Raw genomic sequence first — 68,108 nt, 5'->3', positions numbered from 1 at the left:
TATTCCACATCACTACTTTGAGAATGAAAGAAGTTAACCCACGTCCGGCACGTTTGAGTGGTGGTTGCGTGCTGTAGCTTTTCGACAGATCTTGGCTCTCGTAGATGCCTAGAGCAGAGGTTGTCAGCCTGACGGGGGTCAGGGAGGTAAGTGAGTGAGGCCAGTGGACCTACTTGGGGGCACAATAGGGAAAGGTGGGGACTGTGGCAAAATAGAGGGGTCTGTCCCGTGCGAAGTGGTCCTCAGCTCCAGCCGACGATTGCCTCGAAATGACAAGAGCCCAAGAAGGCCAGATCTCTGTTTTTCAAGGATTGCTGGATTTATAAATTTGTGTGTGATATTAACGAGCAATTCACTTAATTGCGGCTGGAGAACAACACGAAAGCCAACAAAAATGGGTGGATCCGGCTCATGGCTCATCCATTTGAAGCCTCGGAGGGAAACACACGTTGGAAGGATGTTCACCAAAATGTTAACAGATATTGTCTCTGGCTTGTGGGATTTAAGGTCATTTGAACGTTCTTTGTATTTTAAAATTTAGTTTTGTTAAAAAAAATTTTTTTACATGTTCGTTTATCTTTGAGAGAGAGGGAGAGACAGAGCGGGAGTAGGGGAGGGGCGGAGAGAGAGGGAGACACAGAATCTGAAGCAGGTTCCAGGCTCTGAGCTGTCCGCACAGAGCCCGACGCGGGACTCGAACTCACAAACCTGAGCCAAAGTTGGACACTTAACCGACTGAGCCACCCACGTGCCCCAAATTTATTTTTATTTTTATTTTTTAAAATATTTATTTATTTATTTATTTATTTATTTATTTGAAGTGGGGGGAGGCACAAGTGAGTGAGGGGCAGAGAGAGAGGAAGAGGGAGAGAGAGAGAGAGAGAAACGGGGCTCACCCAGAGCTTGTGTTTTACTCGAAGCAGGGCTCATGCTCACCCGATGTGGGACTCGAACTCACGAACTGTGAGATCGTGAGCTGAGCCAAAGTCAGAGGCTTAATGACAGAGCCACCCAGGTGCCTCTCTCTGAGTTTTTTTAAAATGTTTATTTTGAGAGAGACAGACAGAGAGAGACAACGAGCGAGCACGAGCAGGGGAGGGGCAGAGAGAGAGAGGGAGAGAGAGAATCCCAAGCAGGCTCCACGCCGTCAGCACGGAGCCCGATGTGGGACTCAGTCTCACGAGATCATGACCTGAGCCGAAGCCGAGAGTTGGATGCTTACCCGACTGAGCCACCCAGGCAGCCTCCTTTGCATTTTCTATGTTAGTCTGAGCCTTGGGCTCACATCCCATCTCTACCCATGTGGCCTGGGGCGCGTGACTCGACCCTGTGAGTCGGTTTCCTTGTTGCCAAAGGGCAGATAAGAAAGCCTCCTTCGCTCCTGGGGGGAGGAGGAGATCGCCAAAGCAAAACACGCGAAGGTCGTGGTTCAGTATTTAAAAAAAAGAAAAAAATTTTTTTTAACGTTTATTGTTTTTGAGAGAGCGAGAGCCAGAGAGCAATCAGGGAAGGGGCAGAGACAGAGGGAGATACAGAGTCGGAAGCAGGCTCCAGGCTCCGAGCTGCCAGCACAGTGCCCGATGCGGGGCTTGAACTCACAGACCGCGAGATCATGACCTGAGCTGAAGTCGGCCACCTGCCCGACTGAGCCACCCAGGCGCCCCGGTCGTCGTTCAGTATTGAGGACACAGGTGTATATGGTGCATGCAGCCGGTACCTAAGGGTGCCGCCCGGCTCAGACGTCCGAGAACGTGGCCCTTCGGTGCTGGAGATGTGTGTGTTTCCAGGGTCCCCAAGTGTTTTGATCTGAGCCTAGGACTCGCAAGGTGGAATGTCCAGGGGAGGGGAGACGTGAGGTGAGGGTTGTCATTCCACACCGAGTGGGTGGCCGGGAGGGAGCTCCTGAGTGCAAACCCGAATGCCACCACCAACGCTCAGTGATAAGCCTGGGGCTGGGGGGGGGGCTCTTAGCCCACTCAGTGGGGGCTTCCCAGGGCAGGGATGCCCGGCCAGAGCCTTGGCTATTTGTACGAGAAAGGACAGAACGCTACGGAAGGTCAGGCAGGAGTTTGTGCTTCAGAGAAGGTGGGGGTGGAGCTGTTCCAGGAACGAAAGCTCAGAGGCTGTGATGGGGCGGAGGGTGGGATTAGTTCTGTGTCAGGTCTCTCCCTCCCCCCGCGCCTCCTCCCAGGCCTCCACCCTCCACTCAGCGGCTCCCGGACTTCCACTTCCGCTTTCCGACACAGGTGGTAGGAGTTTGGGGACAGCAGCTTCTGCTGGGGACAGGAACACACATTTGCCCATCAAGCATATGCAGGCAGATCGTGTGCACGCAGGGGGCTCTGTCCCTTCTGGAAAGCTCACCGGAGCGGGGCCTGGAAGGAGCAGAAGCCTCCAGGGAGCCTGGGTGGCTGTGTTGTGGGGTGGGCTGGGGCTGAGGTCTGGCGGAAGCCAGAGGCAGTGTCTCCCTGCGGTGGTCGCTAGATGGCCTCGGCCGACTCGGGTGCCTGTACCTGTATGACCACACGCGCCAGGGCTCTGCTCACCCTTTTTGGCCCAGGCGGGCCCGTGCTCACACTGGATCCTGGGAAAGAGCACCAGGCATTTGCAGCTTGCGGGTGGGACGGGGGTGGGAGGGGGCTGCAGGTGGGAGCCAAGGTGTTAGCCTGGGGGGGCCCTGCAGGGGTGGGGGGGGGGAGGATGCTACTACAGCCATGGGGGTGGGGAGGAGGGAGCAGGTATGACCGGGAGGAAATCCAGGCATAGTCAGCGACCCTGAGATGAGGGCCTTTGAAGAAGTGGTCAGCTGTGTCTCTGGTGGGTGTTGGGGAAGTGAAGGTCTCTGAGTGCCCAGCGGGTTAGCGGCTCGGGGTGGGAGGTGGTGAGGCGGGGTCGGGGGGGTCGCAGGCAGGGGGAGCCGAGGAAGTGGAGGCAGTGAGGTGGGGTGCCCAGAACAGATCAAGAGGTGGGGGATCCCCCCCCGCCCGGGGCTGGGGTGGGGGTGGGCAGGGTGTTTTTAAGAAGGAGCGACTCTACCTGAGTCAGGCCACCAGAGACACGGGCATTTGTGGCAGGAAGGGACCCATACCCTCCCCCACATCCACATCCCCCCCCCCCCCCCCGGGAGGGGAGGAGGACCCAGAGGGGAAGGCAGCTGGAGGGGGAAAGGCCAGAGGATTCCCCTGGCCCAGGCTCGTCCCGTCTGCCCTCGCTGCTTTACAGACCAGGAACCAGAGGCTCAGCGCGTGCCGTTGCCAATACGCAGGGATTCCGGCCCAGAGTTTGGTTCTGACTTTTGTGATCTTGTGGTTGAGACTGAGTCATATTTCTGGGACATCAGTTCTAGTTATTTTGGAGGCCACTCCTCTAGAGTTTTTGTCGGTTCTTCAAAAGATTGAAACCTGATACCGGAGGCCTTAAACTTGTATCAGGTGCAGTCGATCCTGGGGTCTCTGCCTTTTTTGTTTTTGTTTTTGCTCGAAAGTGTAATTTATAGACTTTAACAGAATGATCTGTTTACACATGGCCTCATGGGTCTCCTTTCTGCTGTTTTGGTCTCTTCTCTTCAGCTCTCGGGTTCAGGGGCGCAGCGGCGGTGGGGGGAGGGCCGGGGCTACCCAGCTGTTCCTTGTGGGTTGACAGAATCACCCCCACCCCACGGCCGTGACCTCCTGCTTTGAAAGCTAATTGGTCACATCATTCTTCCCTTAAAAACCATCAGGGGCTGGACCTCCAGATGGCATGGAGACTCCATAACATGACCCAGGAGACCCTCTGGAAGCTGGCCACCGCCTGTCACTCTGCCCTCTGCCCTAGGCTACAGCACGAAGGGCGATCCTTCTTTGTCTTGAGCAGTCCGTGTTCTCTCCTGCCCCAGGTGACCGGCCCGTGACTGCAGTGAACTTGTGATCCCTGAAGCTTCTGCTGGAAGGATCCTCGGGGCTGTCTGGGGTCTCTCCCCTTAAGGAAGAGAACGGCCGTGGCAGGGGCGGGAGGCTGGGGCCCAAGCGCCCTGGGTCTCGTTTCCATTCTCTTTTCCTACTGTCTTTTCTGTTCCCTCAGCTGCCGCCCAGGCTCTGTGGCTCAGCCCACACCGGGGAGTGTGCCGGGGAGGAGGCCGCGTCTGGTTTCTCCGCGTGGCCTTGGATCCACGGGGTCCTGAGACAACCCTGGCACAGATGGGGGATGCGTCTTGGCCGAAGTCAGCACAGGGTGGGAGGGACAAAGGGCTCCTGACTCCCACCTTCTAGAACTTTCTATCTGGACCCGAGTCTGCAGGCCGGGACCCCTGACAGGTGGGGGTCACACGGGGTGGCACGAGGGTACAGGAGGGCACAGAAAGAGCACGGGGCCCGCACTGAGGCCAACCCGGGCTTCGCCTGCTGGCTCTGTCCCTCCTGGCCGTGCGACGGGAGCTGAGTCACTCAGCCGTGCTCAGCCTTGGTCTCCAACTCCACAAGATGGGACTGTGTGCTCACTTCACCCTTAGACACGCCCAGAAGGCATATATCCTCCCTCTCTGGGCCTCGGTTTCCCTTTCCATAAAAGCAGGGATAATGACGGCACCTCCCATGAAGGAAGGCGTGGGGGTTTGCCTGGAAGGGGCCACAAAAGGCAGCTAGCGCTGGGCACTGCGGCCTTGGGGCAGTGAGAGGGGCCGGCCGGGGTCATCAGCTCCTGGGAGCCTGGGTTGCGAGGAGGAACCAGACAGGGAGGCACCGGAGGGTCTGGCCCCTTGGTTCCCTCTTCCTGGGTTTCCCCGGAGACCAAAGCCAGCCCGCGGGCTCCGCCCTGTGGTGGCCGCAGGGATGCCACTCAGAGAAGCCACAGCCTGGGGCTTTCCAGGGGTCTTGGGCATTGACTGCAGGCTGAGCCGGGCCTGGAAACTTGGAAACTCCGCCTCTGTCCTCCCGTTCCCTCTCGGCTCTGTCGCTCCTGACCCTCCATTGCTGGCCTCAGGTGGCGGAGGGGGACAGGGAGGTGCCAGGAGGTGCCAGGAGGACAGGTAGGTAGGGCCTGGACCAAGGTGAGGGGGCTGGGGTCGTACAAGGGCTGGCCCAGGTCCTATCTTTATGTGAGTTGTCGATGTTTTGTTCACCATGATTTATTGCCCGGATTTTGATTTATGAAGACAGCACAAAGCAGTATTTACGCTGATTGGTGAATTTTGGGGTTCCGTCAGATTCTGTGGCCGAGGTGATGCCCTACTTGCCTCCCCCTAGCCCGGCCCTGTTGGGGGGACAGGTGGGGAGGGGCTGGGCTGCCCTCCCACGGAATCCCCCTCCCGACTGTTCATTTGTCCCCCCTCTCGGCCTCCCTCCACCTCCTGCCATACACTTTCCATCCATCCCTTCATCATCTGTCCATCTGTCCGGCTGCCTGTAGCTAAGAACCGGCATTTGCGTTTACATGGTCCGAGTTCGCCTCCTCGCCGCCCATCCCGGGCGAGCCATGACAATTAAAAATGTTGTGAGTCAAAACCCACCATCAACACAGTAAAAACCCCACAGAATGGGAGGAAATATTTATTTTAAGTCTATATATCTGATAAGGAATGAACGCCCAGAACCTACAGAGAACTCCCCGAACGCCCTCAATAAAAAAGCAGGGGGGCCTGCGTGGCTCAGCCGGCTGAGGGTCTGACTCTTGATTTCGGCTCAGGTCATGAGCTCACGGTTCGTGAGTTCAAGGTCTGCGCTGACAGCCCAGAGCCGCTTGGGATTCGGTCTCTCCCTCTCTCTGCCCCTCCCCTGCTCGTGTTCTCTCTCTAAATAGATAAACAAACAAACAAACAAATAAACAGACATTAAAAAAAAAAGCAAACAACCTGATTCAAAAACAGGCAAAGGACTTGAACAGACGCCTCTCCAGGGAAGACGCACTAAAGGCCGATGGCACACGCGGGGACGCTCAGCCTCCCTCGCCACTGGGGAGAGGCCAGTCCGAACTGCGATGAGATAGCACCTCACACCCGTCAGGATAACTTTTCTCACACACACAAAAACCAAAAAATAAACGTTGGCGAGGACGTGGAGCGATCGGAACCCACGGGCACTGTTGGGGGGAAGGTGAAAATGGTGGGGCGGCCGTGGAAAACAGTTCTTCCAACTTCTGGGGATACACCCACCGTGTGATTTATGAGCCCGACGCCATCCCCAGACCCAGGAAGGGGGTGGAGAAGGCAAGACCGACGACCGGCTCACGACATTCGGTCTCCTGGCCGCGGTGACAGGTTCAAGAGTGAGCCTGTGACCAAAGTAGGGCCAACGGGGTCCAGCCGTGGGATTTTTGCCGGGACAACCAGGAGAACGAAACCCGCTTTCAGCTGTGAGTTGTAGCCGGGAGGAGGACGGCCATCTGGAGCTGTTGGTGCCACCAGAAGGACCCTGGCGGGAAGCGAGCGCGCAGACGGAGGGCAAGAGGTGAAGTCTGGATGAGACGCTTTGGGCTTCTGGATCCGCCACTGCCCGGAGCCCGGACGCCGCAGGGGTGTGGCTCCAGGCCTGGGCTGCCTCTTCCTGACATCTTGCCGTCGCCCGCAATGGAGAGGGTCCCCTGAGACGCAGAGCCAGGAAAAGGAGCCCAAGGCAATGCAGGCTGAGGGTTTGAAAAGTACTTAACAGGGGACCAGGAGCCACCAGGCCAGAGATACAGGGAGAACGGGGCCTGCTCACTGTGTCTGCCCTGGATCTTTCCCCTCCTCGTTCCAGACTCATCGTGCAACCGCACACTTGGCATGCCCCTGTCCGACAGGGTTCTCGACCGAAAGGTCCAGAACGGAAGCCTGGATTCCTGACCCGGCAAACCCTCCCCTCCAGGTCACCCCCTCCTGGTTAAATGGCACTTCCCGTCTGCGAGATCGCTAAGAACGAAGCTGGTCCCATCCTTGACCGCGTCAGCAAATCCTGTGGACCCCGCAGCATAGGTCCTGGGTCCGGCCCCTTCTCCCGTCCTCCACCATCTTCTCCCTGGTCCCAGCCTCTGTCGCTGGGGCCTGGACACCTCAGTGAGGGCGGGGTGTCCCAGCCTCTGAACTTGGTCCCCCTTGGGTCTCTTCCTCACACGGCCGCCAGGGGGCGTCTTCTCGATGCAGATGGGGTTTCCCTGCTCTCGGACGGAAGGCAAAGCGGTCTGGAGGGCCTGGCCTCCCGCCCGGTGTGCTCGTAAGCCTCGTAAGCGTCACTGAGCCCCACCGGCCTTCTGGCCTTCTGGAATGTTCTGCGCTCCTTCCCACCTTTGCCCTTGGCTGGCCCTCCCGCCCGCAAGGCCCTCCCCCCCCCCCATCTTTGCCCAGCTCAGTCTGGCTTCTAATGAAGCTGTCTTCTTCCCCTCTCTGTCTTTCTCTTCTCTTTGTGACACTTTTCGCCACCTTTATTATCATTACACTATGTCCCTACCAGCGTGTGAACCCCTGGTGGGGGGGGGGGGCAGGGACATTTGCTTTGCCCACTGCCGTTTCCCCAGGGCCTAGCACCCAGCCCCAGGGCCTAGCACCCAGGACGAGCTGGTTAAAGAGGCGTTGCATGATGAGCATGATGTGAGTCAACCTAACACGGCCCCAGGGGACGTGCAGGCAGGAGGCCGTCCTCCCCACCCACCCTGGGGTTGAAGGTGTCTCCCCTCCCTGCTCAGCATCAGAATCCCCTGGTTCCCCCCCTCCCCCACCAACAGTGGAGCCAGTGGACCCAGAGGGCTGGCGTCCCAAGGCCAGGACACAAAGAGAAAGGCAAGGGTGAAGGGGTTAAATGGCCTGGGGGTCCATGGAGGAGGAAGGGGACTTTGAGGGTCAAAACCCAAGACGTGCCCATTGGACAAGATGCCGAGGAGGCATCGCATGGAGTGAGGTTGCCCCAAGACCCCTTGTCTCTGTCTGGTCAGAGCAGAGGTGTGGCCAGACCTCGGCTTGTGCTTGCTTGTCCGACAGCTCAGAGCCTGGAGCCTGCTTCAGATTCTGGGTCTCCCTCTCCTTCTGCCCCTCCCCCCATGCGCCCCCCCCCCCCCCCCCCCGCTCTCTCTCTCAAAAAAAAAATAAAAATAAGAGAGTTGGAGGGTTAACCGACAGAGCCACCCAGGCGCTCCTCACCTATCTGCGTTCTTGACTAAAGCTGCCGGGTGGAAAGTGAGAGACAGAGCCCAAGTGGAGAAAGAATCCGAGGCAGGAAGCCCAGTGCCCTGAAGGGGCCCGTGCTGGGACCCAGCGGAGGGAAGGCACCGGGAACCTGGAAAAAAAAAAAATAAAGTAGCATCTGCCATGTGAGATGCAGCAGCCAAAAACCACATGTAAGAAGCTAAACCATAACACTCCAAGCAGAAGCCATAGAAGAATGTTCAAAAAATGGGATTTCGGAGGTGCCTGGGTGGGTCGGGCTCATCGGGCCCCACATCGGGCTCTGCGCTGACATCCTGCTCAGGATTCTCTCTCTCCCTCTCGCTGCCTCTCCCCTGCTCGTGCTCTCTCTCCCCTCCTCTCTCTCTCTCTCTCTCAAAATAAATAACCATTAAAGCAACTTAAAAAAAAAATTAAACAATGAAAAAACATGTGATTTCAGAGTGGCCGAGGCCTTTCTAAGACTCACAAAGAACGGGGAGCCGTAAGAGAAAAGGCTGATGGGCCGAACGGGATAAATCTGAAAAAAAAACCAAAAGAACAAAAAAAACCAAACCCAACTTCGGGGCTCAAGCCACCGTGGGGAAAGCCGGCGACAAACTGGGAAAACGTGGTCCCTTGTGTGACCAACAGCTCATTTCCCTACTATGGAAATCGATGAAAGACACCAGCACCGGCTAAGAACCTGGGCAAAGGGTTCTGGAAACACAGTTCACAGAAAAGGGAAGTAGGAAGGGCTTTTAACCCTCCGAAGGGCTTTTAACCCTCCGAGGCTCATTCACGCGAAGAGAAATGCAAATGGAAAGAAATGCAAATGAACGCTCCCCTGAAGTATCATGTTTTGCCTCCTGGAGGGTCAGAGATAAGAGAGTCTGCAAGTCTGCTGGGGGGGGGAGACCGTGGGGGATGAGCTTCCCCCCCCCCCCACCCTGCTGGTGGGAGGGTGACTGGGCACAGTCCCCGGGGACGGGATTTGACACAAACGACCCACTGATCTACAGCGACCCCCCCCCCCCAGAGAGAGGGTCTTTCGGATACTGGCCCCCGGCGTAGCTGCGCATGCGCACTGTTGTACGTGGCCTGGGCAGGGGGACGCAAAAGTTGGGGTGCGGGGAACGGGGGGGGGGGGTGGGGACCGAACGGTCCTTTAATGAGAACTGATCAGATGAGTTCTGGGACGCCTGCACAACGGAATTCTGTTCATCTGCAAAAATGAAGGAGGCAGCTCTTTCTCCAAGAATACGGAACAAGCTTCAAGGGAAATAGTGAATGCAAACCAGCAAGGGGCAACCCGCCAGCAATCGTGGGGTCCTTTTTTGGGGGGAAGATGCTTGTTTCCCCTGGAAGATCCCCGGAAGGACACGCAAGAAACTGGCAACGGAGGTGGCTCCCTAGGAGGGACGGGGTGGCCGGGTAGTGGGCCAGAAGGCTGACTTCTCATAGTCCGATCTTTCATATCTTTTGAATTTGGGGCCGTGTGAAGGTATTACTCATTCAAAGGTAATGTGAAAACACTAAAATGTGACAACAACCACCACCACAACAACAAAAAAACAACTTAAACAAATGTTTGTGTCCAGGTCCCAGGTTAGGAGAGTGGGATGGTTGTGTTGTCCTGGGAGGGGGACTGGGGGGAGACGTGGAGTTGGAGGGGTCAGTGGGCTTCCAAGGTCGGGTGAGGGCCTCTCCAGCAGGTCTCCGGGATGGCGATGGGAGCCATAGAGTGTCTGGGATGCCCCCGAGGGTGTGAAGAGAAAGGCCAAGACAGCGTCCTAGGTGCAGGTGTATGAAGTAGACCAGAAGGGACCTGCAAGGCACCAGAAGGAGCTGCACTGTCTACCTAGAAGTTGCAGGAGGGTGGCCTAGGGGTGCTCCCTGAGGTCTGGGGCAGGGGGCCGTGGGAGCCTGGCTGTCTCTGGGTGTGTCCGGGCCACATAACCTGAACTGGGGGCAGAAGGAAAGCCCCTGATGAAGAGAGGGGTCTGCACCCTGCATCTAGGGCTTGGTGAGGATCTCCGAGGAGAAAATCCCCTTCTCAGACCCCAAATTTGTCCCACGGAGCCCTTGGGCCCAAATATGGCTCCTCTACCAGGAAGGAGAGAGATGACCGGAAATGGGGAGTGGCCCGAGGCGGTCAGTCCGGGAAGCTGGGTTGGGGGTGGGCATGGAGGGAAAGAGGGGGTGGGAAACGATCATCTGCTTCTGTCTGAATCCACCCTCTAGTAATTTGACCCCAGAGCCCAGTGACTCTGGGAGGACCCTGCCAGGCTGGGGACCAGACTCCAGCCACTGGGGGCTGTTAGAACTGGCCCCCCCCTCTTCTGCCACCTCTTTTGGTTGTGACACGAACATGCAGCTGATCCAAGGCAGAGCAGACCTCCATCCAAATGGGCTCTCCATTTGGGCTCATCCAAATGGCTCATCCAAATGGCACCCCTCCAGGGGGCGTGCCAGGGACACTCAGGGCACCCCCACCCCTCAGGAATTTCCTCGTTTTTTTAAAGCTTTTATTTATTTATTTATTTGTGTGTTATTTTAATGTGTTATTTATTTTTGAGAGAGAGAGACAGAGAGAACGAGCAGGGGAGGGGCAGAGAGAGAGAGAGGGAGACACAGAATCTGAAGCGGGCAACAGGCTCTGAGCTGTCAGCGCAGAGCCCGACGCGGGGCTTGAACCCACGGACCGTGACCCGAGCCGAAGCTGGATGCCCAACACACTGAGCCACCCAGGTGCCCCAAATGGGGCTTTTATTTCTATAATCATTTGTAAGTACTGGCTTAAAATATAGCATAATAAATATAATAAAGACTTTTAAAATGCTGGCTGCCATTTTAATAAAAGGTTAACAAAATTTTCGTAAGATAAAATAGTTCTAAAGTTGTATGCATTTGATGACACACCTAAACATTTATAAAGCAAAAGTAAAAGGATTATAAGGAGAATTGACAAATTGACCGTCATGGTGGAAGAGTTGACATACCTTTCTAGTAGCTGATAGATCAAGCAAAACAAATGAAAATAACTTGTAATAATATAAAAGATTTGAGCAGTGCAATTAACACCTTTGTTTTATTAGACACATATAGAACGCTGACTATCTACACATTTCTGGAAAAATGAGCCTCATATTAGCTCATACATAAAGCAAGCCTCAACTAATTTAAAAGAACCAGTGTGATGCAGTCCATGTTCTTTGACCACAAGACCACTAAGAACACAGTAGCCAAAAAGAGAACGATCCTTTCCCCTAGCATCTGAAAATTAACAGTTTCAAATAACTCATTGATCAAAAAAGAAAATCATAATGAAAATCTTCAGATATGTAGAACTAAAACATAAGAAAGTTTTATATACCTAAGTCATAGGTTGTGACAAATTTTATGTGTATTTTACCCCGATTAAGAAAGAATTGTAGGTTGCAGCTAATGTAGTATTTGAGGAAAATTTATAGCCTTTAAAGCTTCTATTCTGAACAAAACAAGGTTGAAAATTCATGAACGAAGCATTCAAAACTGGGAAGTAAAAAAAGAATAATGCAATAAACCCAAAGAAAAAATAAAGGAAAAAATAAAGAAAAGACCAGATTATTAGTTAGGTGGAAAAAAATTGCATAATAGAAAGGATTAAAAAGGCCAAAAGTTGGTTCTTTGGAAAGCATAATAAAACTAATTTGGGGAGCAATTCAGAATGGATGGAAGCGAAATAATATAGAATGAAAAGAAGGGATGTAGCAGATTGAAAAGGAGATGTTGAAGGTTTATAAGATGATGCTATGAATAGCTTTCTATCAATAACTTTGAGAACCCAAACAAAATAGAAAACTATCTAAACTGTTTCTAGAAACATATAGAAAAGATGGTTCCAGGAGTAGTAGAAATTCCAAGGAGTCCCATATCCATCCACTAAATAAACCGAATTAGTCATTGAAGAGCTACCACTTTTTTCTCTCACATTAATTCCAAAACCAGGCCCAGATGGCTTTGTAAATGTTACAGAGTATTCAAGGTAGAGATAATTTTGTATAATCCAAACGTCTCTAAAAATAGAAAAAGAGATAATGTCACTCACTCAGCTCATGAAATTAGCATAACCTTGGTTACCTCCCCTGTCCCCCCCAAAGGCAACATGAGAAAGGAACACGACTGGCCAATTGCACTGGTGAAGGAGGGACCTCCCCCCTGATATTGACGATTTGAAGCCCGCTATATACACAAGACAATCATTGCGACCACATTCCATAGGGTATAGTTTAAGTTGTGACAACAGAAACCCCGCAAAGCACAGTGCCTTAAAGAAGACACAGTGTATTTCTCTCTCACGTCCCTCCGGGGTGACTCATCCTGATTTACCATCCCCTGCATGTCCAGGATTGTGCCAGCATTTCTATTTTCTAGGCGGTGGGGAGAGGAGCAAAAAAGATGGACAGGACAAATGGTTTAAGGCTTCAAGGAGATGATGACTCATAAGTTGCACACATGAATTCCACGCACACCCTTCCTCCCCAACCCCCAACCTATCCCTCCACTTAATCACAAGGCCACACCTCGCTGCAGGGGACACTGAGAAGTTTGATCTTGAGCGGGGGCGAGCATGTGGCTGGCTGTAAGTCCTGGAGGCTTGTTACCAAAAAGCAGAAGGGGACAGTGGCCACTGAGGGACCGTCAGCTGCGTTCCCCAGAGTGACTAGGTTAGGTTTATGCAGGAATGCATGGGTGACTGAGCACTAGGAACTGTATTAGTGTTATTCACATCTCCACAGCCACAGGGGAAAAAAAAGCATTCAATTAAATTAAACACGATAAGAACAGAACAAGACGGCCGTTACTAACAATAACAGGGAAACTTCTTTAACTGATAAGAGTATCTGCCAAGAGCCTACATCATCTTTAATGGTGAAACACTAGAAGAACCTTTTTAAAATTCAGAAGTAAGGGGCACCCGGATGGCTCAGTGGCTTAAGCGTCTGACTTGGGCTCAGGTCATGATCTCGCTGTTTGTGAGTTCGAGCCCCACATCGGGCTCTGTGCTGACAGCTCGGGGCCTGGATCCTGCTTCGGATTCCGTGTCTCCCTCTCTCTCTGCTTGTGCTCTGTCTTTCTCTCTCTCAAAAATAAATAGACATTCAAAAAAATAAAATCGGAGATAAGACAAAGGTGCCCACCATCACCGATTCTATTCGATACAGCAGGAAGCGCTCCAGACTATCCAAGAAATTAATATTATAAAGATTGGGAAGGAGGAAGTAAAAGTGTCATTTGCCACCAGCGAAGGCTGTCTACAAAGACAGTCTTAGACTTGTTAGTAGCAAAAGCTCTCGATAAATTATAATAAGAATTTCCATCCATATGGCCATATATATAAGTATAATATATATATATATATATATATATATATATATATATATATATGTCCAATATGCAAAATTTGACATTTTCCCTGCATATAGGCGACAAACAGAAAATGCAATTTTAAAAGGTGTTAGTTCCGAGGGCACTAAAAGTAATAACGTATCAAGGAACAAATCTGATGGAAAAACATGCATGACCTTTCTGGGGGGGAAATTATAAAACTTTATTGAAAGCTATAAAGGAGAAATATAACAGGTTAATGGGTAGGAAGACTGAATATTACCAAGGTGTCCATTCTCCCCCAAATTCTTCCATAAATTGAACCGAATTCTAATTAGAATCCTGACATAGTTTTTCTCGGAACTTGACAAGCTGATTCTCAAATTGATAAGAGGTCAGTGCTAACCATTTTGAAAACATTCAAGAGGGGGGAATTTGTCCTGCCAGCTATAAAAAGCTGGCACGGGGTTTTGGCAATTAAGGCAGCGCTGTGCTGGTTTCGGGGAGGACAGACAGACCAACAGCCAGAGGGGCTGGGAAGACTCACGCAGCACAGACACCTGCCGGGAGACGCCGGGCTGCAGCTCACTGGGGTAAAGGCAGGCAGGGCGCCTCAGCAAATTGTGCCGGAGAAGTTGGTCATGGAAACGATGAAATTAAACCCATATGTCATCATACCCTAAAACCCGTCCCAGCTGTATAAAGGCCTGAATATAAAAGCAATACCTTAAAAGCTTTAGAAGAAAACGTAGGAGAACATCGTTTATGAAATGGGGCATAGGAAAGGATTTCTTTTTTCTTTTTCTTCTTTTTTTAAAAAAAAATTACTTTAGAGAAAAAGAGAGGGAGTGGGGGGGAGGGGCAGAAGGAGAGAGAGAATCCCAAGCAGGCTCTACGTTCAGCGTGGATCCCATGACTGTGGGATCATAACCTGAGTCAAAATCAAGGGTGGGACATTCAACCAACTGAGCCACCTGGGTGCTCCTGAGTGTCTGTCTTCCTTCCCTTCCCTTCCCTTCCCTTCCCTTCCCTTCCCTTCCCTTCCCTTCCCTTCCCTTCCCTCCTTCTCTTTCTTTTCTTTCTTTCTCTTTCTTTCTTCCTTCCTTCCTTCTTTTTTTTCTTTCTTTCTCCCTTTCTTTCTTTTTCTTTCTTTCCCTCTCTCTCACTCTCTTTCTTTCTTTCCTTCCTTCTTTCTTCTTTCTTTCTTTCTTTCTTTCTTTCCCTCTCTCTCACTCTCTTCCTTTCTTTCCCTCTTTCCTTCCTTCCTTCTTTCTTTTTTTCTTTCTTTCTTGCTTGCTTGCTTTTCTTTCTTTCCTTCTTTCTTCCTTTGGGAAGGATTTCTTTAAACTCACTCCAAAAGCAACGCCATCAGGGAAGAAGTTTACAGGAGACTACATTCAAATAAAACCTGGTCGTTCAAAGTCACAACCGATTAAAAGACAACCCAAACCCAAAGGTCTGAAAAAAGATAGGCAATTTAAGTTTGGAAATCAGATTATACAAAGAACTTCTCCAAATAAATGCAGAAGAATAGAGGAATGGACCAAAAAAAAAAAAAAAATACGAAGAGGCAATTTAGGGAACACGAAACACGAATGCCCGATCAATACTTGCAAAGATGCTCAACGGCACCAGAAGTAAGTTAATATAAATTAAAACCGCAATGAGATGTCAGTTCACATCCGCAAGGTTGACCAAAGTATAAAGGCCACAAGGGCAAGTGTAGGCGAGGGTGTGGACCACGGGCGCCCCTGAAGCATGACTTCTCTCTCGATTGAGGGAAAATATGGACATGGCCTCCAGTTCTGCGCCCCCACTTCTAGAGAAATCTCACACGCCAGCTCCAGGAGTCCGCACATGATCATAGCAGAGCTGTTTATAAAGCAGGCTTTGCAAACTCATATATATCCACAGGAGACTGGAGAAATACATTTTGAGACATTCATATCGTGGAAGATTGCATACCAGCAGAAATAACTGAACTGGAGGAAGAAGTCAACCATTTACCAGCACATTGCTGGGTGGAGGCTGAGATTCCCAAATCCTCAGGCTTGTGGTGAGGAGGCTGGGAACTGATCTGAGTGGCCTCAGAATAAGAGTTAGGACCTCTGTGGGGACAATCTAGGGAGGCGGATTGGGCTGAAATGAGGAAGGCTTTTGGAACAGGCCCGGTTGCCCGAGGGTGGAAGAGACGGTCTCCTAATGAAATGAGTTCCCCGTCATTGGAGGTATGTGAGCAGGGGCTGAGTTCCCCGTCATCGGAGGTATGTGAGCAGGGGCTGAGTTCCCCGTCATTGGAGGTATGTGAGCAGGGGCTGAGTTCCCCGTCATCGGAGGTATGTGAGCAGGGGCGATCCCTCTACGCATGCCCAGAGGCCCCGCGTATCTGTGAGTCGTGAGTCTGCGAAGTGTGGTTAAAAGAGTACAGGACTGAATGAGTAACCAGACGGTGACACATCCCCGTGACGGACCTGCTCGCTAATGAGAGGGGACGGACCACAGCACACGCAGCGACCCGGATGTCTCTCCGAAACACGCCGAGTGAGAGAAGCCTTTTGCAAAAGGTCACGTACTGTGTGATTCCATTTATGTGAAATTCTAGGAAAGGCAAAGTCATCTAGGAAGACAGAAAGCAGATGGGAGCTTCTGCGTGTGGTGGGGGGAGGGCAGGAACGTCCCGCAGTGATGGGAGCGTTCTGGAATGTTCCGTATCTTGATTTGGGGGAAGGTTTCATGGGTGTATATATCTGTCAAAATGAATGGAACGGCGTACTTTAAGTGGATCCATTTGGGGGTGCCCGGGTGGCTCAGTCCGTTGAGCGTCCGACTTCAGCTCAGGTCATGATCTCGCGGTCTGTGAGTTCGAGCCCCGCGTCGGGCTCTGTGCTGACAGCTGGGAGCCTGGAGCCGGCTCTGGACTCTGTGTCTTCACAGAGGGAAGGAGGGAGAACCTATAAGGAGAACCTAAATTCGCTTCCAGTCGACTACAAGTGTATCATCCCTGGCAAGCTAGCGAGCCTCTCTGTGCCTTGGTTTTCTCATCTGTAAAGTGGGGGAGCAGGAGAGGCCCCGCCAGTCGTGTGTCAGAGCAGTGAACTCACGCTGGAAGCACACAGCCCTTCCCACTGTCCTCCCAGCCCTGCGTCCACCTGGATGCTGCCGTCCGGGCTGCTCCCCTCCCATCTTGTTTCTCTCCCAACCCTGGCCTGTCCACATAGCCTCAGGGCCACCTGCGGATCGGGACAACCCAAGAGAGGGGTTTCAGGATCCCCGGGTCCCTCTCAGTACAGATCACAAGTCATTCAGGGCCAGCTTCCTCTCTTTCTTTTTTTAGAAGTTTATTTATTTGTTTTGAGAGAGAGGGAGGGAGAGCGGGAGGGGCAGAGATAGAGGGAGAGAGAGAGAATCCCAAAGCAGGCTCTGCACGGTCAGCGTGGGAGCCGGACGCGGGGCTCGAACTCACCAACTGTGAGATCGTGACCTGAGCTGAAATCAAGAGTCGGACGCTTAACTGACTGAGCCACCCAGGTGCCCCTTGCGGCCAACGTTCTAATCTGTGTTTTGTATTCCTTGCAGAGCTGAGCCCAGTGCTGGGTATTCAGGTGGTGTGTAATCGAATGCATGCAGCACGAAGGAGGGAGTTGGGTGGCCCTAAGTCAGGGTGACTTTTGCTTGGATTGTCTTGGAGAAGTGGCTTTCTCAGGATGGAGGGCAGGGGCCATCTGAGGGCCGTGCGGGCCATGTATGGTTGGGCAGGCTGTTCACTGTGTAAGGAAGCTCCTCCCTAGAGGGGCAAATGGGAGATAAAATCCAGTACGTATAACCCTTTCCAAGTCATGTGGCCTCACTCATTGGCTGTGTCTTCCCAAAGAAGTGCATTCTTCCTTTTTCTTTTCTTTTCTTTTTTTTTTAAATAAACATTTTTATTCTGGAACGAGTTTAGCTTTACAGAAAAGTTCCAAACATAGTCAGAGAATTCACCTATACCCGTCACCTGGTTTCGCCTTACGTGAACATCATAACCAGGGCACGCTTGTCAAAACTAAGAAATTAACGTTGGCACAGACTGAGTCCTCTCAGTTTCAGACTTGATTTGGACTTTACTACGTTTCCCCACTAACGTTGTTTTTCGGTTCTAGGATCCAATCCAGGACCCCGCAGTGCATTTAGGTTTTTTGTTTGTTGTTTAGATTCACAGAGGTTGCCCTAGGGGCTAGCGGTGGATGGGAAAAGAACCTGGGTCCAGGGGGAGCATGTAGAATAAAGACCTTAGGTGGTTTGTGAGGCAGGAAGCCCAGGGTGGGTCATGGGGGGCCTTCCTGACTCCGTCTGAGCCCCGCGAAATATTTTCCACCGTCTCAGCTCAGCTAATGCCAAGGACAGAGGAAAGTATCAAAGTTTGTTGGCTGGTTTGAATCCCCGACGGGCCAAGTTTTGGAGCAGGCCACTGTCCTGGGGTCTCCTCGTTCGTCCTAAGTGACGGTCCAGGGTGGGTGACTGGCGGCTCTGCCTCTTTCTTCCCCCGGATGTGGGGGGGGCGGGCAGTGGCCATGAACAGTTAGAGCCAGGTGAACTTGGGGTTGCCTGGCGCTGGGTATGATTTCAGGCTGGGCGGTCCTAGCGAGTCCGCTGCCTTCTCAGACCCTCCCTTTCCCCCTCGTTACAACGGGTCACGGATCCTCGTTCCAGGGTGCCTGGTCCCCCAGGGTGGCCTCGAGCACCGGACTGGCTCGTGTGGAGCACTGCCCGTAACTTCCTTTTTATTTCTCCTTCTCCATCAGCGGCCCCCCACCTCCCTTCCTGCCCACCCCCCGCGCCCCTCCCCTCCTTCCGCACTCTGGGATCCCCGTGCTTGGGGGAGCCTTGTGTATCGCTCATGCAATCCCCCGGCCTGGAGTGTCCTCTCTCCGGCACCACCTTTCAAGTGCTGGCTCACATGTCACCTCCCCGGCCCCGGTTCTCCCTTTGTGTAGCCCCGAGGTCCCCTCCCTGGAGATCCCTCTTGGCCCCATCACTTCCTGCCTTGTTTCATAGACACACGTACAAGGTCTTATCTTCCCCAGGGATGGGCTATACCTTTTGCGCCCTGGACTCACCGGCACCTGAATACCGTGCAGGGCACACACTTTCAGCTCATTGAGTGTTTACCACTTAGACCCGAGGGGGACTGAGCTCCTCAGGAAGCCCGAAGCCTTTGGAGAACTGCTCCAGCCCGGCGCCGTGCGCAACAGGTCAGGCCCCAGCCCAGAGGGTACCCGGGTCTCCTGTCGGTGCCCCAGCCGGCACCTGAGGGGCCCCGGGCTGATCTGCCAGACCGCATGCTCCGCCCTCTGCAATCGGCTGTTGGGGCAGCAGCTTGGGTAAGTTCCCCTTCCGCTTCCTCCTGCCTCCCGTCCTACTGAGCTGCTCTTCCGTCGGGGGGGACCTCGCCAGGCTCTCCAAACCCTTGGAGCCCGCAGAAACGCTCCGTGCCCCGAGCTGTCACCAGCGCCGCCTCCCAGGCCCCGGACGCGATGCAGGCCATCAAGTGCGTGGTGGTGGGAGATGGGTAGGTACCTGGCTGAACCTCTCACCTGGCCGGAGCCGCCCGACTGGGTTACCCCTGAGACCCTCCCGCCCTGCAGATGTAGGAGTCCCTGGGAAGCAGCTGGGAGGGGCTGCTCCCTTCTTGTCCCCGGGGCCCAGAGAAAGCCCCCCCCTCCCCAGGTGGGCAGAGGACAGCTCCACTCTCTTTTGCCCACTTCCCTCCGGAAGCTGCCTGGGGGGAGGTGGTGGACGGTGCGGGGCTGGGGGTAGATGTGCCCGGGGCCTCTCACCTACACCCTGAGAGCTGGGACAGGTCTCTTATGGGACCTGTCTTCCACTCTGTGGAGGCAGATGGGGCGGGGGTGGAGAACCAAGAACCTGGCCTTTCGTCCGCAGGCTGACCTGGGCTCTGGTCACTGGCTTGCTCTGCTGTGTGTCCTCAGGCAAGCTGCAGAGCCTCTCTGAACCTCAGCTTGCCCATCCGGGGAGAGGCCACGCCCCTGGGGTTGATGTGTGGGGGTCACCTGACATACTTCGAGGGGCTGTCCTGTGCTCAGGGCGCTCAATAAATATTACCCTCCTTCCCCTCCTCCCTCCCTGACTCTCCCCTCCCCCTCAGCCTGCCTGGTTGGGGAGGACTCGCGCGCGCGCGCGCGCGCGCACGCGGGGGATGTGGGCAAAGAGCAGAAGGGGGAGGGGAACATGAAGGGAAGGGAGAGGGCAGGAGGGGTGGGAGGGTGATTGGGAGGGCCCGTGCCAGGTAGGCTGGGCCGAGGGGCCTTCTCAGCCGTGGGCCTCAGTCTCCTCATCTGTACAACGACTGGTCCGAGATGCCGATCTCTGACGCCGGCCGTAACAGCGTCTCAGGGTCCAGCCCACAGGGGCATCCTGGGTGCAGTCCAGCCTACCCCAGCATTTCTGGCTGGGCAGCCCTCCGTTCCCACCCTCCCGTTCTGCAGAGGGGCAGCCTGAGGCTTTGGGAGGCTCAGCTCTTTCCTGCCCTGGGTCGCAGTGGCCCTGACACGACGGACCGACTTTGGCTCCGATGGGTCTCCTGGGAGCGGGTCGGTTTATCAGAGGGCCCTCGGCTGATTCGGATGTGCTGGCCGGCCTTATCTGCCCGCCTCTCTGCCCAGCCCTGCTCACTTCCGCTTTGTACCTAATCTGAGGCGGGGAGGGCAGAAGCCAAGGGCAACGTTCCAGTCATTCAAAGTTACCTTGGTGGCAGGCCCTGGGGAGGGCGGCGGTGGGGGAGGAGAAGGCGGCCAGCCTTCTCAGAACAGGAAGTGACGAAACGAGGGCCCAGGGGCCGCCCCTTTGGCCCCGGGCTTCCCGTGGCGCTACCTGTACCCCCTCCCGGCCCAGCCGACTCGCAGACCCAGGGAAGAGGGCCCGAATCGTGGCCAACACTCTTCAGCGCTCACTGTGGGTCAGGCGCCGGGTTCTCCCCTCTCTCCAGTCTTCCCACCCACCTAACATTAGGCCCATTTTACAGGTGGGGAAGCTGAAGCTCAGAGAAGTTAAGCAATTTGGCCCAGACCTCATGGGGTTTGAGGCCAGGCCTCTCTGACCCCCAAAGTCTGTGTTCTTAACTGTTACTCTCTCCGGTGAGGTTGGGAGGGACAGGCTTTCCCTAACACGGACAAGCTGCTACGCTGTGTCACACGTGGTGCTGGCCTCTTTTACAAGCTTCGTGCTAATTTACTACTCAGCACACTCCTGGGAGGATGGGCGCATCGCCGTTTTCTAGACGGGGAGACTGAGGCCCAGAGAGGTGGGCCCCAGTCTCCCCCCCGCCCCCCGAGGGCTGGGCCAGGGGATAGCGCAGGTGCTCAGAAACCTCCGTGTCTCGGGCAGGGCCCGTGACCGCTGTCCTCTCGAACTTTCTGCCTTTCAGAGCCGTGGGCAAGACCTGCCTTCTTATCAGCTATACCACCAACGCCTTCCCTGGAGAGTACATCCCCACCGTGTGAGTCCCCGGGGAGGGGAGGGCCGGGGCGCTGGGAGGCTGGGGAGAGTGGCATCCTCGAGCCCACCCCCTTTTCAGACACTTCCTGTGTGGCGGCCCGTGTGGGCACCTGGGGGTCTCTGCCTGGCAGGGGTGCCTCATGATCCAGCCAGGAAGCAGCGATCGGCGTGGAGATGGGCATTGAGGGCGGGGGCCGGGGCCCCAGGGTGGGAGAGAGCCGCTGTCCAGCTGTCCAGCTGGGCCTCGGCAGGAGGTGGGATGTGGGGCTGGGTCCCAGAAGAGGGGCTGGGATGGGGTGGTTGGAGGAGGGGGCAGTCGGGGGCCTTGACACGGGGGAGCAGACAGCAGACGCACGCACGCACGCATGCACGCACGCACGCTGTTAGGGGGGAGGGCACTGCCCTCTGGAGGCCAGTGGGGAGCCCTGCCCTGTTGTGGGATGTGGAGGCGGGTATGTAGGAGTTCGTGGGTGGCAGCCTCGGGAGGGGGGGTAAGTGGGAAGGCGCCTGCCCCGCCCCCACCAACCCTCAGCGGGTCCCTCCCTCCGCAGGACAACTCCCCAACCCTTAGCACTGCATTCAAGGCTCTGCAGGGCCTTCTCCCCACCTCGCCTTCCGGCATCGTGGCCCATCACTTTGCTTCGTGTTCTGCCTGCTTGTGCCCACCAAACGCTCCCTGGGCATTCTGGCCTCAGGGCCTTTGCTCAAGCCGTTCCTTCTGCCCGGAGTGCCTTTCCTTCTCAGGCGTCTAAGACCCTCAGGCCAGCTCCGGTGCCCCCCACCCCCCACCTTCCAGGAATCTTTCTCATGCAGCCTGAAGGGACCTCTCACTCCCTCGAGTGACTGTATCTGATCCTTCCTGTGACTGTGTCTCTGGAGGGCAGGGAGCCTTGTACTCTACAGTCACCCTATTATCTCATGCACATCGTCTTATACCTGATAGACGTGTTCTGTGTTGGCCTGAATTGAACTCCATGGAGAGGCCCTCGGAGGATCCGTCAGAACTACCCACCATCTATGGGGGGGCCTATCGTGTCCTGCATGAAATGCCACACATGTGTGCCCTCCCTCGGTCCTCAGCAGAGGTGGCCGTTATACCCAGGCCACTCACAGGGGAAGCTGCGAGCCTCACGGTGCCCAAGGGGCCTGCCCCCCCAGGACGTCAAGCAGCCGGCCGGGCCAGGGCAGAGAATCCTGGGTAGGGACCCTGGAAAACGGGCTTCAGCACCAGCTCGGCTTCCGAGTCCCCAGATGGCCTGGTGCCAGTGTCCAACCCTCTCTGCACCTGCCGTATCCGTCCGTTTGCCATGGATCATCAAGTGTTTATCAGGCATCTCCTAATGCAGAGGCAGGACTGGCTCTAAGCCTGAGAGGGCACAGCTCCCGCAAAAGGCCGTTGTCGCCGGCGGTGCCCTGGCCCGGCCTGCCTTCCTGCCTCTCTGCCTGTCCCAGCTGGGGGGGCCCGTTCGCTGAAGGACCTTAGACCAATCATTTCTCCTCTCTGAGCCTCCGTTTCCCTTTTTTATAAGGTCAGAGCTGGGCTGGGAAATCCCAGGCTCACCGCCGGGGCACTTCTCCTGGGCAGGGAGACGAAAGGCATGCTCTCTGCTGCAAGACGGTGGGACCAGCAGAGGCCAGGCTAGGGCCAGTGGTTGCCAACGACTTGGAGAACCCGGGCTCCTGGTGGCCCTTGGTGGGCTCGGGACACCGGACGCCCCTTGCAGACCGACAGATAAGAACGAACCAGGCAAGGTCTACCTTCCCAGGACTCTGGGGAGTTTGGGTCAGACCCTAGGGCCATCTTGAAATTCTTAACTTTTGAACAAGGGGTCTTGCGTTTTCATTTTGCATCGGACGCTGCAAAGTATGTGGCCAGTCCTGCATGCCATGCTCCTTTGTCGTCCGGGACAAGAGTCGCTCAGCTCTGGACAAGCCCTCTGAGAGGCTCCTACTACACGCCTGTTCCTCTGTGATGGGGAGGGAGAGATGAGTCACGCCGAGCCCTTGACGTTGGAGGGCGGGGGCAGCCGGGGGGAGTGGGGTTAGGGAAAACAGGAGATCCCTGTTTTCCTGGGGGGGATCCCCCTCCTCTGGGGACAGTCGGGTTTGCTGAGGCTGGGACACGTGTGCGGCCAGCACGTGGTCAGATGAGCAGGTGAGCTGAGCACAGTCATTGCCAGGCGTGGGGGGTTGACAGCTCAGGGTCCAACAGATGGGGAGACTGAAACTCATGACCATGTCGCTGGCGCTCTGTAGTGACTGGGCGCTCTGGCTGCTTCGAGAAGGTGCCAGAACTCAGCCACCGCCGGGCGGCTCAGCTGGTGGGAGAAAAGAACACCTGGTTAATTTCGGTCAGCTTGGCCAGGACTCGGTTTTCGTTTTCATTTCACCTCCTGGCAAGCCAAGTGTGGAATTCTGTGCACAGCATGGCGTCCAGCCCCTTCTGGGCTCTTGCTGTCCCCTGCCCACCCTCCTGCCGCCAAGGGTGTGGTTCCCTCGCTGGCCCCAGCTACCCTTCCCCAGACTTCTCCACCTCGTGGCTCCTCTTAGCCAAGATGATCACGTCCACCCCCCCCACCCCCCCCCCCCCCGCCTGGTGAAGCCCCTCAGCGGTGCCCCATTGTCCTCAGGACCAAGACCCGAGTCCTAACAGTGGTCCACACCCTGCCTGACCTGGTCGATCCTCCCTGGTCCCCACATCACCAGCCACGCATGCCCCCTGGTCTCTGCGTTCCTTTCTGAAGGTGGGCTTGGGTGGGGGTCAGGTGATGCTGGGGGCTGAGCCCCCTTCCTCCTGCCCCCAATCCCCTCCTCCACTCTGTTGCAGGTGTAGGGCTGGGACCAAAGCCCCATGTAACCTGGGGCAGGTCCCTCCGAGCCTCCCTGAGTGTGTGTCCCTCGTGTGTGAAATGGGGACAATGGTAGCAGCTGCTTCCTGGGCCCACTGAAGTGGCCCAAGTACGAAGGGCCTGGAACAGTCGTTGACGGCTCTGGGTGCTCAGCAGACGTGAGTTCCCTGCCTTCCCCTCAGCTCAGGGATGCCCCAGGCCCGGGCTCAAACCTCCGAGTCTCAAGCCCTGAAGTGGCCTCAGCGTTTCCCAGGTGGGGATTTTCTGAATCTAGTCCTGGCTCTGCCGCCGACTGACTGTGAGATCTTGGGCAAGTGCCTTCCTGTGTGTGGGCCTCAGTTTCCTCATCTGGGTAAGGGGGTGAGGGCTGGCCAGAGCGGTTCCTCTGGTGCTGACTGCCTGTGGATCTCAAGGAAGGGGGGTCCCCCGGGAGGTGTAGACCGCTGGTGCATCCTTGCAGTAATCCCTCAGGCTCTGGAAGCTGGGCCTCTGGGGAGGGACCGGTGTGTGTGTGTGTGTGTGTGTGTGTGTGTATGGTGCAAGGGATCTTGGGAGGCTTTCTGGCACCAGAATTTCAGGCTGGACATTAGAGAGGAGAGTGTCCCTCCTTCCTCAGCGTGTCCCAAAGGAATGTTTCCGACCGAAGCCGAAGACACCAGAGGCGCGTCTTTTCCCGTGATGCCCCGCGGTGTCTCCCTGGACGGCGCCTTCTTCCTGAAATCCCACAGGGCATGGCTGGTAGCTAGAGTTGGTACACAGAGCCCCTACTATGTGACAAAGGCCTCAGGGGCCTCAGGGTGCAGTGAGGAACAAGCCAGGCGTGGTGTCTGTTGTTTGGGCAAAGATTGCTGGGTTGGAGCCTGGATGGGCGGGCTGGGGGGCAGGAAAGGCTTCCTGCGGGAGATGACCTTGACATGGGGCTAGAGGGGAGATGACCTTGACACGGGGCTAGAGGCGGCTGAGTAAGAGTCAGCTGGGCACTGGGGAGGCGGAGTGAGGGAGGAAGCAGAGTGGAGAGTCAGAGAAGTGTTTGTGGCAGCTTCCAGGCAGTAGGGAGCGGGGCTCTCTGAGGAACCGAGAAGTGACCGGAACACTCCATGGATGAATAAGTATGGGGTGCTAAAAATAGCAGGCTGCCCACTTTTGGGGATGTGTGCACGGGTATTTCTCAGAACAGTTGTTTCGGGAGGCACCCTGAAGCACTGGGGCTTCTGCAGCCGGTCACCAAGCAGCATTCTGGGGCGGCTTCCTGGAGGAGGTGGCGTTCCAAGGGCTTCAGTTCAGTCGGCTTTAGTTCCCATCTACCTGCATGTATTGGGTGCCAGGCCTGGGAAGCAGCCAGGGCCCTGTGGAGCCCTGACCCCCAGCAAGATAGAGACACACGGATTGCCTCTTCAAGGTCAAGATAAAGCGGTTGCCTAAGGGAGGGCACAGTGAGCTCTTTCCAGGTGGAGGCTGGGGGAAGGGGGAGGCCCCCTCCCCCTCCCCACGGCAGTGGAGGAACTGCCTGGGCAGGAATTTGACTCTTGAACGGGAGGTGGCGTCTGGGTGGGAGGCACGGCCATGATCAAGCTCAGGGAGGTGGGCAGCGTGAGCCTTGCCCGGGAAAGAGCTGGGCTGATGTATGAGGAGAGAAGGAGGAGGATCCTGAGGTCTCAGTGGGCCAGGCCAGGGGACAAGGAGCGGGTGGCTTTTGTGGGGAGGGACAAGGTGATGATCCTTAGCCCCCGTGGGCGGGAGGTGAGGGCATCTGTGGTAACCCAGCTGGGGCACAGGGCAGTGAGCGTCAGACGTGAGCGCTGGGACCCCACGCAACTGGCTTCTAACTTAGTTCGGTCCCTCGCTGGCTGTGGGGCCTTGGGCAGACGGCTATACCTCTCTGATCCCAGTTTTCTTTTCTATAGGCTGAAAAACCAGCACTTTCCTTTCAGGGGTATGTGTAGTGAGAAATAGTGTTGGGTTGGATTAAAACAAAAAAAGAAAAGTCTGGAAGCTTGTGTGATGGCCCTGGAGGCCTCCCTGGTGCTGGTGGGAGATTTTAGCTGTCGCTATTGACATCCCCCTATCAACAACCCCCCCCACCGCCCAACCCTTTGGCACATGTCTTTCCTGTATGTGCTGGTGGCATTTCTCAAAAGTGTCACCCCCCCCCCCCCCACTCCAAGCCCCCTGCCACCAGCCTGGAAGACCAGGAATTTAGCCCCCCCCCCCCCCCCGAGGTCCTTCTGCCAATGCAAGATAAGGATGCTGGACAAATACCTCGCTTCCTGCCCCTCAGGGGTCGGGGGGGGGGGCGCCCTGTCTCCCAGCTGTCTCTGCTGGGACCCCTCAATAGTGCCCCCCGGAACAGCTGGTGTCCCTTCTTTGCCTCTTCCTCACTCCCCTCCCGAGGCTGCCACCTCCTCCGCTCAGGGTTTGTTTCAGGGGAGGACCCCACCCGCGACAGGGTGACCCACATCAGTGCAGCACAGGAAGTGGGTAAATTTGATGCGGGTCGAGCCTTAGGGGGGGATGCTCTGCGACGCCGCCCCCCCCCAAAGTCACTTCTTCAAAAGATAGGCCAAGGGCAGAAAAGGGACGGAGAGACCATGTCTTTCTCTGGAGGTTTACCTGCATTTAACACTTTTTTTAAGGTAATGAATCAGTAATGGGGAAAAAAACAGCAAAACCCAGAGGGAAAGCCGACTGCACAGGGCCGTGCGACATGCGAGTGACGGTGGCCGCCCCTCCCTGGGCCTCCGCACCAAGCAACGGGAGGAGGCCAGAAGGAGGGCCCGGGGTCCGGGGCGTGGAGACTGACCCTCCTGTGTTGCCTGCTCCCCGCAGGTTCGACAACTATTCAGCCAATGTGATGGTGGACAGCAAGCCCGTGAACCTGGGGCTGTGGGACACCGCGGGGCAGGAGGACTATGACCGCCTCCGGCCGCTCTCCTACCCACAGACGGTGTGCTTCCCTGTCCTCCTATCCCCAGCCTGAGCTCTTCCCGCTCCCTCTGGGGGCGACGCCCTGGGGCCAGGGCCGGGCAACCCTGCCCCTGTCAGTAATGACCCTGCTGGCCAGAGCGGGGCCTCCTCCCCTCCCCGCCTGCCTTCAGCTACCCTGCTCTCACTGTGCCCATCTCCCCGGCCCCCTGCCTCATGGGCTCTGGCACCCCCCGGGGCTGCCCAAGGGTGGGGCAGGAAGATCCTGGACGGGGCCCAAATAGGGAGCCCAGGACTCTGAGTCCCAGGGGTGCTGGGGAGGGGAGGAGAGATGGGGGCGAGCCTACAGGCTCTCCCTCCGGGCTGGCCGGGAAAGGGCTGGTGACCAGAGGGTAGGTAGTGAGTGCCCGGTGAGGAGTACGGGCTCTGGAATCCCGGGTGACAAACCCGGGGCTTCCGTGAGCCTCACTCTCCCCACCTGTAGAATGGGGCAGCCTGTCATGTGAGGATTAGTCCCTTAGAAAAGCCTGGATCAACAAACAGCTCGGTGGCTGCCCAGGTGTGGGAAGGGCCCAGGTGATGCCTCCAGGCCTCTCACGGGTGACCGTTGCCTGCTCTGTCCCCAGGACGTCTTTCTCATCTGCTTCTCCCTTGTGAGCCCTGCCTCCTATGAGAATGTCCGTGCCAAGGTGAGCAGGACAGAGTGGGGCCTTGGGGGCTTGGGGCGGGTGACCCGGGGTGGGGGGGCGGGGTTGCTGATGACTTTAGGGCAGGGGCAGGGGCAGTGGAGGGTCCCCAGTGCCAACCAAGGCTGTGAGTCTCCGGGGGTGAGACTCAGAGGGGGCTCCGAGGGGGCTGGGGTGGTTAGCTTTACTCTTCACCCTCTGTAACCTCGTCCCCTCTCCTCCCCACACCCCCTCCTCCCCGCCTCGCCGCCTCTCTTCTCTCCTCACATTCGGTGCCCCTCCTCTCCCCGTTCCCGTGCCCCCTCCTGCCCGCACCGCCTCTCACCCCCCCGCCCGCCCGCCCAGTGGTTCCCTGAGGTGCGGCACCACTGCCCCAGCACGCCCATCATCCTGGTGGGCACCAAGCTGGATCTGCGGGACGACAAGGACACCATCGAGAGGCTGAAGGAGAAGAAGCTGGCGCCTATTACCTACCCGCAGGGCCTGGCACTGGCCAAGGAGATCGGTACGGGGCTCGGGGCTCGGGCTCAGAGAGGGGAGCCAGCTGTGGGGGGGAGCCCGCCTCAGCCTCACGCGGGATTAAAGGGGCTCCAGGGCCAGGCTGTGCCGGGGGAGGGGGGGGGGGAGCTGGCTGTCTGGGGACGAGCAGCCAAGTGGAGCTTGAGTTTTCCAGGAAGGCTTCCCGGAGGAGGTGCTTTGCCTCAGGTCTGAAGGGGTGATTTCCCTTCTGCCTCCTTCTCACTTCCCTTTCCCCAGGCCCCCTCCTCAGGCCAACTCCTCTTTGCCTCCCGATTACTGGCCCAGAGAAGTAAAGTCACCTCTCAAGGTCACACGGCCAGCAGGTGACGGCACTGGGAGTGGAATGCAAGAGAGCACGTTGCTGGCTCGGCGGCTTCCTCGTGGCGGCTCAGGGCTGCCTGCACCGGGGAGGCCGGCACCAGTGGGTCCAGCCTGTCCCCTGGCACCTGGGCCTGCTGTCCCTGGTCAAGGCCTGACCTGCCTGCGGCCTGGGGGTGGGGCTCTTGCCCCAGAGCCAAGCGTCCCCAGCCGAGTTTGGCCACTACGAGCAGTGACCCAGCTGCCCGGGGCGCTCTGCCTCGACACAGGGTCCTGAAGGCCCAGGGTTTGGTCCCTGAGGAGGCTGGGGCCCCCCTCCCCGCCACCCCCCGCCCCGGCCCTGCCTCAGCCCCACACTCTTCCTTCCGCCGGAACTGGGAGGGCTCCGGGGACTCACATCTCTACAGGAAGAGAAACCGCAGCTGCCCCCCCACCCCCACCCCCTTCCTGTGACTAGTCCACTGACATGGCCATCTTTCTCGGGGGGCCTGTGGCTGCCTCTTAAGCCTGGGTCCCGGACCCCATCCTGGGGTCTTTGGCTCCTAGGCCTGCTGGCTTTCCTCGCAAATACCGGGCCTGCCCCCTTGCCCTCTCTTGTTTTCTGACCAGCCTGTCCCCCACCTCCTCCTGCCCGGGGCTGACTCCCCAGCCTGCCTGTGAGCCTTTCCCTTCTAAAGCCTGTGCTTTGGGACAAGGAGAAGGGGGCTAGAAGCCTGGCTTCCGGTCCTGGCTCCAGCACTGACTGTGTGTGTGACCTCGGGAGAGCGGCCACCCCTCTCTGGGCCTCAGTCTCTCCGTTCACATGGGCCGACCTGCACACGCCCCAAAGGTCCTTCCTCCTCTATAGGGAGATGGCTCCGGATCCTGCCTTGGTCTCTAGCCTCTCCCTCCTGGAGCTGATCCCCAGTGGGGGTGGGGCAGGGGCACGGGCAGTGACTTTGAACTTGACTCGGACCAGCCTAGGCCAGAGGGGAGGCCGGAGAGGAGGCCTGGGGGACCTGCTGGTGTGATGAGAAGGGCGGAGGCCGCCTCAGCCCCCAGCCTGTGGTGGCGAGTTGGGGAGGCAGCTGAGGTCCCGGCTGGTATAATCGTGGCTGGCTGATGGAGACTGAGTACCTCCTGGGCGCTGGGCCATGTACCTCCCCTCCTTTTTCCCACGGCGACCATGAAGGAGGGTCTCTGGTTGAACCCACTTTACAGAAGAGGAGAGTGAAGCTCGGGGAGAAGTCGCCGGCTCAAGGCCACCCAGCCAGGCTAGGGCAGAGCTCAGATCCAAAGCTGGCAACCTGGCTCCATTAGTCATGGAGATCAAGGGCATCTGTGGCCCCCCTGACCTGCCCCCACGCCCTCGGCGCTCTTCTACCCCACCTGCCTCTGCTCAATACGCGTCCCGAGTCACCATGTCCTAGACAGATGGGAAACTGAGGCACAGAGAGGGGGACTGGCCAGAGTCCTAGGGTGATCAGAGGCAGAGCTGAAGGGAGCCCAGCACCCTCCCCCCACCCCCCTCTACCTCCACTCAGGGCCGTTGCTCTGGATGCCACTGAGCCGAGAGGAAGCAAGGGGGTGGCAGGTGCCAGGGAGGAGGCAGTTGGTGGGTGCGGAAGAAGTCGACGCTGGCTGTGGTCCCTCGCAAGGAGACAGTGGCCAATGCCCGGCGACACCCTTCTAGGCACAAAAGGGTTATAAGATGATGACACTCCGGAACCTGAACCTGAACCTGAACCTGAACCAAGGGAGTCTGGCCTCTGCCAGCCAGGCCCTGGGACCACTCTGTGCTCTCCCTGCTGGGAATATGCTCCCGAGTACAGGGGACACAGCCAGCATGTGACTTTGTGCAAGTGACACACTCTCTGAACCTCGGTTTCCTTGTCACTGCCCTTTCTTTCTTCCCAACCCCAGGGCATCTGTGGGCTTCCTCCTTCCAGGGGCAGTCCCTCTTGAGGTCCTGGCTCTCCTCTCCCCAGCTGTGTGTCTCTGGGGCCCAGGCTTCCCCTCTCTGGGCCTGTTTCCTCATCTGGGAAGTGGGGAATCACAGTATTTCTTCACAGGGTTTTTGGAAGCCCCTAGCTCAGTGCTTGGCAGGGGCACCTATCGGCCTTGGTCTGCTTCCTTCCTCCTAGAAGGGCAGACTCCAGGGGGACAAAATTCCCCTTCCTGCCCCTGCCTTTCCTCTGGTTCCTGAGGTCAGCCCCAGCCCTCTCAAAGAAGGGGCTTTGTGGTTCCTTACTTCAGGGAAACGATTTGTGTTGTAGCAGAAGTGGGAACTCAGGCAGGTTCCTTCCAGAAGGGCATGAACGCGGCCCCCTGGGAGTAAGGGCTCGGCCTGACCATCTGTGCCCCGGGCTCCTGCCCTGAGCGGTCAGGTAGGAGAAGGCTGGTCCCCTCAGCAGGGAGGGAAAACTCTCTACTCCCGTTCCCCTCACTGACAGTCCCCAGCCGCCCCAAGGTGGACGAGAGGCACCCAGCATGTGACTTTGGACAAATGATTTCCCACCTACGAGCCTCAGTTTCCGAATCTGTCAAATGGGACGATGTTAAGGAATGGTCAGATGGCACTTGGAAGGTCCTGGTGACCGGGCTGTGAGCACCTCAGGCCTCCCGAGGGGAAGCGTGGAGGCAGGTGTGCGGCTAGTTTTTCGGAGAAACTGAGATGTGGAGAGATTCAGTCACTGTCGCTGGAGCCCTTGTTTCCTTTAGGAATGTGTCAAAATTCCTGCCTGCCTTCCCTAAGGGCTTACGTGTCTAAGGAAGATACAGACCTGCTCTTGTGGGTCTTAGCCTCTCTTTTGGAAACCAGGCTCTCCATTTCAGACATGGGGAAACCGAGGCACAGAGTTGTGGATACTCTCCTCTGAGTGGCACAGCCCAGGTGGCCCCCACAGCCTGGCACAGTTGTGTGGCTTGGGAGAGGTTTCTGCCCAGGGCCGGCCCCTGACCTGGGCCTGCCCTCTTGCCACCCCACCCTAGACTCGGTCAAATACCTGGAGTGTTCAGCCCTCACCCAGCGAGGCCTGAAAACCGTCTTCGATGAGGCGATCCGGGCCGTCCTGTGCCCCCAGCCCACCCGGCCACAGAAGCGCCCCTGCAGCATCCTTTAGGGTAAGAGCGCCTCCTTCCCCGCTTCGTGACCCGTCCTCCACCTGCACACAGCAGGCTCCGGCTGGGGGGCGGCGGGGTGGGGGTGGGGGGTTGTCTAGCCACTGCTCAGTGGCCTTGCGTTTCACCGGGAATGGCATTTAGGCCAAGACAGAAGGGCAAGCATCGCAGTGGCCTCAGTTTCCCTATTTTCCTGAGCCGGTCCAGCTCAGTGGAGCCCAGTTCCCAGCAGGAAGGTGCCAGAGCCAAGGCATGGGTGTCGCTAGGCTCCCACCCTGCCGACCCTGCCGGAGGCCAGGGATGGGGACCGGGATGGGAAGATGCGTTGGCCCCACCCCCCAGGAGAGGGGGGAGGAGCCAGCACCTCACATAAGAGTGGAGGCAGGGCAGACTGAGCTGAGACTCCAGTGGGGGCAGAAGGGGGACCAGTGTGGGTTGGAGGCAGCCTGGAGACGTGGGACTAGAAGGGTGGAGAGGCCTTGGTGTGGTGGGCAAGCAGGTGGGGGGGGGTGGGTGGCGGGGGACTCGTGGGAGGGCCAACCTGGAGCCAAAGCCAGGAGGTGGTCGTGAGCCTTGAGCTGGGAAAGCGGCGAGGGAGCAGGCCGTTCTGCTTGCCATCAGATTCTCACCCCCTGCGTGTCTGCCTTCCAGGTTGCACCCAGCCCTCCCAGCCAGATGGTTCTGACCTCCAGGGCCCTCCCATAAAGCCCAATGGCACCCCGGCTGGCCACGCTGTCCCCTCCCCGCCCGTGGTGTTTCCTAGCAGAGGGCTGCAGAGCTTGGTTGATGGGCTTCTCTGGGCTGGGGGGCCCCTGGGGCTGGAAGGGTGTGAATTCGCAGGCTCTGTTCCCAACCCCTGCTGCTCCTGCCCTCCTCCCCCCTCCCCGGGGGCCAGAGGGGAGCCCCCTTTGCATTAGTGCTGTTCGTGCCCGCTGCCACACAATGGCAGCGTCTACCCCTTTGCCCCAGTCCCACCCGTCGCCTGAATCCCCTCTGGAAATTTCGGGCCAGATTGTCGCCAGTATGCCTTCAAGGACGGGTCTCTCGCTCCCTCCTGAGGCCGGCTACTACTCCAATATTGGTGGTCTTGCTTGTCTGAAAGTTCTCCTTCTCCTGAGCCAAAGTGAGTGTCTCAGAAGTTTGCTCCTCTGGTCTGAGCGCTCTTGTTTGGGACAACATGAAATAAACCAAATTCTCTGACTGTCGGCGGGTACCTGCAACCGCCCGTCAAAACCCTGGGTCCCGCGGACTCCTGCCACCCCTCGAGGCTTTCTCCACCGCTCACAGGACCCTGAGCTACATTTGCCCGTAGGAGTCTTAAAACTTTCAGACGCTGCCAGCCAGGACTTTTGCTATTGCAAATGGAAAACCTAATTCAACCTGCTTAAGCAGAAAATAAATTTACTGATTCAAATTTGGAAAGATCGTGTCTTCAGGTGCAGCTTGATCAAGGAGGGAGGGGGAGGCTCAAATTATGTCATCAGGGCTTGCTTTCCTGTACCTCTTTGCTCTGCCTCCTGCTGTCTGGTTCATTTTCTGGCAGGTGTCTCTCAAGAGCATTCTTCCGGGTTCAAGTTGGGCAAAAAAAAAAAAAAAAAAAACACACACACAAAAAACCCAACCCACAAGTATCTGCCCCAGGCAAAGTTCTAATTAAGGTTTACTCTGAATGGACCAGCTTACTTGCGGGTCATATTCAACCAATCGTATTTGGTGGGGGGAGGGTGCTGAGCTCTGATTGGCCAGGCCTGGACCACACCCCATGCTGGAGCGAGGGGTGGTTCCAAGCCGATGATAAGAACCTTATCTACTTAAGGTGGGGGGGTTATCTCCCCAAGGAGGACTCAGACCTTGTTGGAGTTCCGGATTATGGGTGTCGAGCAGCCAGAACTCCCCAACCACCCTTATTGCGGGTCACCGAAAGGGTCCCCACAGGGTAAGGAAGCAATGCCCGTCCCTGGAGGCACGAAGCAAGAGCGAGTTTCTTTAAGAGAGAGAGAGGGGACTGTGCTCCCACCTTAGAGTTTCCTAATTGACAAGTGCCAGCCTTTGCGCTCCCGTGGATGGTTGCTCTCCTCTGTCCAAGCTTCATGCACGCTCCAGTGCATGTTTATGGCGCGCCTTCTCCCTCTGTTCCAGGTGCGGGGTCCAGTGCTGCACATGAGCTCCTGCCCTCGGGGGCTGACACTCTGGAGAAGCTACATGGAAGCTACAAGGCAGGAATAAAAAAAGAGAGGTCTAAGACCCCGTCCCCCGCGGCACAGAAGTCCCCCCCGGTTGCCAGCCCGCGAAATGCTTTGGGTTTCTGTTCTCTGCGATTCTCTGCTCACCGCCCCCGCCCCCCCCCCCCCCCAGCTGCCCCCATAAGTCCTGATGTTGGGAGAGGCAGGGCCCTCCACCTCACCCCCTCCAGGGGCCTCCCAGGAACCCCCACCCCCTTGAAAGGAACTGGGTTTAGCCGGGGAAACCCCATGGCGCCTCTCAGCCTCCGCTCAGACAAGGCCTTTCTGTTTTTAAGGTGACTTCACCACGGAAACAAGCCACCCCCCTGAAAATCCCACGCCTGCTCTCGCTAGCATGTGGCGAACACAGACCCACCACCCCCCATAATCGGAGACGCTGGTTGTTTGGAAGCCCTGGGGCGCCCCCTCCAGTCGTCCAGAGTCTGAAGCGAACCTCATTTGCTCCCTGCTTTTCCGGGGCCTCCAGATAAATCTGGGACCCCTTCCCTTGACTCCGGAGGCCTGGCCACACCCGGCCTCCAGCCTCAGACCGAACTCTCATTTCCTCAAAGATCTCTCTTTCGTCTTAGCCTTTGGCACACCCTGGTCTGGTCCTCTTTCCTCGAAGAATTTCCTTCGCGCCTCTAACTTCCCTAGATGCCAAGGGCGCGCGCGGGGGTGGGGGTGGGGGGTCTCTGCTACGTGCCTCTTCCCCCGAGCCTGCCCCAGTGGGCACAGCCCTTGCTTTATGCCAACAGCAACGCCAGGAAATAAATTCTCTCACCACCGTGCGTTCTCACCTAGCCGATATTATCTCATTTAATCCCCCTCCGGGCCGCCCAGTGTAGGTGTTAGCAGCTTGGTTTTGCGGAGAAGGAAACAGGGGCACAGGAGGGCACAGGAGTCCGGCTGGAGCTCAACTCACTACGGCAGACACTCTCCTTTCCCATCTCCTCCCACTGCTCGCATCCTTCCTGCTGACAGAAACCTAGTTTTTGGGGAGAGCCGCGAGGTCCCTCGCCCCAGACCAAAACACTTGTTCTCCCGGCCTGCTTTGCCGCTGGGGTCCCATGGGGGCACAGTTCTGGCCAGCAAGGCAGGTGTAAGTCAGCTGGAGAGGTGGCTTCTGGGGAAGTTTGTGTTTTCTTCCGCAACCCCCCCCCCAAAAAAAAAAAACCCAAACGGCCACTGCCCTTTGTCCTGTCCTCTTCCCCGATGAATAATGATGAGATGTCTGGAGCTGCAGCAGCCATCTTATACACATGAAACCACAAGCACACAGCTGCAAGCTGACAGGCTGAGAGTGGAGGAGCAGAGGCACGCAAAGAGGCTGGATCCTTGACAACTTTGGGTGGCTGCAGAACCGGTGCCAATGGCTGCCTTGCTAGGGGAACAAAAGGAAAATGAAACCACCTATTGGTTACGCCCCTGCTGGGCAGGCCTCTGTTGATGTTAGCTGACAGCGTTTGTGACTGAGGTCTTGGGTCTCCCAGGGCTGTGCTCTTCCTCCTGTATCGCTGTGCAAAGTGGCAGAGGACCAGATAGGTCCTTAGATAGGAGAGCGAAGCCTCAGGGGGTCTGTGCGACCCAGATGGCACGATATAAGCCCATTGCCCTAAAGAAATGCTCGCCCAGCTATTGATTCATCCAGTCACCCAATCACTGAGCAAATGCTTATTGGGCTGGTGTGCCAAACACGGGGATTGAGGGTGAGTCAAACGTGGGCCTGCTCTCAGGAGCTCGCTCGCAGCCCAGTGGGGACAGCTGAGTCCGCAGGGAGCCCCGGGCAATGGCCCCTCTGCTTGGATGGCTCACCATGACCCTAGCAGGTGTCTGGGACCTAGTCCACGCTGGATACGTGTGTGTTGTTGATGTAAACGAACAAGCAGACGGAAGAATAGACTTTACTGGAGAGAGAGAGAGACCCAGCCCTTCCAGTGACCCAGCTGAGCCCAGCCTCCCAGCCATCCCGGCCAAGGCGCCAGTCGTGCACGTCAGCCATCTTGGATGTGCCAGCCCAGTCGAGTCCCCGGATGACGGCGGCCCCGGCCGAAATCATGTGGAGCAGACGAGCATCCCACTGAGTCCGGCCACCTCGTAAAATCATGGGAAATAATACCGTGGTATGCCGAAACGGCGACTTTTCTGGGGCCGAGAAAGTTTCTTCCTTTGCTGTTTCACTTCTCCGCCCTCCCCTCTTAACACCCCCCCCCACCCCCCCGCCCCCCAACCTGCAACCAGAGAAAGAGTCGCCTCTGGGGACCTCTGACTCCATCCAGGCCTCATGGGATGTGAGAGGCAGGGCAGGCTAGGCTCTGGGGAGGGCGACGGAGATCTAGGATGGTTCTAGAAGACTTCTGAAGGCCCTAAGCTAGGTGAAACGATGAGCAGTCATCCATGTCACTTGAAGTTCGTTCACTTCAGTTCTCACGTAGAGCCAGGGGCTCCATGCCAAGCTGCGTGGGAGCTGGATGTGCCGCGAGGGTGACGCCTGGCCCCGCGCTCCCCAGGGGGCTCAGGGGCCGGTGAGACGGACCGACCAGCAACTCAACACCTGCCATGTGGTCGATCCACATACCACAGAAGTGTATGCAACAGAGCAAAGAGGAGGGTCTTGTCTCGGGGTGCTGGGCCACAGCTGCTTCTGGCCCCTCCCCCTTGCTGAAAAGCAGCCACCACGACGACGACGATACGGGGAACAAGAAACAGAAACACAAACGCTCATCTTCAAGGAAACCAGGAGACACCTGTGAACCCAGACCAGCCAGCGCCCAGCACACAAGTACGGAGAGCAGATGGAGGGGTGGTAAATGATTTAACAGAGGCCCGGGGAAGGCAAACCCAAGCGCCTGCTGTGCTGCGGGAGGGGCGGCGGGGGTGGGGGGTGGGGGGAGGATTTGCAGGTGGAAGAGACGCAACCCACCCGGCCTTGCAGAATCCCAGGGCAGCTTCCAAGTGGGGGATTCAGCCACCGCAGATGGCCAGGTGGGAGGCTGAAAACTGGCGGGTTATTTAGAAGTTTGTTTAAGGGGCAATTAGACCCCCAGAGCCCCTCCCCCCTCCCCCCCACCCTGCACGATGCAGCCAGGCAACCATCCCTCCCTAGCCTGGGCAGGAAAATCCAACCAGACATTTCTGGACCCAAGGACACCAGCTACAGGGCAGGCGGGGGTGAGCCCCCAGACTGATTGTTTGAGGTGCAGTAGGTCTGATTATGCCTGGTGGGTGATTACTCCCTCCACGCCCCCCTCCAGGGTAAGAGCACACTTCCCCTCCCTGCTCCACTGACTAGCTTTGGCCTTCGGCCTTGCCTTTTGCCAGTGGGATGTTAGCATATGCATCGTAAGGAGAGACTCGATGTACTTGCACCCTTGGACATGCTCTCTTGTGCTGACAAAAGAACATGCCTTGGTAAACCCAGTGGTTCCAAGAATGGGACGGCAGAGGTACCCAGCTGCCTGCAGCTCAGAGCCGACCTGCCTAGATTAACCCACTCCAGCTGACCTGAAGGTGTGAGGTACAATAAATGCTTATTCTCGTGCACCAAAGCCATGTGTGTGGTTGTTTGTTACACAGCAGTAGCTGACTGATACAGGGGGATTCAGTGGAAGTCGGAATACCGAACAGGGTGACCCTAGCCCGCCTCCTCTCCCTGGCTTAGTTCAGGAATGCTGGCACCCAGGCATACAGATAGGAGTCGGTGGATAGGATCTGACCACCCCAGAGAGAAGTCTCACAGGTGCTGACCTCTGGTCCCATCTAGGTATGCTTGACGAAAGAGCCAGCTGTGCCTATAGCGATGTTCATTGCCTCGCAAGCCCTGTCCTCCTACATGGAGCTGCCAATCTGAGTGTTAAGGCTTCATTCTGAAAAATGAATGGGTAACAGGCAGCGATCAGAAGAAAACTTTGAAGAAACTACCACGGCTATCCTTGGAGAGAGAAGGAAACATAGCATAGCCATAAACAAAACCAGAATACCATAATAAAGGAACAATCAGAAAACCGAGAGGAGCTCTTAGAAATGAAAAATACTATGTTTATTAAAATTTTAAAAATGTACGGGGCACCTGGGTGGCCCAGTCGGTTAAGCGTCCGACTCTTGGTTTCAGCTCAGGTCGTGATCTCACAGTTCATTTGTTCAAGCCCTGCATCGGGATCTACACTGACAGTGTGGAGCCTGCTTGAGATTCTCTCTCTCTCCCTCTCTCTCTGCCCCTCCTGTGTTCTCTCTCTCTCTCTCTTTCTCAAAATAAATAAATAAACTTTAAAAATACATTTTTTAGGCGGTGTCTGGGTGGCTTAGTGTCCAGCTTTTTGGTTTTGGCTCAGGTCCTGATCTCAAGGTTTTGTGGGTTTGAGCCCCACATGGGGCTCTGCGCTGGCAGTTCAGAGCCGGCTTGGGGTTCTCTCTCTCCTTCTCTCTCCCTCTCTCTCTGTCCCTCCCCCACTCGTGCTATCACCGTGTCTCTCAAAATAAATAAATAAACTGAAAAAAATAAAATAAAATAGTTTTTAAAAAAAAGGTTTGGAAGAAAAAACAGAGGGAACAACAACAATAATAGAAACAACTCTCAGAAGGTAGAATAAGATGGTAAAAGTAAACAACAAGAAAATTACAGGGTTAATCCAGGAGGCCAATAGTCAAATAACAGGAGTTCCAAAAGAAAATAATAGAGAAATCTTACCCAGAACTGAAGAACACAAATCTTTAGGTTAACACAGTGTGCTAAATGCCCCAAACACTTGTTGTTGGGGTAGGGTGGGTGGCATGACCCACGCATTAGGAAATCTCTGAAATTTAGGGATAAAGCAAACATCCTAGAAGCTTCCGTTATAAAGAAAAAAATGACCTAAGGTTACCCACAATTGATTGAGAATAAGAACAGTACTGGGAGCTAGAGACATGGACAGATGCCTTCCACCACTGAGTCAAAGTAATTCTCAACCTAGAATTCTATACCCAGCCAGGCTATCCATGCGCACGAGAGGAGAATAAACTATTTTCACACGTGCACACCGGCTCAGGGAGTTAGTAGAGGTTTCGCACTGGCAAAATAAGGGAGTAAACCATTATGGAGGAAGATTCAAGAAACAGGACCTAACAGGGAAAAAGCTGAAAGGGATCACTGAGAGAGCAGCGAAGAGAGCGTCTCAGGGTGGTAGCCACGCTCAGGCACAGAGGACAGCCAGGACAGATGGGCAGAGTTGAGACGTCTCCACACAGAAATCCTGACCGGGCTCACATTCCCCTGTGAGGTTTTTCCTGAGCTGTAGGTCGCAGCTTATGCAAATACGGAGTCCTAGAAAACTGAGATATTAAAAAAACTAAAAACAAGCAAATGAAAAAAAAAAAATGAAGCAGTTATGAACTCCAGGCTGGGCAGGAAATAACATGTACGGTACATTCCTAGTGAAAACACTAAACGTGCACTTAACCGAAAACGTCGTTCGGTGGAGAGGGTGGAGAGAAGGGGCCAGAGTGTGTAAGAAATCTAGAATCCTCACGTAGCATAGTAGGAAGTCAGTAGATAATGGGTCAGATTGGAGGCTCAAAAGATGGAGAAAGAAACCCGATAATTAGCAAGACGGAGGCAAATACAAGGAGAAAGAGCTAGAAATTGCCTCTGGCATAAGGGTGGGGGCAGGGCTGTGGGAGGACTGCCGTTTTCTGCTGTTATAAGTCCTTCTCATCACTTTGGTTTGTAAAATTTACCGGCAAGCAGTGCTTTGATTAAAAAAAGAAAAAGAGCAAATATAAAATAATTGCCTGATGAATAAAAGAGAAGCCAGAAGAGGGAGCATCAGAGATGGGAAGGCTTCAGGGTGGCTGGTACCCCAACCTGCTGAAGGATTAAGAGAGCGACAGGGAACAGCCTGTGCAAAGGGCTTGGGGCCCGCACGGGGTTCAGACTGAAGGCCTCAGCGCGGCAGAAAGAGAGCCAGCCTGCCGGCCCATCTGCCCCTGCCGCAGATGAGGACAGGGGAGGCTCACGCTACGTGTAGCTTCTCGGTGTCCCTGGGACCCGCGGATGTGTACAGGGATTGACGCATTCTATCGTCGCGGCAACCCAGCGCGGCAGGTGTTGAAGATGAGGGGCTGAGGCTCAGAGAGGTTAAGTCACGTATCCCGAGGTCACACAGCCGGTGAGTACAGAAGCTGAGATTCAACCCCAGCAGCAAACAGCAGGGCTGATGAGCCACTTTATAGGTGTCCACACTCTCGTGACAGCCCCAGGGGCCAGGCGGGGGAGGTATTTTGGCTCACTTCATCTTGTTTGGAGGACGGACCTCAGCGTCAGTAGCCGAGGCCTCCACCCTACACTGTGGTCAGCTCTGGCGTTGGCATTGTGGGGGAGAGGAAGGAGGGGACAGCACGCTCCTGGCTGCCAGGAATGGGAGGAGCCTGGGCCCCAGCCTCTCTGGAAAACCACCGGTCTGATGGTAGAGGCACAGCCCCTGGTCTCAGGGAGCCCTCTAGTCTGAGGGTGGAGACACGGCCCTGGTTCTGAGGAGGTCAGGGTCTGATGGGGGACCCGTAGCATTGTCCTCTTACGGCAGGCGCTCGGGGCAGCCCCGCCAGGATTCCAGGCGGGCATGACAGCACCGAGGGACCAGATGGGGGCCTGAGGCTAGAGGCTCTCATGTCCCAGGACCTCCGTGCCAGGCAAGGTGGGGCCGCCCCACGGCTCCGACACAGCATCCCTAGCTTCCCAGAGCTCGCGGGTGTGGAGTTGCACTTCCTCTCTCTGCCCTGCCCTCCCCGCAGAAGGAGAGGCTGGTCCGGGATCCCTGGGTCACTTCTGCTCGGGGAAGGCCCCTCGGTGTCCCACTGGGGCCACCCCTGCCCGCAGCCTGGCGCCCGGGACCCGTCACCACCACTCGGCCTCCAGCATATTATAGTCTCCCATCCTCCACCCCCACCCCCGCCGCCCGCTCGCCCTCCATCTATCTTCTTGTCTTCGGTAAACATGTGGCAAACACTTACTGCGTGCTAGGCGCTTCCAGGCCTGGGGACACGGTGAGGCCGGGGTCTCTGGGAAGCCTAGAGGAGAGGCCTCGCCGATCCAGGCCAGGGACAGCTCCGGGAGGACTTTGTCTCACACGTACGGGTGGGATGCGGGCACAGCCTGTGCAAAGGCCCTGAAGAAAACCAGCGCCGTCACCGGTGCCTGACTGGTGAGCCTTTGAAGAACATGAATTAGGTCAAGAGACTCCTCTGCTCCCACCTGTGAAGCCCCCAAGCCACCCAGACTGAGCCGAGGCCCTGCGTGGTCTGGCCTCGGAGGCCTCCCCCTGCGTCCCTCCTCTGCAGCCACCCTGCTCTCCTCCTGGTCACCCGAACGCACAAGCTTGTCTCCACCTGAGCACCCCGGCAGGGCCCTGCTCCCCACTGGAGGCTTCTTCCCTAGATGGTGCTGTATCCCTCTCACTGTCTCACAGAGGCCTTCTGAGCTCGCTGGTCAGAGCCAATGAATGAGTGAATGAATGAATGAATGAATGAGATTGGGTGTGTCTGGAGCACAGGCAGGCAGGAAATCGGCAGAGGAAGAGCCGGAGGGGGGAGGCAGGGGGAGGAAAGACTAGGGCGGTGCAAAGTCTGGAGGGCTCCGGAGGGTGGGCTTAATTCTGGGGGTGATGAGAAGCCAGGCGAGGGCCCCGAGCAGGGCAGGGAGACCCCTTCCTCACCTCCGGGAGCTTCCTAGAGCCCATCTACTCCTCAGGAACTTGGCCAGACAGACGAGAGGCTGAGGCTGGAAGGAGGGGCTTGCCCAGGACCCACGGCAAGTGCAAGGACAGCAACAGGGGGCCGGTGGCTCCAGAAGCCGGCATGGGCATTTGTTTTCTCCTGTATAATAGCTTTGATTTTGCCCTTGACCCCCTCCCCCCCAAAGCCTGAAATATGTATTCTTTAACCCTGTCAGCCTGCCCTGGGCCCTCTGGACTCAGTCGGTCTCAGGACGGCTGCCCCCACCTGGCTTTCCTCTGGCTGGTGTCCAGCCAGTGGCCAGGACTGTGGACTCCCACCGCAGTGCTCCCTCACGCTGCCCGCCCTCGCAGCACTGCCCAACCCCTCACCTGCCTGGGATGGGGAACCAGCTGTCGTCCCCGGGGGAACATGTGCCACAGTGGCCTGGGGGACGTCCAGCTCCCCTGGGCACCACGCTCCTCTCTCCTCCTCTCTGCGGGAGCCAAGGCCAGCGTGGGTGGCCAAATCTCCCCGGTAACAGGGTCTGTGCCCCCCCCCACACCGCCGCCCCAGCCTCCTCTCCTAACCTGCCGCCCCTCCCCTCTCCTGCACCTGCTCTCCGGCCCCTCCCGCACCCCCCACTCCTGCCCCCTCCTTCCCCGGCTCTCCGTGTCACCATCTGTGGCACAATCCTTCTCTGTCACTCTGCCTGCCACCCCCTCCTTCTCCTTCCTCCTTCCTTGCTCTCCATCCCTGCCTCTCTCCGCATCTCCTCTCGCCCCTTCTCTCCTCCCTGCCACGCATTTCACATCATTCTCCCTCATTCTGGCTTTCCACCCACTCACTGTCTTCTCCCTCTCCCTCTCTCTCCACCTCCGACCGACCCCCCTTTCCCCTCTATTCCTATTGGCTTCCCACAGTCCCTGCTCCCCTTTGCTTCTCCGTCCACCCCCACCCTGCGCTCCTGCCCGCAGAACCCCCTCTGTGCCCCTACCCGCCCCCTCCTCCAGGACGTGTCCTGGAGATGGGGGGGTGACGCACAAGGCACCCGTGGGAAGTCAGGGCCGCAGACCAGATGGGAGAGGCTCTGTGGGCAGCTGTGGCCGCCGCGGGCCTAGGAGGGGGATCGGGCCGTAAGCCCTGTAGAAGTGGGCACCGCGTGGGGACCCCAGCTAAGGGTGCTCTGGGAGCTTGGGGACTGGGCAGGGAGGGGGGCAGCAGGATGATAACCAGCCTGGCGGCAAGCAGGGGAGCCCTCACCCCATGGGCAGGTAAGGAGGCTGGGGCATGGGTGGGGTCCCAGAGGGTGGGGTGCCGGGGCCCACCCTCTGCCCAGGGTGAAGTTGAGAGGCTGGGGGCTGGGGGCTGGGAGACGGTGGGAAGGCCCAGGGAGGAAGGAGGCCTTCCTGTGCCCTCCTGGTGGGCTGCAGAGGGTGGGGGCAGGTTAATCTCGGACTCTCGTGCCATGGTTCTAGAATACTGGGATCGCACAACAGCAGAGTGTCAGAGCTGGAAGAAAGCAGATGCATCATGTCGGTTGGCCTCCTTGGCTCACGTGCCAGCTTCTCTGAGCTCCCCCTCCACGCCGGGCGCTGTGCTCACGGCACGCTCCCATTTAATCTTTACAACAAGCCCGGGAGGTACGTCTACCTGTCTTCATTTGAACGGGAGGAAACTGAGGCCCGGAGCTAGGCAGTGACCTGCCCAAGTTCACACAGTAGCCTGGTGCCATCATTCTGTGGCAGAGACCAAGCCCCCAACCCGGGGCCTGCGGGCCGTGTTCCTGGGGGTCGGGCCCCGGGCCTGGAATGGGATGAGTGAGTGAGTCGGCAGTGATCAGCACAGTCCGGGTCTTTTGGGGGAAGGCCCAGTGTTGCAGAGGGCGGGCAGAAGGCAGTCGGCCAAGGGCATCAGCCTGCGGCATTCAAGGCCGTCCTGGCTCTTGGTTCCTCTCAGCTTGGGGCCTTCGGGGAAGCCAGCAGGGCCAGAACGCACTGGTGATTCAGGAGTAGACCAAACTGGGTTTTAATTCCCGTCTTCCGCTCACCAGCCAGGCGAACTTGTGCAAATTACTGACCTTCTCTGAGCCTCAACGTGCTCCCCTTTAAAAATCCTCCCTCCTGGGCTTGGCGAGGATTTCACGATGAGGGTCTGTGCCCAGGAGCAATGCCCCCACTTTGCTCGGAGCTCTGGCTGCTCAACTGCTTGGTCTGTTCACGTTTCCCAGGGCTGGGTGCTGTGTCAGGGGCTGGGGCTGAAGAAACAAATGACTCAAGGTCCCTGCGACCCAGAGCCTGCGGGTAAGCGGATGGGGGCAGACGAATGGAAGGTGATGGGGGTATCTGGCATCTCTGAGGGGCTCTCCTGAATTGCTGTGTCAGCCCCTTGCCCTCTCTGGGCCTCTGTCCCCGCCCTCCCAGAGCAGTCCTGTGAGGAGTCCGCCCCCGGCTTTCAGGCGAGCTTGTGCCAAAGATAAACCAGACAGGGAGGAAAAGTCCCTCCTCCCTGAGGATGAACCAGATCATGCACAGGATCCCAGCTCCTTAAAGAAAAGGAGGCACCTAAATTGTAGGGGCAGAAAGCTGTAATTTTCCTGCTCCTGGCACCCAGCCTCTTAAACTCTGACAGGGAAGATGGGCCCAGATGGGGGGTGGAGGCAGGGAGTCTTCCAGGGAGGGCAGGGGCTCTGGGAGGGGCTATTGCACCCCCGGGGTACAAAGACAGGGCCTGGCCGGCCGCGCGCGCCCGTGTGTGTGTGTGTGTGTGTGTGTGTGTGTGTGCGCGCGCGCCTGAGAAGGAGGTGGGAGGGGGATGTCCTCAGGGCTCACCTCCAGGCTTCCCTGGGGGCATCTGTCCCTGCAGCCTGGAAATTAGGTTTGCCCAGGTCCCAGGCTGTCTCAGGAGCCTGGCGCTTTCCTGCCTCCTGCAGCCCCGGGCTGTGATTGGCTGCCCCATGGGGATGCTGTAAAGAGAATGTGCGCGGGGTCGCGAGGTGGATGGATGGGTGACTGATGGACCGGGGCTGAGGAAGCCAGAACTCCAAGGTCTCAGATTCCACGTTTCCAGGTTGAACAAGGGCCGATTCTGGCATTCAGGAATTCTGACATTCGGACTCAAGGACGCGGAATCTAAAAATCTATGACTCTACAACTCAGGCCTAAGAATCTAAAATTCTGGTTTTAGGATCTTACGATTCCAGGGGTTTGAGCCCACGATCCTAAGAGTTCAAGAGCCCGAAGAACAGCAAGGGAAGCTCTAAATAGGTTGGTGGGAGAGTGGGATGCAGGCTGGGTGCCTCCCCAAGGCCCAGCCTCAGTCTGCCAGCCTGTGAAATGGACACACGTGCGTGTGTGTGTTGGGGGTGGAGGGGGGAGGATGATCTTAAGGGTCCTCCCAGGTCTGCCCCTTCTTAGCTGTGTGACTGGGGCTAATGTGTCCAATGGTGGGGACAACACTCGTCCTTCCCCCATCAGACCCCTAGGATGCTGCATTTCACTAGCTTCGCCTGGAACCTGGCAGCTGGGGTCAGGGACAAGGAGCCAGAAGCGCTGTTAGGATCCTATGAACCCAGTGTCCAGATGGCCCCTCCCTTAATGCCGCCGTCCCAGAGTCAGGAGAGCTGATGGGGTCCCGGGGTGATGATGGGGCACCCCCTGGGGTTGGAGGAGCAGGGAGGGGTGCTCTGAGCCCAACCAGCCTGGGGCATCGTCAGGAGCAACCAAGGTCAAGGGGTTCTTTGCTATTCTAGGCAGTGCCCGGCCTGGTGCTCAGAGAGACTTTAGAAACCGAGACGTTTGTTCCTAGTTAGGGTGCTTCCCTTTTCCAGAAGCTTTGCATCTTTTTTTTTTTTTTTAATGTTTATTTATTTTTGAGAGAGAGAGAGAGACAGAGTGCGAGTGGGGGAAGGGCAGAGAGAGAGGGAGACACAGAGCCAGAAGCAGGCTCCAGGCTCCCAGCCATCCGCACAGAGCCTGACGCAGGGTTCGAATTCACGAACCGCCAGATCATGGCCGGAGCCGAAGTCGGACGCTCAACCGACTGAGCCACCCAGGCGCCCCCAGAAGCTTTGCATCTTAAAAATAGTGTCCAGATAGGGCAATGCAGGTGGCAGGTTCCACTGACAGTGTTGGGTCAGAAGGGGGATATCAGAGGCTTTCCTTCTCTCTCAGGGTTTTCTGTAGGGACAGGCAGGAGCCAAGGGATGGTGGGGAGAGGTCATTAGGAAGAAGGGGTGGGGAGCCTTGGCCTCCACCTGGGCCTCCTGAGAGCCAGAGGTAGGCTAGCAAGTTCCGAGGTGGGCGGCCTTTCCTAGCGGGTCTTGAATTTCCACTGTCGGTAATACCCACCCCCTTTGCATTAAGAATTGTCCACTCCGGGTTCCTCTGATTCATCCGATGCCTCCAGCACCGATGCAGAGCCTGTGCTGTATGAGGGACGAGGAGACGCTTCAAAGCGGAGTGAGAGGGTCTCCACACTTAGGGAGAGTCGGTCTAGCGGGGAAGCCGGGAAGAGTCTAGCTCCTTGCAACACACGGGAGGCACGATAAGAAAGGTACTAACCTTAGTGAACGGTCATGCTGCGTGGTGCCCACCGTGTCGCCGGGCAGACTCTCATTCATGCTTCAGGACCCGTCTGGAACCTTCTCTTCCCTGGGAAGCCTGCCCCACCGGTGCAGAGAGGTGTGGCTGTCCTTGTACCTCCTTTCCGGTGTGAATTTCTCACCGTGGGGAGAGAAGGGGCCCCACACGCCCACCCCCCCTGTCCAGGTTCACAGCTGGCCATCCCAGGCAGGGCCTCTGTGGGAGCGCAGCGGGATGGGCTAGGCTTGGGGGGGCCCCCGAGCACTCTGGTTCCAGGACAGGGGACATCACTGTGCCTGTGGTTCCTAACTCCATTCAGAATCTGAGGAATCTGATACAAGCTCTGGGCTCTGCCCAGACAAGACATAGACGCATGAACTTTCGCCAGAGTTTTGGGGGGCTCACGGATCCTCTGAAGTTCATAGAGAGACCCAAGTTCAAGGTTAAAGACCCGGGATATGCAGCATCTTTTTTTTTTTTTCATTTTATTTAATGTTTATTTATTTTGGAGAGAGAGAGGGAGAGAGAGAGAAGGGCAGAGATAGAGAGGGAGGCACAGAATCTGAAGCAGGCTCTGGGCTCCGAGCTGCCGGCACAGAGCCCGACGCGGGGCTCGAACTCACGAACCGCGAGATCATGACCTGAGCCGAATGTCGGACGCTCAACCGACGGAGCCACCCAGGCGCCCCCCCCCCCCCCCCCCCCAGCACTGTTTTTCCAATGTGAGGGCTGAGACCTGTGGGTGGCTGTCTCGGTCCGTTCTGGCTGCTCTAACAGACTACCACGGGCTTACGAACCACATTTCCTTCTCCCAGTTCTGGAGGCTGGAAAAGCAAGATCAAGGTGCTGGCAGATTCTGTGTCTGGCGACGCCCGCTTCCTGGTTCGTGGTTAGTCCTCTCCTTGCCGTGTCCTCACAGGGCAGAAGGAGTGAGGGGCTCTCTGGGGTCTTTTCTGGCCCAGACCCCATTCATGAGGGCTCCACCCCGAAGACCTAATCACGCCCCAAAGGCCACGCCTCCTAAGACCGTTACTGGGGGGTGAGGGTTTCAACACGTGAATTTGGGAGAGGGGGACACGTTCGGTCTATCGCAGGGGGTGATGCCCTCGGGCTTGGGCTTCTGCCAGCCGAGGCATCCTGTGCAGAAAGGGCAAGTATTGCTTTCCGAAACAGTATGACCTCGCTGAGTCACAATGTAAAATGGGCCGGTGTCAAAGACGGCTGATAAACTCTGGTCTAGAAGGAAGGGCCTGTGTGGTCATGGGCCAGTGGACTGATCCGTTCACTCCTCTGTTAGACACCTGTGGAGGACCCACAGGGGCACGGGTGCCAAGGGGAAGGGGACCCTGCGAGGCACAGGCCAGCGCAGGCCCCCGCCCTTTGCAGCCAGGCAAGCCCGCGTCCCCCGCCACACCCTGGCCATGTGACGGATGTCACCTCTCTGAGACTCAGTGTCCTCGTCTGACAGGCGGGGATGCCTTGGCGGCCCGTGCAGAGTAAAATGGTTGGGGCCTGTCCGGCTCTGGCCGGGCGGGCGCTCTCGGCGTCTCCAAGTTCGGAGTGACGGGGGGAGGGGCGGTGGAGGGACCGCCATCGCCCACGGTGACCCGGCCGTGTCCTTCCCCCTCCAGGCCAGTAGCTGCCCGCTGACCGCCGCCACCGCCCCCCCTCCTCGGCCATGGACACCCCTGGTATTCCTTCGTCGGCCCCCACCGCCTTGGAGCCTGGGAACGCCTCCTCGGCCTGGCCCCCGGATGTCGCCCTGGGGAACGCGTCCGCGGCCCCGAGCGTGGCGGGGCTGGCCGTCAGCGGTGTTCTGATCCCTCTGGTCTACCTGGTGGTGTGCGTGGTGGGCCTGCTGGGCAACTCGCTGGTCATCTACGTGGTCCTGCGGCACACGGCCAGCCCGTCGGTCACCAACGTCTACATCCTCAACCTGGCGCTGGCCGACGAGCTCTTCATGCTGGGGCTGCCCTTCCTGGCGGCCCAGAACGCCCTGTCCTACTGGCCCTTCGGGTCCCTCATGTGCCGCCTGGTCATGGCCGTGGACGCCATCAACCAGTTCACCAGCATCTTCTGCCTCACGGTCATGAGCGTGGATCGCTACCTCGCAGTGGCCCGTCCCGCCTGCTCCGCCCGCTGGCGCACGGCGCCCGTGGCCCGCACGGTGAGCGTGGCCGTCTGGGTGGCCGCGGCCGTGGTGGTGCTGCCCGTGGTGGTCTTCTCGGGTGTGCCCCATGGCATGAGCACCTGCCACATGCAGTGGCCCGAGCCGGCGGCCGCCTGGCGCGCGGGCTTCATCATCTACACGGCCGCGCTCGGCTTCTTCGGGCCGCTGCTGGTCATCTGCCTCTGCTACCTGCTCATCGTGGTCAAGGTGCGCTCGGCCGGGCGGCGGGTGCGGGCGCCCTCGTGCCAGCGGCGGCGGCACTCGGAGCGCAGGGTCACGCGCATGGTGGTGGCCGTCGTGGCGCTCTTCGTCCTCTGCTGGATGCCCTTCTACGTGCTCAACATCGTCAACGTGGTGCGCCCGCTGCCCGAGGAGCCCGCCTTCTTCGGCCTCTATTTCCTGGTGGTGGCGCTGCCCTATGCCAACAGCTGTGCCAACCCCATCCTCTACGGCTTCCTCTCCTACCGCTTCAAGCAGGGCTTCCGCAGGGTCCTGCTGCGGCCTTCCCGCCGCGTGCGCAGTCAGGAGCCTTCTGCCGGGCCTCCGGAGAAGACCGGGGAGGACAAGGGGGAGGAGGACGGCGAGGAGGCGGCAGGGGGGCGGGGGCAGGGGAAGGAGATGAACGGCCGGGTCAGCCTCATCGCACGGCCTGGCACCGGCGGGCAGGAGCGGCCGCCCAGCGGCACGGCCAGCAAGCAGAGGCAGTTCCTGCCCTGAGAGCCCACAGCCGGGGGCAAGCCGGGCGCACTGCACGCCAGCTGTCTGTAGGGGCCCGCGGGGAGGCCAGCGTGGTCCAAGCATGGGGCCGAGGCTGTGGGGACGCCTCGGGCGGGCCACCCACGGTGCCCGGGGCCCCGTGACGGGATGTGTGGAGGCCTGGGCTCCCATCCTGTGGCTGCTGAGACTCGCGGTGTGACCCTCGCGTAGGTCACTTTCCTTCCCTGCGCCTGGTGTTCTCTTCTGTGACTCAGGGATGGGAGGACTGAGCCTGGCCCGGCTCTGCTGGACGAGAAGTCTGGAGGGGCATTGCCGCGGGCCGACCTGCCTGAGTGGGGCCTAGAGAGCTGCGCACCGGCCTTCCCCCTCAAAGACAGAGCATCCTGGCAGATGGGCCCGGATCTTGGCCCTCGGAGGGACGGACCGAGGTCTGGATCGCCCGGGGCTCAGAGTCAGGCTCCCAGGAGAGGGCCTGGGACCCCAAATAGAAGAAAGTCTTACCCAGTGCAGGGAGGGGTACACACTGCTCAGGCCCCACATCAGCTCTCCCCCACTCGCTGCAAGGCCTGGGTGGGCTCTTCTCTCTGGGCCTCAGGCCTCCCTTGCTGAACAACCCAGGAACCTCCAGGCCCTCTCGGCCCGGGCGGCCAGCGCTGGGGCTCCCGTGCTCCTGGACAGGAGAATTGTCCGGGATTTTGCAGGACAGTCAGGCAGTTCAGCTTCAGGGCCCCTTACCGCTTGGGCCCTTCCAAGGCCCTGTATCTTATTTTGTACTTGTGATTTCGTATTCTTTTTCATAAAGAGGGACCCCACACTGCATACATTTAGGCCACCTAAAGCCTGGCTCAGCTCCCGTTGAGGGCAGCTGACCTATCCCCAAAGCGGCTCACTCTGCGTCCCGTGGCTGGAGTGGGGGTGTCTCTGGGCGTCTGCGGGCTCCAGGAGCCTCCCCTTAGCAGCTACCCCCTGGCGTTCCTCCCCTCGCGGAGACCAAGGCAGGATCCGGGCCAGGCAGACTGGCAGGGAAGCGCAGCGTCTCAACAGGGTGGTGGAGAGAAGGAGGGAGAGGAGGAGAGAGAAGGGAGGGAAGGAGGAGGAGGTGGGTGGAGGACAGATCTGCTCCGTGACCTTGGAGCGATCCTTGGCCCCTCTGGGCCGGGCTCAGGTGCAGCGTCCCCGAAGGCAGGCTGTGGATGCCCGGCCTGATCAATCTCAAGAAAACGATGCAGTGAGGACGGGAAAGCAAATGGTCTGGAAGGCACAGCGCTGGCTGCCCGGAGGGCCTGTCTGTGCTGGTTAGGAGGGGCCGTGTGTTGATGGAAGCCCCTCATTCTCTGGGGCTACAGTTTGAGGAGGCCCAGGGAAGACAAGCCAGCGGGGCCTGGACAGGGACCACAGGGAGGGGCCGCCATGCAAGGACTCTCTTCCGGAGATAACCGTTTAGAGCCACAGTGAGGCTGGCCCTGGGGAGGGTGGTACTCAGGCTAAATCCCTCAATCCTCCCTCCCCCGCCCCCCGCGGAGGGCAGGGGGCTCCTCAGGGAAAGTATGCGAAACCACAATGTGGGGAGACCTAGGTCTCCAACCCACCTCAGGATCCTGCCTAGCCTTGACCTCTCTGGGCCTCAGTGTCTCCAGCATAAAATGGAGGTTGTCCCGGCTTGCCTACCTGCTCAGATCTGGGGAAGAAAATGAGTCATGCTGGGCAAGCCGCCAAGCACAGCGCGATGGGTGGGGGTGGGGGTGGGCGCGTCACGTTATAAAGTGGAAGCGACCCCCATGCCATGCCAGGCTTGGCCGACACCTGCTCCTTCCGCCAGCGGCCTCTCTGGCTCTGGCTCTCGGAGGTAAGAATACTGCGGGGCCCAAGACAGGAGGAAGGCTCCGGAGAGTCAGAGGCCAAAGACAGGCAGGGCTTGGGGAACGCGGCCCCCTCAGGTCACCGAAACAGACTTCGTACGCGTGTTGGCGCTGGAGGCCCGGCCCCCCGTCTGGGATTCCCCTGATGAGGATCTGGGGGTCTGAGGGAAGAAGGGCCCCGGCATCTCGGCATCCCCTGGCCGGCCCCGCCTTCCTGAGCCCTGGGACAGGTGCGCCTGTTCTCCAAGGGCAGCTGGAAGGCCCTTTAGGGAAATCCTGTGCGGCTCCTGCCCCTAGCTCTTGTCAATAAAGACAGTGACCCCCGACAAGAGCCGTGACCTGGGCCAATTCCTCTGCCAGGTGCTGTGCGTCTACACTGGTGTGCATGGATGGGTGTGTGTGTGTGTGTGTGTGTGTGTGCGTGCGTGTGTGTGCCACACCAGCCGTGTCTCTCTGGGCACGGGCTGTGTTCCCGGGGTCGCGTAAATATGAATACTTGCAATAAATGAACGAATAGGGAGATTCCATTTCCCAAGCTGCAGGGGGGCAATTTTCACACCGGGACTCTAGCCTCCTTTGCATTTGTGCCACGAAGGGACCCTGAATAAATGTGGGGAGGGCCGGGGGGGGGGGGGGTGCTGGAAGGAGCTTGTGTAGGGGTTTGGGCCTGGAATCTGTGGGTTATTGGAAAGGCGGGGGCCACAGGGTGAGGAGAGACCTGGGGTTGTGAGTCTGAGCAGGAAGGAAAGAGTGGTGATGGCCCTCCCTGCCTGGTTCTTCCTCTCCAGGTGGTCAAGTTGCTCAGAGTCAGGGCCTTACCTTCAACTTCTCTCTCAGAGGCAGTTGCCAGGCAACAGCCCATGGCCATCAGGCTCTGGACCGGACTTCATGCATCGGCATCGGCATCGGCATCGGCGGTGAGGATCTGGGAGTCTGCAGGGCCTGGAGTAGGGGGAGCCGAGGGCCCAAGGCTGCAGGTGTCCTCGCCTACAAGGGGTGGGGAAGATGGAGGTCGCTGTCCCATGGGGAGGTGACAGCTGGGCTCCACAGGACTCTAAACACAGAAGGAAATACTCTAAAGGTGGCAAGATCCCCAGGCTGGGGTGTGAGGGGCATTTCCCAGAGTAGTGCGAGGTCGCAGTCCTGCCAACGCCGTGTCACTGGCGGGCCCTGGTGACGTTCTCAGTGACACCGCTGGCAGGCTGGCCTGAAGGCACGGGGGAGGAAGACGCACAGTCTCCGTGCTCTTTGTGGGAACCATGGAAGCGCAGGAATCACTACCTGGTGGGGGAGGGGGAGGGGGAGGGGGAGGGGGGAGCGTGGGGGGGCGGGGCCTGCCGTGGGTGGGGGCTGAGCCTGGAGCAGAGGGAACCTGGTGTGCTAAGGCCCTGAGGCTGGAGAGCTGCAGGGAATAAAAGGAAGAGAGGTGGGGGGGGGGGTCAGGCCCAACTGAGGGACAGAAGTGGTGTCAGACAGGGCCTCTGGATGCGACCTTATTTGGAAGTAAGCTCCTTTCAGATGCAAGGAGTTAAGATGAAGTCATGCCGGGGTGGGGGGCGGCCCCTCCCCCCAATCCTACCGTGACTGGTGTTCTTAATGGAAGGGGAGATCTGGACGGACAGGGGCACAGGAAGAATGCCCGGTGATGCTTCTCCAAGCCACGGAATAGCAAAGGTTGCCAGCCCGCTGCCAGAAGCTGGGCGAGAGGCCCTCAGAGCCCTCAGAAGGAAACAACCATGCTGACTCTTTGATTTCAGACTTCCAGACTCCCGAACCGGGAGAAAATTAATTTCTGTTGGAAGCCACCTAGTTTGGGGCCCTCGGTTACGGCAGCCCCAGCGCACGGGCTAACAGATCCTCACCTGCGAGACAGAGATAATCGTCCCTCTTCTCCGGGATCTCCGGGGGCGTGTGTGTGTGTGTGTGTGTGTGTGTGTGTGTGGAACCGTGGCACCGACCCGTTCACTCTTTCATTCAGTGAGCGTTTATTAGGCAACTGTCAGCTGCAAAAGGCTGAAGGCAGAGAAGTGCAAGGTCCGTCTTTCAGGAGCAAAGGAAGTCACAGCAGAGATAAGAGAGAAAGAAGCCAGTTCTTAAGCATGCGGACTCTGGAGCTGCCTGGGTTTGAGTCCCGGCTCCTCCCTTCCCTAGCTGTTGGGCCCTGAACCGCTTAACTTAACCTTCCTGTGCCTCTGTTTCCTCCGCTCTGAGATCGGGGGAGGGAGGGCAGATTTCTCTACCGTTAGGAGGTTTAAATGAGTTAATATCTGTGCACAGTTTAGACTCGTGCCTGATGCGTTAGGTGCTGTGTTGACATGGGAAGTGCTTTAACAGAAGCAAGAGTCCCTCTGCCGGTGGAGGGTGGACGTCTTCTCCCCGGGAGGCGTTAGGGCCCAGCTGAGCCGAAAGAGGAACCTAGAGTCGATGGCACAGGGAAGGAGGCCCAGGTACCCAGAGCGGCTCCGATACCCATTCCCAGCTGAGGACGGTGAGGCCTGGGATGCTCATGCGACTTGCTCAGGGTCACGGCTCCAGAAGCAGGGACCAAGAGCCCTGTTTTCTGAGTCCCCAGTCCCCCGGTCCAGTGTCTCTAGTTTTTAACAATTGTGAAAACGGGGGACAGGGTGGCAGGAGCAACGCTGGCCTGGCGGTGGAGAGAGGGCCCCGAGGCCGCGGGTGGCCCCTGGGTAGTCAGGTGATGCCCTCAGGGAAGACCCGACAGGCAAGAGGCCCGCCCGGGCCCCATAGGGGACTTCCGTCGCCTCCTAGAGGCTCAGCCCCCCCTCCGGTGACCCCTGTGGCCTCAGCACAGGCCTGGCTGGCAGGTCACGGTGGTGTGCACACAAGGGTGAGTGAAGGGGACGCACTTGTGCACGTGTGTGTGCGCGCGCGTGCGTGTGCGGAGGGCAAAGCCAGCCCTCACTTTTTCACAGGCTCAAAGAAAATGCCCAGGCCACACCTGGCATCTCCAGGGTTCAGGACACCTCCCGGTTCACACATCCCAGGAACATAGTCCTGGGTCACACAACCCCGGGAACACGGTCAGTAGGCAGCCAGGAGCCCGTGTCCTCTATGGTCGGCTTGCTACCGGGGGTGGGGGGGGGAGTGGGGAGGACAGGGGGAGTGGGGAGGAGCCGGGGGGGGGGGTAGTGGGGAGGACAGGGGTAGTGGGGAGGACCCAGGGGGAGTGGGGAGGACTGCAGAGGGATGGGGAGGACCGGGGGAGGGGAGTGGGGAGGCTGGAGGGGAGTGGGGAGGCTGGGGGGGAGTAGGTAGGGTGGGGGGGAGTGGGGAGGACTGGAGGGGAGTGGGGAGGATGGGGGGAGTGGGAAGGATGGGGGGGAGTGGGGAGGACAGGAGGAGTGGGGAGGACCTGGGGGGAGTGGGGAGGACTGAAGAGGGGTGGGGAGGACGAAAGGGAGTGGGGAGGACCGGAGGAGGGGAGTTGGGGGGACCAGGGGGAGTGGGGAGGCTGGAGGGGCGTGGGGAGGCTGGGGGGGAGTGGGGAGGACTCGAGGGGAGTGGGGAGGATGGGGGGAGTGGGGAGGACGGGAGAGTGGGGAGGATGGGGGGAGTGGGGAGGACGGGAGAGTGGGGAGGATGGGGGGAGTGGGGAGGATCTCGGGGGAGTGGGGAGGATCTCGGGGGAGTGGGGAGGAGGGGAGTGGGGAGGATGAGGGGGAGGAGTGAAGGGGACCTGGGGGGAATGGGGAGGATGGGGGAGGGGAGAGGACCTGGGGGGAGTGGGGAGGACTGTAGAGGGGTGGGGAGGATGAAAGGGTGTGGGGAGGACCGAGAGAGGGGAGTTGGGGGGGACCAGGGGGAGTGGGGAGGATGGGGGGGAGTGGGGAAGACAGGGGAGTAGGGAGGATGGGGGGAGTGAGGAGGACCTGAGGGAAATGGGGAGGACGGAGGGGGGGAGTGGGGAGGACGATGGAGTGGGGAGGACCGTGGAAGCGGGGAGGACCAGGGGGGAGTAGGGAGGATGGGGGAGGGGGGAAGAGGCCCAGGGTGGGATGCGGCCTCTCGGGCCTGCTGTCTGCTTTAATTGCCAGAAAATGTGTCAATATTTGCACGGGAACTGGTGGCCGGCTGCCGCACTTGGTCAACACGGCCCAGACCCGGTTTCTCCATCTGTAAGGAGGGGTCGTCGCCTTCCCTCTGCTCCTCAGGGCGGGTTTCTCCTCTCGGGCCATCAAATGGCAGCGGTTAACACAGAGAACGAAGCGAACCGTCAATGCCTGTTCATGCGGGTGGCAGTCAGCTGAGCGGTCAGCCACACCATCGGGCTCCGACCCCAGCCGCCACCACGTCTTAGCGCTGCGGGACTCCGGGCTGGCTTCGAGCCTCGGTGTCCTCATCCGTAAAAAGGGCTCCTACCCGCATCTCACAGGACTGTCGCAGGACCCGAGGGCTGCGCCACGGGCTCCGGCCCAGGCCAGCGCTGTGCGCTGTGTCCGGCAGGGGGCGCCGCGGCACCTCCGCCTGGTCGCGGCTCCGCTCGGCTGGACTCGGCTCTCTTCGGCTCGGACCCGCTTTTTCAGATTCGGCTGTGTTCGGCCGCACCCGCTAAGGCCCGGCCAGACTCGGCTCTTGCTCGGTTGTCCTCGGCAGCGGTCGGCGAGAGTCGGCTATGTCCGGCCTGGCTCGCGCCCGCTCGACGCCGCTGGGCCCTAGACTGCCAAGTCCCCTCCCTGGCGCCGCGGTGGCTCCTCCCTGCCGCCTGGGGTTGGGCTTCCCGGGTGGAGGCCCCGAGGCCGCTGCAGAGTGGCCCTGAGGCTCCGCAGCCGGTGGGCGGTGGCGCGGTGGGGTCCGGTTTGGCCGAGACCTGGGCCGTGCCGAGGGTGCCGCGAGCGTGCCCGCGGCCGGTGGCAGACTTTTCCCAGTGCTCGAGGGCGAAGCGGGTGGGCCTGGGTCGGGGAGTCGCCCCCACCCCCACTTCTACCCAGAGGAGGCCAAGGTTGGCTGCTGGATTCCCTCCCACGCGCCTTGGCGGGCTCCTCATCCCGGTTCTGCCGCCAGCCGCCCCGTGGGGAGGGAACCAGTTGCTGCACCTGTTTCCTTTAGCCTCAGTTTCCCCCTCTAACAGTTAACGAACGGGGTTCTTGTGTGGCGGGGCAGGGGGGCCGGCGACGGGCGGGCGTCCTGAGACCTGCGGGCCCTTTCCTTCGCTGGGCCTCTTGGGCGTTCAGTTTCCCCTTCGGTTAAAATGAGATTAAACGCGCCCAACTCGGATTAACACCCTTGGGATCAGCGAGTCCAGGATGGAAACTGAGTCCAGAGGTGGACGTTCCCCCAGGACCAGCCAGTGGAAGGGCTCGGTACAACCAAGTCTGGGGTTCTCCGCGCAGGGGGGAAGCTGGACGAACTGCTGGGGAACGGGACCCTCTGTCCACTGTGGAGAATGGGGTTTGGGAAAAGTGCATGGGCTCCAGGGCCACCCCTTAGCGCGTCGCAGTGGGCCCTTCATCTTCCTCGTCCCCTCCTCTGCCCCATTATCTCCTGAAGAAGGGGGCGGGACGCGTGGGGAGGGTCACAAGCCGCGGGTGGGATGGGACACACACAAGCTACCCGGGACGCCGGCCCTGCCCGGCAGGCGGCGCTCCCGGTTTCCTTTGTTTAGTTTCTTAATTGGTTACTGACCTTGAGCGGTCAGATCGGTGACTTGTCATTCGCAATTTGCAAAGCTGACTCCAGGAATCATGTGTTCTCTTCTATCTCAGTTTTGAGAGGCACACGTCTTATTTTTTAAATTACAAGACGTTTCCTGGCGCTTTGTAAGCACTGACCGAATGTCACTATTTTTATACCTGTTCCCCAATCCTGGGCAATAACCTGGGCGTGGCTAGGAGCTTGGTTCTGAGAGTGAGTCTGTGCCTCATTTTCCTCATCTGTAAAATGGGGATAATACTCAGAGATTTGCCGAGGGATTCGATGAGTTAATACGCGTAAAAAAAACCCTTAGGACAGAGCCAGGTAGGGAATAAAAGCCGTCTTTTGTAAGCAGGGGGAGAAGAGGGCGGTTGGGGAACACACAGCTCTGCCCTGGGTTTCTGGCCTTGGCGACGAAGGTTTTGGCCTTCTGCCTTGGGGTTACACCCTTGCTGATGGGGGTTGTCGCAGAGTGACGAGAGGTATCCCAAGCCAGCTTCTCTGGACATGCGGTCTCTTGGGTCCCAGGGCTTCTGACTCGGGTGTGCATGAGAATGGGCTCATGCCCTTGCCATATTCACGGTGTAACCATGGAGAAGCACTGATGGGTGGCCCACACAGGGTACCCCCCTGGGTGTCCCACAAGCTGTTCAGACGCCCTCGGCCTCGTCGTGTCCCTCTGGCCCAGGGACTCCCGGGCTCAGATGTAGGCAAGCGTGCCCAAGGTCACGCAGCTAGGAGGAGCAGAGACCTAACACTTTTCTCTGCCCCAGAGCTGGAACTCTGTCTCTAAGCTATCTGGCCAGCTGGGGAGATCCTCCGAATGGCTGGGAGACCCGGGGATGGTGCATAGACAAAGGCATTTTAGGCACAGTGGGAGAGAGCGAGAGGAAAAATATTGAAGTATAATACATCTGAGTCTTGCTGTCTTGTCTGCCCTGCCTCCAGCTGTTCTGGACAGAATAAAAGAGGGGCTTTTTTTTTTCTGGGGCATCGGCCTGGCTGGGGGCCAAAGGAGCCGGCCTTAGAACCTGGCAAGCCCAGTCCCTTTCCTGGCCCCGGCCTTCTCATCTGTTAAATGGGATGAGCAGCCTTTGGCAGGGGGCTGCACGGAGTACGGTGCGGGCGCACGAGAGGATAAACTATTCCTGTGTCCCCGAGCTGAGCTTCCCATCCCGTCGGGTCCGTCTTCCCTTCCCTTCCCCCTTTCCTAAGCCAGAGGGCTCAGAGACAGCCAGGAGCTGTCTCCCCCTCTGGTGCTGCTGACTCAGCCCTTTTCTGGTGGCAGCAGCTCGGGGAGGGTGGGGAGGGTGGCTCCCCTTGGCTCCCCTTGGCTCCCTCCCTCTGCAGCCTTGGCTCAGTGCCCTGGGAATGCTGCCTGGGGCAGGGCCACGGAGAGGGCATGGCCAACGTGGACTTGGAGTTTTCTCAGCGGCCATAGTCCTTCAGTCTGCTTCCTATGGGGCCCCCTTGGACCCCGAAATAGGCCTGGAGGGGTGGGGGGGGGGCTCCACGTGGGCTTGGGAGGTGAAAGCAACACAAGGCTAGAAGCTGGGCGAGTCTGACCCTCATTCCAGCTTGGACTCCAGTTTGGCTGTGACCTTGAGCCAAAGCCCTGGGTCTTTTCTGGGTCACAGAGTCCCTGCTGGTTAGATTAAGTCATCGAGTTAGGTCACCTCGAAGAGTCCTCCCAGGCCTGATATTCTGCTGTTTGATTAGCCCCCAAGCTGATAGAAAAAACGGAGGCCCAGAGAGGAGAGGCGGTCAAGGACACACAGCCCCGGGGCTATCCTCTCCTCCAACCTTGCCCAGCTGAGCGGAGCCTGGGGTTTGGGGTCCGAAGCCCCAGACTGAAATCCGATCACCCTCGGGTCTCTACATTTCTGTGCCTCCCAAGGGCAGTAATGTCACCACCTCCGTCTTCCCAGGGCACAGACCCTGAACGACAGCCTTTGCCCCTCAGCGATGCCCAGGCGTGTCCACGGAACTCTAGTGGGGGGGGGGAGCCCTTCTTTTCTGTGGGGTTCTGGTTCTTCATTTGCCGAGTGACCGTGGGAAAGCCCAAGGCTGGGGGGGGGGGGGGGGGGGAGGGGGGGGGTTTGTTGAGATAACAAATGGCAACACCTTTAGGTGTTCACCCTGCAAAGATGAGGTCCAGCCCAGGCAGTAAGTCCTCAACAAATGCAGAATCAGAGGGTGCTGGAGGGTGAGGGACATCTGAGCCTGCCTTTGGCGGGTTCTCTGACCCCAGAGGCTACAGCCTTTGCAAATATTCCGCGGCCCCCCTCCCGCACCAAGCCCAGGCCCACCCCAGATTCTAGAGCTGCCTCCCCCTTCCTGAGCAACTTGTGGGGGGGGGGCTCCTGCCCCGTCCCTTCCCTGGCCTTGATTTTCCAGCCTGCACATCAGGGGGCCTCACTCAGGCCCCTTCCGGCTCCAGCTCTATCGGGCCTCTGAATCAAACCAGACCCCACTGGATCGCCAAAGAGTTAAGCGAAGGAAATCCCCAGCTCCCTAGGCTCCCTTTATCTCCACGGGGATCCCAGAAGCTAGAGAGGAGCAGGCAGGGAGGAGGGGAAGTGGGAAGCCAGCTCAGCCCGCTCCCTCCGCCTTCCCTCCGCCTCCCTCCCTCCCTTCATCCCTCCCTCTTCAGCTTGCTTGCTTGCTTGGCCTGGGGGTCCGGGCCAGCAACAGGCAGACATGGGCCAAGGAGCCAGAGGCTGCCCAGAGGCTGGGGGTCTGTGAGCCGCTGTGGAGGCCGCTGGACACAGGGTGAGTGATGAAAGGTCCTGTAACTCCCTCCAGCAGGGCCCAGGGGGCTGGGGTCAGAGCCCAGAATTCCCTTCCTCCCCCCCTGTCTTCCTAGGCACATCTTGGGTTCTGCTGTCTCCCTCTGACCCTGGCCAGCCCCTCTCGCTCATTCTCCGGCCGACTGAGATCTCAGCACCCCTCACCCCCAGAAGGGCTGCCCCTGCCTGGACACTCACCGGCTCAACTCCGCAGGCCCGGCTCCCTCCTTCCCCAGAGAGCTCCCAGCTCCTGAGTGGAGGCAGCAGGGACCCCCGATCACCCCCGCCCCCCCAACCACAACAGGGTCCCTCACCCTTGATCCCTGCCAGGCACCCTCCCCCAGGGCCAGTCAATGATCACGGCTGTGGTTATTATTACTCTAGTTCAAGGCTGCCTTGCTTCCTGCTTCCTGCTTCCCAGGTTACAGTTCTCTGTGTCTCCGAGCTTTTGACTCCCGGCTGGCCCGGGGCCCACAGAAAGATCCCCGACCATGCCAGTCCTCTGGGAGAGACTCTGCTCGTCCCATCCTGTGCAGGCCCTGGGAAGACGTCTTGTCGGTTGCAGAAGGAACACGTTGTTTTATTTTATTTGCTTATATGGAAGGGTAATTGACATGCAGTGTTAGTTTCAGGCGTAGACGACTACATCCCAGTCATTTGGCAATTCTGTACATTACTCAGTGCTCACCGCGATTAGCATAGTCACCGTTCGGTGTTATTGCAATGTTATTAACGGTCTTCCCTCTGCTGTCTTCTTTTCCTTCTTTTTGTCAGAGTCCTTTACAAGTCAGGCACTTTCCCTGCCTTTGGATCCTTCCAAACAACCTGGGAGGCGGGTGGTGGTTTCTTCTGCTTTTACGTGTCAAGGAGTGGGAAGCCCAGAGAGGTTAAGCCGCTAGCCCAGAGGTCACACAACTTGTAAACTCTCCCGGAATCTCAGGTCCAACCCCGAGGCCTCCCCTGTCCCCAGAAAGTCACGTCTCTCTCTATGACCGGGGGGGGGGGGGGAAAAGAGGGGGTTTTTGCTCTTCTCAAAAATCACTGGGATGTGACATTTACAAATACAAGATGAGGGTGATAATCTTGGACAGAGATTAGGCTGATCTCTGAGAAACTGATCTGCCTGATTGAGCAGAACCAGGAAGCCAGAGCAGGTGGAGCTTAGGAATGGTCACCTCTAAGGAGAGGGGTGGTGTCTCCGGGGACTGCCTGTCCCTCCCCCCACTCACTGCTGTCTCCCAGCCCCCAGAGCTGCTCTTTAAAACCTCTCTCTTACCTCAGTGCTCAGTGGAGACAGAGTAGCATTTAAAAATAATAATAATTTTACCTTCTCTACACGTATTAACCGCACAAAAAAATATTTTTGAATCGTACTAAATGTTAAAGTAGAACGAAGAGGAAATAAACAAAGAAACGCCAGAAGTGTCAAAGCCAATCTGGTTTCAAGAGCTGAGTTTCTGATCCTGCGATAAGGTGCCAGCCCCCAAACACCGCTATCACCTCAAAGGCTCTCTGCCTGGCTTCCTGCCCACCCGGCGCCAGCCTGTCCCCGGTGTCTGCTGTCCCGGCCACTTCCTGCCCCTCTCCTGGAACCCTGGATCGTCTCTTGGCCAAGGCCAGAGACCGGTCTTCATAGCCCCTTGGGCTTCTCTGAGCCTTTTGAATTTTCCGGACCTTCTCAGCCTGCTCCTTAATTCCAATTTACCCCCTTGGCAGCGGATTGGCAGATCTGTGATAACTGACGCAACCGCTGTCCAATGAGTTAACTCCGGAGCCTTCCCTGCAGGGCTTCTGTGTGAGGTCGCGCGGGTTGTTAACGGGGCAAAGGTGCCGAGAGGGAAGGTGGGCTGACGCCAGCCCTTGCCAAGCCACGCGCCCTCAGTGCCGCATTCCTCCCAAAATGACGTCTTCTCTGTATTTGTGTCTAACGCGTCTGGCCAGAGAGTCACCTCCTTTTGCCTGGCACCCAGGCAATTGTATCTCAAAGGTACAAGGGCAGCATTATGGGGCACAGCCCCGTGCATTTTCTCTGACGGATGTCGCTGTCTGGCTGCTAGAGTAAATGAACTTTCCTGCCCCTTTGGCAGGACCACGGTGCCCCTGTGCCAGACCGTGGGCTCAGCCACGCGTCCCCCCTCCCGGAGAACAAGCCTGCAGAATCTTTTGTGTTTGTCCCAAGGGTCCACCGACCTCCCTTATGCTGCCGGGGGCATGTGCTCCCCGGACACGGAGGAGTGGGTGACAAGAAAACAAGCCCCGGGGAGGCGGGTCGGGGGGGCAGAAACAGCATTTCACCGTCTTCCGGGTGATGACTCTTGGGTGGCTGGGACATCTTCCTCACCCTCCTCAGCAGAGGCCTCCAGGGACCCTTGTCCATTCCTGGCCCGTGGCTCCCTAAAGGGGTTTCCCTCCCAGGCCCTGGGTTTCTGGGGCCTCGGCCTGCAGGCCATGCATCGCCGCCAGTCTCTTCGTGACCTTGGAGAAGTTGCTTTTCTGTGTGGGTCTCAATCTTCTCGTCCGATAAGTGGGGGCACGATCGCTCCCTCCCCGAGTTATGTCAGGTGGGCAGACGCTGGGCAGGCAGCCTCCAGGCCGGGCATCGGGGTGGTGTAGATGTTAAGTTAAATATAGTCCCTTCCCCTCCTTCCTTGTTCCAGGTCGCCATGGGGATAGCTGCCCTGGGCCTCCTCTGCACGGTGGTTCTGTTCCCTCTCTTGGTGCTTGGGGTCCCCACCCAGGAGCCCACCTCTGGGGAAGCTGTGGCCTCCGGTCCCCCTGGGTACTGTCGCCGGTGCTGTGACCCTGAGGACTCCCTGACCCCCGCCGACGAAGCAGATGTGTCCTCAGCCTCTCCATCTGCCCTCCCGTACGTGCTGCCTGAGGTCAGGCCCTACATTAACATCACCATCCTGAAGGGTGAGTGCCCACACGTGGCTCAGGCTAGACGGGTCCGCTTGGGGATGGGGAGGGCCTGGGGGTCTCTTCCCGGGCTGGGGTCAGTGAGGTGGAGGGAGCAGGAAACACCAGGACGGAAGGCTGTCCGAGACCTTTTCTTTCATTCGCACGTTTATTGAGCACCTGCTATGTGCCAGGACTGTTCTGGATTCTGAGGACGGAGCGTGAACAAACCAGACAGAGAAGCCCACTGCCACGGAGCTCCCGTTCTAGTCGGGGAGGCAGACAGTGAGCAATAAATATATTACCGCGTTAGGGAGACAGAACGTTGGATGGTGAGAAATGCTATGGCAGTGGTGAGTAGAGCAGGGCAAGGGGCATCAGGAGTGCAGGTAAAGGGGGGGTAGGTTGCATATTAAATGGGGGTGGTCAGTGTAGTTTCAATGAGAAGGTGAGGGAGAAGCCATGTGGATATCCGGGGAAGAGTGGGCCAAGGTGAACAGCAGGTGCAAAGGCCCTGGGGCAGGAGTGGGTCTGGTGTGTTTCAGGGGCAGGGGACAAAAGGAGGAGCTGAAGTTGGAGGCGAAGCAAGGACCCGATCAGACTTGGGCTTCCCCTCTGAGTGAGATGGGGAGCAGGGGAGGGCTCGAGCGGAGGGACCTGATCCCACTTGGGTTTCAAATGGATCCCTCTAGTGTCACACGGTGAATAGCCAGCAGGGGACCAGGGTGGAAGCAGGGAGACCCGTGGGCAGCCCCTGGGGCTGTCCAGGTCGGAGCTGGCTCCCTGTCCTCTAAAATCAGGAAGAGGCTTCTGCTGCTGGGGGCCGCGGGCAGCCGGGCTGGGGCCAGGCCCTAGACCCCCGTCACCTCTGCCTGCGCTGACAACCACCCCAAGAGCTCGGAACTTTGTCATTCCTCCCCCCGCCTCCCACTTTGCAGATGGGGAAACTGAGCCCCCGAGAGGGGAGGAGCTGTGCTAGGAGCACACAGCTGTCAGGAGCAGAGCCAGGGTCTGGCCCGAGGTCTCCGGAGGGCCAGGGCTCGGCTGGCCTCTGAGACCCTCCGGCCCTGAGATCTCACGGGTGAGGACGCCTCCCTTCCTCCACATGGCCCTCCGAAAACCCCGAGTCGAGGAGGACACGCCCGGGCCAGACTTAGTTGCGGGGGGGGGGCGGGGGGGCGCGGGCGGGGTGGACCCTTGACCATGTTGCAAGGCGCCTGGCTGGCGTCAGGGCTCCCGGGTCCCAGCCCCGGCTGCTGGGCACCTCTGCCCTGTGGGTCAGGCTCGGCTCTCCCTCCCTGGCTTGCTGCCTCACTTGTAAAACGGAGAAGGAGGGGCGCCTGGGTGGCTCAGTCGGTTAAGGAGCCGACTTCGGCTCAGGTCACGATCTCGAGGTCTGTGAGTTCGAGCCCCGCGTCGGGCTCTGTGCTGACCGCTCAGAGCCTGGAGCCTGTTTCAGATTCTGTGTCTCCCTCTCTCTCTCTGACCCTCCCCCGTTCATGCTCTGTCTCTCTCTGTCTCAAAAATAAATAAACGTTAAAAAAAAAAAAAAAAAAAAAAACGGAGAAGGAGACCCCCTCCTAAAACCACCCTTCACCCCCTCCTCCCTCGGGGCGAAGAGGTGCTCCGCAAACTGTAAAGTGCTGGGCACATGATGAGACCGTTCTCCGCGGAGGCCGTAGAGCCAGAGCGCTGCGGACCCCTTTGTCCCTGCTTCTCTCCAGGCCTCTCCTCCCAGGGGCTGGGCCCCCCTCCGCCCTTCCCAGGGGTGTGGCCACGGTCCTAGGAGACCTTGGGAAACCACAGGGGCGTGCGGCTCTCTCAAAGGGGAGGGGCTGATGGTGCGATCATCAAATATGTGGGGTCAGGTACCTGGAGACACAGGCGGTCACCTGCGTCTCCTGAGTTCAGGGTCGGCCTGGAACAAAGGCTGGGCAGAGGCGTGCGTGCCCGAGGACCAGGTTAGACGCTGCCGGACCCCAGGGCAGGCAGGGACGGGCCGAGCCTCGCTGGGTGGGCCTTCCCACCTCGCGAGTGCGGGCTGTGGCGCACTGTCCCCTAGGACATTTTGTTGAGGGCCCAGGAGCACCCCTGCGAGGTGGACGTGATCCTTCTCAAGATATAGACAAGGTAACCAAGACCCTGACCGGGAAACGCCCCGGTGGGACATAATCCCCACCCAGGGCCGCCTGGCTCCTACCCAGGGCTTTTCCCTTCGGGGAAGCAGAGGTGTTTTTCTTGGGTTCCTTCTCTGGGTCAGAAACGCAAAGCGTATCCTGCACGTAGCCCACGTCTCCACTGCAGTCTGGCTGGGGGTTTGGGCCTGGCCTCCCAGGGGCCACACCACGCCTTCGCTGTAGGGGGGAGGGGAACAGGCAGGCAGAAGACAGACCCTCCTGAGTCTTGCGTTACCTGCTTCCCCTGAGCTGTGTGACCCTGGGTGAGTCCCTCAACCTTCCTGGGACCGGAGACGGTCATGGTATCTTCCTCAGACGGGCATTCAGGGAGGTGAGGGCTGGCATGCACCAAGGGGCTCTGTAAACGCTGGCTCCCGCTCTGGCCTCCTTCTCGCGTCTTCCGCAAACCCACGGAGGGGCTCCCTTGGCGCAGGCCTGGGCGCCTGCCCTGACTTTCCCCTTCTTGTCCCCACAGGTGACAAAGGGGACCGAGGCCTGCTGGGCACCCCCGGGAAGCTGGGCAGGGAGGGTCCCCGGGGGGGAGCGCGGCCCGCAGGGCACCAAGGGCGCCAAGGGGCAGGCGGGCAGCCCCGGGGGCCCGTGCCGGACGCGCTTCTCCGCCTTTTCCGTGGGCCGCAAGACGGCCCTGCACAGCAGCGAGGGGTTCCAGCCGCTGCTCTTCGACACCGTCTTCGTGAACCCGGACGGCCACTTCGACCTGGCCGCCGGCCACTTTGTCGCCCCCCTGCGCGGCCTCTACTTCTTCAGCCTCAACGTGCACAGCTGGAACTTCAAGGAGACATACGTGCACGTTGTGCACAACGAGGAGGCGGCCGTCATCCTGTACGCGCAGCCCAGCGACCGCAGCATCATGCAGAGTCAGAGCGTGATGCTGGCCCTGGGGCCCGGGGACCGCGTCTGGGTGCGGCTCTTCAAGCGCGAGCGGGAGAACGCCGTCTACAGCGACGATGTCGACACCTACATCACGTTCAGCGGCCACCTCATCAAGCCCGAGGAGGACTAGCGCCTCCAGAGGGGGCCGCTCTGGCCGGGGGGTGGGCTGGGGGCAGGGCGGTCCCCTGCGAGGCCTCAGTTTGCACCTCCGTAAAGTGGGCCCCCGGGATCTGGCGTTCTGGATGGTCTTCCTCTTCTTTTCTCCCCTCCATCACCCCTTTCTCTCCTCTCTTGGACCTATCTTAAGAAGCCCTCTGACCTAAACATTCTAGAATTTTCCCAGCCTTTTAAACCAACACGTCCCGGACTTGAACGTGCATCTGAATGACTTTGGGGGCTGTGCCAAAATGCAGATTCCGATTCGGATTCTGGAGGGGGCCCGTGATTCTGCATTTCTAAGATGTTCCTGGGTGGTGCTGATGGGGCTGGGCTGTGGACCCTGCTTGAGCCACCAGATTCTAGAACTTTCACATGCTTCTACTTTCGGAACATTCTGGAAGCTTCCACAACATTCTCTTCCCAACATCCTCCCATTCTCACATCCCTCTGGGGCTCCCCCTCCTCTGTTCTCTTGCCCCTCCTGGCCCACCCTCCCGAAGGTGCCCGGCTCCCAGGTGCTCGTTGACCCTCCTTGGCCTCTCTCGCCAGCCCAGCGTCCCTGGCTTTCCAAGCTTGGTTAAGGTGCTAAAGCCCTGGTGGGCGTCTCCTGCCCAGCAGCGCCTCCTCTGGCCCGATGCCGCCTTTACAAATGCCACCGGGGAGTGGGCCGGGCTTTGGACCCCTCAGCAGGTCTAGGGAACTGAAGCGGCCAACATTCCGGGTCAATCAGGGGGAGGCTCCTCTGAGCCATGAAGCCAAGACAGGCACCGGGAGAGGCCAAGGTCAAGTAAGGGGACATCAGGTCTTCTGTCCTTTCTCCCCCTCCCAGGGTGGGCCGGCATGGCCGCGTCCAGCCTTCCCCTCCCCCCATCCTGGGTGGCCTGAACCTCTCTCCAGAGGGAGATGGCCTCCGCCCATTGGTGCTTACACAGACCCCGGGGCAGAGGTGGCCCCAGTGGTGGTTTCTGGTGCTCACTCATAGCCAACGGACCCATGGCTACGTGGCTGGGGGCTGGCAGCGGGACCTGAGCAGGTGCCGTCGAGGCTGGTGCTCTCCCAGCCGCCCCCCCAGCCTGACTTCCGCCCCTGCCCTGCTTGTCCAGAGTGATTAAAGTTCGTGTGTCTCTTTGGCAATGCGGGCTGGTTCTTTCCGCTCGGCTTCCTCTGCCCACCTTGGGAGGGTGGCCCGTCCCGGTGCTGCCGGTGCCCCCCGGGGAAGGCTCAAGAGACGGAGCAGCCCAGGGCTCCTCTCCATGTGCTTCCCACCCACCAAGACAGACACCGGCCCCCTCTGTCACTCATCCGCCAGGGCGCCTGGGGGCAGCCAAGCTAGCACGTGGTGGCCACTCACGAAAATGTAGTTACAGTTGACGTAACCCGCGCAGGCTCCCCTCGCAGACTCGACGGGACATCCTGCACCCCTGGGCCTCCCTGTTGCTGTGTGAGATGGCTTCCTGGGTACTGTGTGCGAGAACGAGCTGTGCAGGAGGAACGGCCCCCCGGACTCAGCCTAGCCCAGCCCGGTGGCCCACCCAGGCAGGGGGTAGACGCAAGTCTTCGAGTCTTTGGAACCTATACGGCCACGGAAGTTTTCCCACTGGACCTGAACTCCCTGCGGCTCTCACCCAAGGGGCTCCTAACAGGTCAGGGGCTACTCAGGGGGAGGCGATCCCAGGGCCTGCTTTCCGTCCAGGCTCTGTTCATGCGCCATTGGCCTCACCAGCACTCCCTCTCAGCATCCCCTCACCCCTGGCGGTAAAGGTTGCCCCCCCCCCCCCCCACCCCACACCAGGAGCCTTTTGTCACGGTCACGTCACAAGGACAAGCCGGTTTGCTGATTGATAAGGCAGCAAAGCTTTATTTTTCCTTTTTTTTTCTGGCAGCGAAGCTTTTGAAACTTCTCACCAAGCACCCGCAGGAGGATTGAAGCTTGTCCTTTGCAAGCTGAGGTCAAAGGTCCCCAGGCATTTCCGGGCCACGTTAGTTCAGGGCTCCCAGAGAGCATCTCCCCCAGTGTCTCAGTGGACCTGTGGCAGATGCCGCCTCTATCCGTGGTTCAGAGTGGCCTCTGATGCTGGGCCAGGTTTCCCCACAGGAGCCCAGTTCCTGGCTTGGTGGCTTCTCTCCAATGGGTGATAAGAGCCCCCGGATCTTTGTGATGGGGGCTCTCCCGGAAGGCAACGTCTTGGCGGGGGCTGGGTGAGGGGCCCGGAAAACTGGAGGCCCCCCAAACCTGCTGCCAGGAATGTGGGGAGGGCAGTGTCCCCCGGAGATCTGCCATGCTTAGTCCTGGTGACTCTGGTGAGCCCATGTGGTTACCTCTCCACCCCGGGGGCAATCCCTTTCAGTTACATATTTTGAAAAGAATATTTCCCTCCGAAGTGTTAGTGACCCAGGAAGGGAAGAGAGAGGAGGGCCAGGGGGCGAAGAGGCTCATGAAATGGAAAACAGCCTGGACGAGGAGTCAGGGGACCTCACCTCAGCTTGGCCATTGCTTGGTCGGGTGGTGTGGGGGGCGGGGAGAATGGTGATCGGACAGGGATCTGAGTTGAAACCAGGAACAGAGCTGGTGCAGGCAGCTGAACCCAGCTGTGTCCCTGGGGGCCTGCTACCCAGACGGGTGGGTTGGATCCATCCCATGGGTTTGGGTAGGGTGTGCCCGGAAGTCACACAGGAGGAAGGACCTTCCTCTCTTGCACTGGAGTATGGGGAAGAGTGTGGAGAATTCTCGAGAGGGTGATCTAGGAAAGCTTCTTAGTGGAGGCGGCATTTGAGCCGGGCCTCGGAGGACAAATAGGAGTTTGAAAGACACCATGATCTGGGGGAAAAGGGACAGTGGGGTGCAAGGGGTGGCCGTGGGCCAGTGCGGTCTATGCTCTGGGCACTTGGAGAGGGCAGCACGCTATGGAAATGTTTGGAAAAGTGCAAGAGACAAGGGCAGGATGAGATTTGAGGCTGG

The 68,108-nt window shown here is 58.5% G+C and overlaps 3 protein-coding genes across 7 annotated transcripts; all 3 read left to right on the top strand.

Moving 5' to 3' along the window:
- Positions 1-18,833: 18,833 nt before the first annotated feature.
- On the top strand, positions 18,834-34,364 carry RAC2 (Rac family small GTPase 2). Of its 4 annotated transcripts, none has more exons than XM_042947726.1 (7): positions 18,834-18,983; positions 20,880-20,951; positions 26,626-26,743; positions 27,348-27,410; positions 27,753-27,912; positions 31,215-31,346; positions 33,483-34,364. In XM_042947726.1, exons 1-6 carry the CDS (start codon positions 18,970-18,972, stop codon positions 31,343-31,345), a joined length of 558 nt encoding a protein of 185 aa, XP_042803660.1. In that variant the 5' UTR covers positions 18,834-18,969; the 3' UTR covers position 31,346; positions 33,483-34,364. The 4 variants fall into 4 exon arrangements, with proteins under 4 accessions (XP_042803660.1, XP_042803659.1, XP_042803658.1 ...); XM_042947725.1 differs by lacking the exon at positions 33,483-34,364 and adding an exon at positions 31,995-32,765 and having other exon boundaries at positions 18,834-19,004; XM_042947724.1 differs by having other exon boundaries at positions 18,835-19,004.
- An 8,103-nt stretch (positions 34,365-42,467) lies between these two features.
- SSTR3 (somatostatin receptor 3) lies at positions 42,468-48,754 on the top strand. Of its 2 annotated transcripts, none has more exons than XM_042947721.1 (2): positions 42,468-42,525; positions 47,466-48,754. In XM_042947721.1, exon 2 carries the CDS (start codon positions 47,513-47,515, stop codon positions 48,719-48,721), a length of 1,209 nt encoding a protein of 402 aa, XP_042803655.1. In that variant the 5' UTR covers positions 42,468-42,525; positions 47,466-47,512; the 3' UTR covers positions 48,722-48,754. The 2 variants fall into 2 exon arrangements, with proteins under 2 accessions (XP_042803655.1, XP_042803654.1); XM_042947720.1 differs by lacking the exon at positions 42,468-42,525 and adding an exon at positions 42,844-42,894.
- A 12,797-nt stretch (positions 48,755-61,551) lies between these two features.
- Positions 61,552-66,283, top strand: C1QTNF6 (C1q and TNF related 6). The gene is given in 4 exon segments (XM_042947723.1): positions 61,552-61,582; positions 61,679-61,937; positions 64,572-64,633; positions 64,635-66,283. Coding segments are annotated over 3 exon segments (801 nt in total). The 5' UTR covers positions 61,552-61,582; positions 61,679-61,684; the 3' UTR covers positions 65,121-66,283.
- Positions 66,284-68,108: the final 1,825 nt, after the last annotated feature.

Source organism: Panthera leo, chromosome B4 (genome assembly GCF_018350215.1).
Source record: "Panthera leo isolate Ple1 chromosome B4, P.leo_Ple1_pat1.1, whole genome shotgun sequence".
In the NCBI taxonomy this organism is placed as follows: Eukaryota; Metazoa; Chordata; class Mammalia; order Carnivora; family Felidae; genus Panthera; species Panthera leo.
This window is presented reverse-complemented; position numbering and strand designations above follow the sequence as displayed.

Bases quoted from the DNA above. Each gene is read 5' to 3' on its own strand.
- RAC2 (XM_042947724.1), top strand. From the start codon at position 18,970: ATGCAGGCCATCAAGTGCGTGGTGGTGGGAGATGG. The intron at 19,005-20,879 runs GTAGGTACCTGG...TCTGCCTTTCAG, and splicing joins TGCGTGGTGGTGGGAGATGG to AGCCGTGGGCAAGACCTGCC. The intron at 26,744-27,347 runs GTGTGCTTCCCT...CTCTGTCCCCAG, and splicing joins CGCTCTCCTACCCACAGACG to GACGTCTTTCTCATCTGCTT.
- SSTR3 (XM_042947721.1), top strand. From the start codon at position 47,513: ATGGACACCCCTGGTATTCCTTCGTCGGCCCCCACCGCCTTGGAGCCT.